The sequence below is a fragment of the Castanea sativa genome, chromosome 4 (assembly GCF_040712315.1).
Source record: "Castanea sativa cultivar Marrone di Chiusa Pesio chromosome 4, ASM4071231v1".
Lineage (NCBI taxonomy): Eukaryota > Viridiplantae > Streptophyta > Magnoliopsida > Fagales > Fagaceae > Castanea > Castanea sativa.
Window position 1 is genome coordinate 45,826,642 of NC_134016.1, and position 67,830 is coordinate 45,894,471.

At 35.7% G+C, this 67,830-nt stretch overlaps 6 protein-coding genes across 11 annotated transcripts in view; 4 read left to right on the top strand and 2 right to left on the bottom strand.

Annotated features, from left to right (window-relative positions):
* Positions 1-5,764, top strand: part of LOC142631813 (putative Ufm1-specific protease) — a 9,214-nt gene extending 3,450 nt beyond the window's left edge. For both annotated transcript variants that reach the window (XM_075806133.1, XM_075806134.1), the window contains 8 exons: positions 1,202-1,292; positions 2,494-2,619; positions 2,772-2,819; positions 2,905-2,981; positions 4,039-4,127; positions 4,398-4,509; positions 4,915-5,017; positions 5,260-5,764. In XM_075806133.1, the coding sequence (XP_075662248.1) occupies positions 1,202-1,292; positions 2,494-2,619; positions 2,772-2,819; positions 2,905-2,981; positions 4,039-4,127; positions 4,398-4,509; positions 4,915-5,017; positions 5,260-5,489 (876 nt within the window). In that variant the 3' untranslated portion in view covers positions 5,490-5,764. The remainder of the gene's footprint in view (positions 1-1,201; positions 1,293-2,493; positions 2,620-2,771; positions 2,820-2,904; positions 2,982-4,038; positions 4,128-4,397; positions 4,510-4,914; positions 5,018-5,259) is intronic.
* Positions 5,765-7,428: 1,664 nt separating this feature from the next.
* On the top strand, positions 7,429-14,770 carry LOC142630707 (pentatricopeptide repeat-containing protein At5g50280, chloroplastic). Of its 2 annotated transcripts, XR_012843419.1 has the most exons (3): positions 7,429-8,416; positions 10,423-12,110; positions 14,594-14,770. XR_012843419.1 is itself a non-coding variant. In XM_075804736.1 (2 exons), exons 1-2 carry the CDS (start codon positions 7,524-7,526, stop codon positions 11,735-11,737), a joined length of 2,208 nt encoding a protein of 735 aa, XP_075660851.1. In that variant the 5' UTR covers positions 7,429-7,523; the 3' UTR covers positions 11,738-12,250. The 2 variants fall into 2 exon arrangements, 1 of the variants encoding a protein (XP_075660851.1); XM_075804736.1 differs by lacking the exon at positions 14,594-14,770 and having other exon boundaries at positions 10,423-12,250.
* A 3,918-nt stretch (positions 14,771-18,688) lies between these two features.
* Positions 18,689-23,870, top strand: LOC142630445 (MA3 DOMAIN-CONTAINING TRANSLATION REGULATORY FACTOR 1-like). 4 transcript variants are annotated; one of them, XM_075804441.1, is made up of 4 exons: positions 18,689-18,959; positions 19,108-19,418; positions 21,360-21,454; positions 21,778-23,870. In XM_075804441.1, exons 2-4 carry the CDS (start codon positions 19,181-19,183, stop codon positions 23,590-23,592), a joined length of 2,148 nt encoding a protein of 715 aa, XP_075660556.1. In that variant the 5' UTR covers positions 18,689-18,959; positions 19,108-19,180; the 3' UTR covers positions 23,593-23,870. The 4 variants fall into 4 exon arrangements, with proteins under 4 accessions (XP_075660556.1, XP_075660555.1, XP_075660554.1 ...); XM_075804440.1 differs by having other exon boundaries at positions 19,154-19,418; XM_075804439.1 differs by having other exon boundaries at positions 19,165-19,418.
* Positions 23,871-28,034: 4,164 nt separating this feature from the next.
* LOC142632069 (uncharacterized) lies at positions 28,035-34,420 on the top strand. Its single transcript, XM_075806491.1, has 11 exons — positions 28,035-28,323; positions 29,138-29,357; positions 30,171-30,263; positions 30,347-30,448; positions 30,622-30,789; positions 30,870-30,958; positions 32,096-32,217; positions 32,394-32,575; positions 32,836-33,120; positions 33,573-33,720; positions 33,850-34,420. The coding sequence occupies exons 1-11, from the start codon at positions 28,160-28,162 to the stop codon at positions 34,221-34,223; spliced, it is 1,947 nt and encodes a 648-aa protein (XP_075662606.1). The 5' UTR covers positions 28,035-28,159; the 3' UTR covers positions 34,224-34,420.
* Positions 34,421-37,720: 3,300 nt separating this feature from the next.
* On the bottom strand, positions 37,721-47,855 carry LOC142630772 (DNA-(apurinic or apyrimidinic site) endonuclease). Its single transcript, XM_075804821.1, has 9 exons — positions 47,530-47,855; positions 44,522-44,614; positions 43,392-43,536; positions 40,498-40,699; positions 40,312-40,390; positions 39,649-39,710; positions 38,490-38,576; positions 38,165-38,268; positions 37,721-38,015 (listed from the first exon to the last, which is right to left on the bottom strand). Exons 1-9 carry the CDS (start codon positions 47,752-47,754, stop codon positions 37,930-37,932), a joined length of 1,083 nt encoding a protein of 360 aa, XP_075660936.1. The 5' UTR covers positions 47,755-47,855; the 3' UTR covers positions 37,721-37,929.
* A 7,181-nt stretch (positions 47,856-55,036) lies between these two features.
* Positions 55,037-59,281, bottom strand: LOC142630527 (CBBY-like protein). Its single transcript, XM_075804516.1, has 8 exons — positions 58,811-59,281; positions 58,402-58,472; positions 58,017-58,175; positions 57,297-57,363; positions 56,870-56,965; positions 56,456-56,502; positions 56,064-56,144; positions 55,037-55,280 (listed from the first exon to the last, which is right to left on the bottom strand). Exons 1-8 carry the CDS (start codon positions 59,135-59,137, stop codon positions 55,157-55,159), a joined length of 972 nt encoding a protein of 323 aa, XP_075660631.1. The 5' UTR covers positions 59,138-59,281; the 3' UTR covers positions 55,037-55,156.
* Between the last annotated feature and the right edge of the window lie 8,549 nt (positions 59,282-67,830).

Genomic DNA, 67,830 nt, shown 5'->3' on the forward strand with positions numbered 1-67,830 from the left:
TCTTTGCACTCCATAATTTACATTTCAGGTCATCGCACCTCTTGTCCAGCCATGGACAGAAAACTCTTTTCCCATCTCATTCCCCCTTGCCTGCAGATTCCAGAGAATATGCCCATGCAAATACACATTTATATGCACATATTGTGATAACCTAAAATGCACAGATGCACATACACATGCATTGATACATATTACTATAAGTTAATATTTAATGTATATAAAGTAAAATGTGCCAGATACAAGTGTTGAGCGGCAGAGGAGTCCAAAAAAAGAAACTAAAGAACATGCCCTACAATAAATAGAATGCTTTAGCATTGAAGTGACCCAAGGGTTGGCTTAAAATAGGAGATCTGAAAGTATCCAGTGCACATTCGCTGCATTTCTTAAGAGAAGAGGACAAAAGAGGACAATAAAGTTCATTGTTTTATAGAACTGCACCTAGACTAGTCTCTTTAGATAAGAAATAAAGGTTACAAGTATCCAAGTATAAAATAAACTAGTAAATGCTTCTAAATCTAATGAACTTAATAAATAGTTCCAAAACTGTATACAGGAAGTTATTCACAGTGAGAACAAGAAAATGAGCATTAGCCTTGTACTTTTGGATAGGTAATTACAAAACTTCCACACTTACACTGGATTGAACCCATGACTTAACCCTCCACTTGAAGGAAAAGAGATGCCATTTAGTCCAAGGACCAGTGGCACATTAGCCTTGTGCTGTCGTTGTCAATAATAACTGTGTACATGAAGTTTTTTTTTTTTTTTTTCTTATCAAAAAACAGTGAATTCCAATTGGCTCAACTAGTAAAGTCTCTTGTCATTGAATAAAGTACCTAGGTTCGAATCTCATCTACACCAAAAAAGAAACCCATTGGTCTTGGCCTGATGGTAATGAGCAATCATCGTGGAGCGAACACCATAAGTTTCAAATCCTATCATAGCTGTAATAATAACAACCTACAAGGTTTCCTTATCACAAGATGTTCTTTTTAGTGCCAATTCTTTATCTGTTAATTCAGAAGATTTCTCCTGCTATTGGATAAAATGAATACTTTTTCCTATTTTTTCTTGGGGAGCTTTTTATGTTTTAATATATCTGATTCTTGGTTTGTACCATGGTTTGGTTTTTCTTTTTTTCCTCTGCTACAATTACGTTCCCAGAATACATCTTAATGATGTTCATTTTATGTGTTTGCAGCTTCGTCCCTATCACTTCAATCCTCCTGGAGTTTTGCATCCAATCACTGTTATCTATGAACTTAATTATGGGGAGTCAGAAATGAAACAAGGTATGCAGCTGTTTAATTAACTTTTTCTGCTTTAGGTGACTATGTACCTATAATGGCTGGAGAAAAGGTTGAATGGTCACAGTAAAATGTTCCTTGATGGTTTTGAAGTTCGCTCTATCTTGTAGTGTAGATTTCTGTCTTTTCTCCTTTTACAGTCATGCCTACAATTCAAAGTAATGACAAGTTTGACCACATTGTTCAGCCATAGAGTTTATTTGTTTTTTTTTTTTTTTTGTGGGACCTTCAAGATTAAAATGTAAAAGGCAAAAAAAAAGAAAAAAGAAAAAGAAAAAGGAAGATATTTCTTGTCAAGCTATATTTCAATTGATGAAAAATCATCAATTTCTATAGTCCAGAGTAGCTCCTCAGAAGACATTTACATTTTTGTCAGTCCTGAAGATAGAACCATTGCAATTGTCTAGGATTCCTTGCCCCGGATGAAAAGTTCCAATACACCTTTTACCATAAATGGTGTTTATTGACTGGGAAGCACGGGTGCGGTGTTTGGGCCACCGCACCCGCGTCCAACGCGGCGCGACGCAGTGACGCGCAAGCGACGCCGCTGCCTGCGCATCCGTGCCGCGTCGGACATTAAAAAAACATTTTTTTCGGCGCGATACGCGCCGATTTAGGCCGACGCACGCGAAATCAGGCCAATTCGGCCCGAATCGGTCCGTATCAGGCGCAACACTGATACCAGCAAAATCGGCCGATATCGGCTAATACGGCCGAAATTCAAAAAAAAAAAAAAAACAACAGGTGAAAAAAGTTATTAAAAAAGTTCTTAAAGTTATTAAAATATGTTTACTATTAAAAAACAACAGTTATTATTTACTATTGCTCTTAAATTTAGTATATGTTTATATATTGTGAAAAAAGTATGTTTAGCAATATATTAAAAATATAAATAAAAATATTTTTAATAATTTTTTAATCGCCGCACCCCGCCGCACCCGCACCCTACTTTTTCAAAAATTGCCAAGTCCCACACCCGCACCCGAATCCCGAAACGCACCCCTGCTTCATAGTTTATTGATGAGGAAAAATGATGTCTTTTAATTTTTAAATAAATGGAGAATTCTGGATAGGAAGAACCAGTGTGCTAATCTATTTTGTAATTTTATGTACTATTATTAATCAATTAGTATTATATTTGAGACTCTTAATATTATCTTATGTTTATGGTATTTACTTTCTGCAGTTGAAATTAGAAAATCCCTACACCTAAGGCTGGGATTACCTTTTGATCGTCCTCTCTTAAGGATTGCTAATGTGCTTGATTTGTCTACAACAAATTTCGGTGGAAGGAGTGACTCAATACGAAAGGGTAACCATTCTCAACTAGAGAAACAACCATTTTTTTATTTTTTTTTGAAGTCAGAGGCAAACCTTTTCTTCTCACCCACTCCCTCGTTCTCTTTCATCTTTCTGTGCGTGTTGTTCTCAAACTCTGTTGGCGGATCTCTTTGGTAATATCAGGTTCTACTTTTCTTAAAGATGTGCACATTGGGATTCCAAGCAGTGGAGGTGAGTGGCTACCATTGTTTTCTGTTGATTCCTTTTCCCTGCTTCCTCTTAGTTATATTCACTGGAAGTCTCGTATATTATGCAGTTTCAGGGGGCAGTATGTCTCTAGTTCAAGGTTCTTATGAATACTATCACTATCTTCAAGATGGTTTTAATGATTCGGTAATGTAGATTCTCTTTTCCCTAGTAGTTTAATGTTTTATTAAACAAACATATTACCTGTGACATCCACTAACATTATTATTCAATATATTAAAAACATGCTTAGAAATTACTTTGATGATTTTTGCTAATATTTAGATTCTCTTCAATGTTTTGATACTATATTTTTCATAGAACATATTGTAATGTGTACTTAGTAATCATGATTTAATAATCTGACTTTGAGCTATGAAATAATTAATTTGTTTATGTTTTATAATTCAACATGTTGTCCTATTAAAGCTTTATATATTTTTGTTCAAATCTTTGCCAGCATCCTTTCTTCAAGCTTGCATGTATAATCTTATAATTATATTTAATGTTTAAACGAATTATTACTAGAAACTATACTAAAAGCACTATGGGTAATGTCTTGTTCTTGCACTCTGTTCTCTTAGCTTCAGTTATCTAGTAGATCCAAGGAGTGGCTATATCTATTTTATCAAGAGACCAGATTAAGAGATCAGATCTTCTTTAAATTCTTGCCTTTCCCCCATAACCTCCCCCAAAAATGAAGCAAACGTCTCAATTTCTTGAGGAAGGTTTTTCCTTTGACTGAAGTCAATTTTAATTGACATGGGTGCTCTCTGCTTGGGATTTGTAGCATGACAGTTTTGGTTGTCAGAAGGTGGTGCTATGAGAGATAGCTGGAACTTTAGTTGGCCGTTTGGAGACTTCATGTATTGGGTGAACCATTAATTATTGTTGCATATGACTCCTCTGGCAATTTTAGTTGTGAAAAGAAGCTTCTTAAGGCTCAGTGAGAACCATGCACATTCTTTTGCTACGTCATAGATATTTCTTCCTTTGAGATTTTTAGGTTTTCTGTCTTATTCATCTTAAGTAAAATATAAGTTAATTTTCTTGCTGAAAGGGAGGTGCTTATTTTACAAGATCATAGGGGTCACTTTGCTCTGCTCATGCTTGGTTTGAGCAGTGGCCAAGCTACTCTTCTAATTTCTTATCACATAATTAAACATTTTGTTTAATATTGGATGGCATATCTTATCATTGTCAGGGATGGGGTTGTGCTTACCGTTCTCTTCAGACTATCATCTCATGGTTTAGACTCCAACACTACACATCCATAGATGTTCCTTCACATAGGTACGCAAAAGTCAATGCTTAGAATGTGGAGCTTCAGATTTTTCTTTCTAAACCTGTTTAGGTAGTGTTCTCATCAGACTTTTGAGCTCTTAAGAACTCACTGCTTTTGAAATTTGATTTCGATCAATTTCATTACTTGAAGTTGCATTATTTTTTATCTGTAATTCTGTACTTTATTAATTAAGAGGAAGTCATAACTGAGTAAAGAGGGTCCTTGCGATCATATCAATTTCGTAAAATTAAATCTAACAAATAAGTTGAATTTATCAGGGAAATACAGCAGTCACTTGTAGAGATTGGCGATAAGGATCCTTCTTTTATCGGTTCACGTGAATGGATTGGTGCCATTGAATTGAGCTTTGTCTTGGACAAACTTCTGGGTGTAAGTTAACTTTTGCAATTTCTTCAGTGTCACTTGATTATTTTTTGCTTTTCCAGTCTGCACATGGACATGAGAATGAGATGAATTGTCAGATTGAATAATACTAGTACTATGAATAGTCCTCTGCCTGTATAACACACAAAGTAAATTTGACCTTCCATAGATGATCAAAGAGGTGTACTAGAAAGTATATCTAATAAATTGTATCTTATGCATATATCTAATAAATTGTATCTTATGCACAAATCGGTACGGGTATGACACAGCAACACAACAATTTTCAAGAAATTAGCCCTTACTAATCCTTACCTAGGAAGCTTGGGAACGGGTACGACATGGGCACCCTCAAATGAAGTGTGCTTCCTAGTTTTCAAGTTTGACGGGATTTGTTGCTGTCTTGAACAGGTCAGTTGCAAAGTCAAGGACTTCAGATCTGGAGCTGAGATTCCTGAGAAGTGTCGAGAGCTGGCCTTGCACTTTGAGAATCAGGGAACACCTATTATGATTGGTTAGTTGGTTGAAATAAACTGTTTTCTTTTACTTATCTGCCATGTATTTGTGGCTTCTCTCAAGTAAAGTTAAAGTGACGTACTTTTGCACCTTATAGCGTCAACAGAGTTGCTGAAAATTAATTTCCTATTTAGGATTATGTTTGGCCCTCCTATGGCTACAAGGTGACTAGATATCACGAGTTGGTCTGGTAAATAGTTAGAAGCATTTGGCTCTTTCTAAGTATATAAATGAATGCAGGTGGTGGTGTTCTTGCATATACCCTATTGGGAGTTGACTATAACGAAGCAAGCGGAGATTGTGCATTTCTCATACTTGATCCTCACTACACTGGCAATGATGATCTCAAGAAAATTGTAAATGGTGGATGGTGTGGGTGGAAAAAGGCTGTTGATAGCAAGGGAAAAAACTTCTTCTTACATGATAAGTTTTATAATCTTCTGTTGCCACAACGACCAAACATGGTGTGATTTGGACAATCGAGGTGGAGTTACCATCAACTCTTTACCCTCTTATGTCTTTGCAGAAGAGGCAGCCTTTCAGTAAGTTATGTACATGCAACCAATGTTGACTACCCAAAAATGAATTAAAAAAAATTGTTGGAACTTAGGGTGAACTGGGAGTGGTAAATAGTTGCCAATTGTGAGTTTTGTCTTCTTTTGAAAGTCATAGTTAATTTTGTGATTTGCATACGATGAAGTACAGTCAATTTCTTTCTCATTGCCAGTACTTTCTGGTTGAATCAGCTTCTTGTTTAATTGTGGAACTGGGCCACCCTTGTTTTATATATAACTTACTTTAGGAGTGATGGTTGCTATAGCTGTTTGCTACTGCTGTAACCCATGTTACTACTTAATACTGCTCTGTGCTAGTTGCATATGAATCTAAATTGCTTAAAAAGTTTTCACGTCCTAAGAAATCCTAGCAATTCTTTTCAACCTTTACAAAATGGTGGTTAGAGTGTAACAACAATATGAAAATTCTCTCTCTCAATGAAGTGTAAAAAGTTCAAATATTATGGATCTGAAGAAACCAAATCTTGTTACTTCGGCTGAGGATGATTCCTGAATTCATATTTGACTGGATTTTGTTTTTGTTTTTGTTTTTGTTTAAAAAAAAAATTATAATAGCACGATTAATCCTTTTGTAAGGTTCTTTAGCAACCTACAAAGGAAAAGCCAAAAAAAAGTACAAAGACATTACCAAAACGACCTTACGTTTCTTGAAGATGATCTAAATTGTTATCTCTATTTGTTATTAACAGTATAGTTTAGAGGTCAAGTAATAGGGATAGCAATAGGGCAAAGTCGGATAAGGGCTCTCTCGTTCCCTTTTCAGGGCGAGAGTGAAACAGGTTTGGTTTGGAGGTATCTTTTAGTATCCCTAATGAGATTGTTTCCACATTAATGAGATAGAAATGAAAGAAAAATAGAAGGGAGGTAGCAAGTGCACTAAAAAACAGAGAAAGCAAGTGCTTTAAGGATGGTAATAGAATATGTATAAAATTCTTAATATATATAACATTCAAGGCGAGCAAAATCTGTCTCTCTCTTGTGACCTCCTCAAAGTGGGGGAAAATTCACGTGGGGAAGGGAAAATCAAGTGTGCGGTGGAATTTTGGCCATCCTTAGAGTATAAGCAATTAAATCCTATAGTTTTTAGTTATAAATTAAACCCTATAGTGTTAAAAGCAACAAATTAAATTTGAACTTATATTAAACCTTGTACGCAATCCATCCACTTAAATGAGCGGACATTTAATTTGTTACCTTTTGAAATCTCTATGTTTATTTTATTACTCTTTGAAAGTCTAATCTGTTATTTTTTGAACTTCATAATTTAATTAATTACTTTTGAAACTACAAAATTTAATTTGTTTCACCATATAAATTATTAACTTTAAATTTTAAAATCTAAATTCCCCCTCCCCACCAAAAATAAACAAATAGAGTAGACACAACAAGAATGGCAACAACCTAGTTGGTATGGGGCGGGTTTCATATTCCTCGTCCCTACCCCACTTCTGCCTCCAGGTTTTTTTTTTCCGCCCTTTTCTAGCAAATATTTGCAGGTATCCATCCTGCCACACTCAATTTTATTATATATATATAATTCTTTAAAAATTTATTTTGAATATATTAAATTAAAACTAATAAAACATTTATAAAAAAAAAATTCTAACATTACAAAACCTTCTAAAAGCATAACAATGGGTGAAGCGGATACCCGCAGGGCAAATTTAGATTGACAAAATCCCCAAGACCAAACACACATTGAACAATTTGTAATTTTGTCCACTGCCACTAACGACTTGTCGTTTGTATAATTTCTTAGTGTCTCTTTCCTCAAAACTCACCGTTAACGCTGTCCCACAGTGACATATATAGCATAAAACCTCCCGAAGAAAAGGAACCATATCTCTTCTCCTCTTAAAGCTTGAAAGCTTAGTAGTTGTTGTTTACTGACTACTACTAAGCTGAGTAGCAAGCTATCCAAAAACCACCATGGCTCTCACACACCACCACCTCCACCCCCACCTCTCTTCTTCTCCATTTTCCTTCATTCACACTCACTATCCAATTCCAAATCCAACTCCTTACCTTTCACTTTCACTCTTCTCCAAGTCCAAGTCCAAGTCCAAGTCCAAATCCAAAACCCCAAACCTCTTCTCTCTTTTCTCAACTCCACCCACCTCCACAAACTCCTCTGACTCCTCAACCCACATTTTCCTCCCTTTTCTCCAACAACAACAACGTGATAAAGAAGAAGAAGAAGAAGAAGAAGAAGAAGAAGCAGAAGAAGATGAAGATGAAGAGGAAGAAGACTCACTGATAAGATTCTTCAAGTCTCGCACTTCGTCTTCAACCCAAGACCCACAACGCGAATCCAAAATCTCCCTCCAAAAGAATCGCCGCTCCACTTGGCACCTAGCTGCCGATATGGAATCCGAAACAGAACCCGAAACCGATGTCGAAAACGCAATCTTTGAGGAGAAAAAACAAGTGGGTCATGTGGAGAAGACAAACTCGAGGCCGTTGCCGGAGGGAATAGTGGGTGAGATTGTGAGAACTGCGAGGGAGTTGCCTGGAAATATGACGCTAGGAGAGGCATTGGGTGGTTATGAGAAAAGGGTTAGTGAGAAACAGTGTGTGGAGGTGTTGGGTTTGATGAGTGAGGAGGGTCTTGTAATGGGTTGCTTGTATTTCTTTGAATGGATGGGGTTGCAAGAACCTTTGCTTCTGACTCCTCGAGCATGTTCAGTTTTGTTTCCAGTGTTGGGAAGAGCTAGAATGGGTGAGAAATTGATGGTCTTGTTTAGAAACTTGCCGCCCAAGAAAGAATTCAGGGATGTTCATGTTTATAATGCTGCCATTTCGGGGCTTCTGTGTTGTGGAAGGTATGAGATTCTTGGTACTTTGCTGGTGGTTATTGATTTTGGTTTATGTGTTTGTTATAGGAATATGCTAAAAGTACTATAAATCTTCCTGCAAAATGGTTATTGAAGGATGTGCTAATGAATGTGATTGGTCCTGCATCAACACATAGAAAACTTATTACTTTCTTGTTTTGTTTTGTTTTTCAAAAGTTTACACATTGGTTTGTAAAGCCTATGTAATGAAATTGGTGCTAACTATAGCATTACTCTTTGTTATATATTTTGTTATGTTGTCTAGTAATTTAGACTTGTGAGTTGGTGGTTATTGATTTTGGCTGATGTTTTTGTTATGTTGTCTAGACCCCGTTTGTTTCAAATCACAACTTTCTAAAACATCACTTTCTCTGGTACAACTTCTTTGAAAAACATTAGTATTTTTTAATTAGTAACTTACACAGGCACTCACAACCTCACCCTCCATCCCATTATTACTGGAAGATGAACTTCCAGTTGCACTATAGCTCATCAGTACCCTGGTCTCTAGTTGAGCCAACCAGAACCCACCAAACAACCTTTTTTGAAAAGCTGAAAAATCAGCTTTAACATAGGCCAAGTCTAGAGTTAGTAGTATCCTCAATTATTGTGCTTTAAGTTATATGTCAAACAAGAGTAATGCCCATCTTTTCAGACATTATAGTTTGCCTCATTAGTATCACTTGTGCACATGTCAAGCAGGAAGAAATGGTTTTGTAGCAGAGTTGTGGTAATTGGGGACAGATAGAGTTGCTGTGAAGCAATATCATGGCTGTTATGCTGTGGAAGAATTCAATGTGAATTTATACCCTTTGCAAATTGTTGCTTCAGTGCCAATAGTCTTATAGCTCAATTGGTATCTCTTGGTATTTTCAATGGAGACATATGAGATTCAAATCCCCCACCCCCAATTATCGATGTATAAAAAAAAATTGTTTCTTTTGAAAAAAAAAAGAAGCAGTTGTCAATAGTGCATGAATGTAGGTGCTTTTTTTTTTTTTTTTTTGATAAAATTAATGTTACTAATTTAAGATGATGAAATTATAAAGCATAGGATGAATGTAGCAGCCCATTTTTGTCTTAGACCAATTCTTTTAAATGTAGCTTATTGATGGTTAAATAAGTGATCTGAGGTTCAATCCCCGCCTACACCAAAAACTGATTGGTGTTTTGGTCTGATGATAAAGAACTTTCATTAGGAGTGGACGTTATAGGTTGAAACTCTCTAAAAAAAACTTATTGATGATTTTTTCAAAATAGACTCCATATTATCAGCTTGACCAACTTCTGCACTTGATTACATTTTTAATCAATGTGTTGAGGGGATTTCATGCTTGAGAAAAGAAGTTTGGAAATGGGAAAATTGTAAATCTGATACAATTCTTACAATGATGGGCAAAAAACACATTGATTTTTTTCTTGTTTTATTTTTCCAAGTGATCTAAATCATTTTCCTCATTAAGCTTATGTTGTTGAATTTCTAAATAATGCAACTCTATGTTCTTTATGTCTTAAACCTCATTTAGCAGTCTTGATGCATTTCATCTCCTGGTTTTGGTGTCCTTGATGGCAAATAGCATTTCAGTGATTTTCCCTTTTAGTTAATTCGTAACTCTTTCTTTTTTTGTGGGGGCGGGGGGTTCTCTTATTATTTAAGAAGACTGTGAAGCACTACAATTGATGAGTCAATACCCAGAAGTCATCTGCTTATGATGAGCTACAAAGACGTCCACAATGTTTTTTTGGCATACATTAAGGCATTCGTTTTCATATCAGATAGGGTACCACTTCAGTGGTCCTATTGGGATTCTCAGTGCCCAAATTATAATTTAGATATCAGATTTAAAAAAAAAATTATTATGTAGTTTACTCTTACTCTCTCTCTCTCCCTCTCAATATATATTTAAAAGCTTCTACATCTACTATAGAGGAAAGTGTTTCATATTATGTCGATATACAAGAGCTCATTATTGATGTGTGCTGACTTATTTCAGGTACAACGATGCTTGGCAGGTGTATGAGGCAATGGAAACAAATAATGTGCTTCCAGATCATGTGACATGTTCTATTATGATTACAATCATGAGAAAAACTGGTCGCAGTGCAAAAGATGCATGGGAATTCTTTGAGAGAATGAATAGGAAAGGAGTCAAATGGAGTGTAGAGGTTTTGGGTGCTCTAATCAAATCATTCTGTGATGAGGGGCTGAAGAATGAAGCCCTTATCATCCAGACTGAAATGCTGAAAAAGGGAATCTCCTCAAATACCATAGTGTATAACACTTTAATGGATGCTTTTGGTAAATCCAACCAAATTGAAGAAGCCGAAGGTCTTTTTTCTGAGATGAAAATGAATGGGCTAAAACCCACGTCTGCTACCTATAACACTCTAATGGATGCATACAGCAGAAGAATGCAGGCTGACATTGTTGAGAAGCTGCTGCTAGAAATGCAAGATATGGGCTTGAAGCCAAATGTCAAATCATATACATGCCTCATTAGTGCATATGGGAGGCAGAAGAAGATGAGTGACATGGCAGCAGATGCATTTTTGAGGATGAAGAAAGTTGGCATAAAACCTACTTCACATTCTTATACAGCTCTTATCCATGCTTATTCGGTTAGTGGCTGGCATGAGAAAGCTCATTCTGCATTTGAGAACATGCAAAGGGAAGGAATAAAACCTTCAATAGAAACATATACTACTTTACTAGATGCATTTAGGCGTGCTGGTGACACACAGACATTGATGAAGATATGGAAATTGATGATCAGTGAGAAAGTTGAAGGGACTCGGGTGACATTCAACATTCTTCTTGATGGATTTGCTAAGCAAGGTCACTACATTGAAGCAAGGGATGTGGTCTCTGAATTTGGGAAGATAGGCTTACATCCAACTGTCATGACATTTAATATGCTGATGAATGCATATGCACGGGGAGGGCAACACTCCAAGTTGCCGCAACTGTTAAATGAGATGGCAGCTCTGAATCTAAAACCTGATTCTGTCACTTTTTCAACAATGATCTATGCCTTTGTTCGTGTCCGTGATTTCAAGAGGGCATTCTTCTACCACAAAAAGATGGTAAAAAGTGGACAAGTGCCAGATGCCAAGTCTTATCAGAAGCTTAGGACAATTTTGGATGTAAAAGCTGCAGTTAAGAACAGGAAGGACAAGAGTGCTATACTTGGTATAATTAATAGCCAAAAGGGTTTGTTGAAAGCTAAGAAGAAGGGAAAGAAAGATGAGTTCTGGAAGAACAAGAAAAAACATGTTAGAACTCATAGTTTTGCTCATGGTGGACAATGATGATGCTATCGGTGGAGTCTTGTGATCCCCGTAAAATCATTTTCATACACAGGCTCTCTGTATGGTTGAGCTATCTTCAGTGTCAGTTAATGGCTTCTCCTGAGTGTTTGCTTCAAATAGAATAGAATAGCAGGAAAAAAAAAATACAGGTGGCTGACTCCAATAAGTCTGTTGAGGATCCATTGCTGACCCCAAAAATTTTGAGGCTAATACTTGGTTGTTCTTAAATGAGATATTTCTTTCATACAAGAGATGATACTGTTGGGAAAAGCATAGTCCTGCTATCATTCTTATAATGGAAGCCTTCACAGAATAGTACCCATACAAAGACATTGTTTGCAGTGGATGCATGCCATGCCAGGTGATGAACTGGGTAATTTTCTTGGTCCATGCCTTATTTATATTGAAAGCTATTCTTTTTCTTTGTTGAGTGAATCCCTTGTGTAAAATCATGTTGTCATATTATACGAACAAGTAAAGTATATAAAATATTGAAGTGCAACTTTTCCCATTTGTTTTATTTTTCATTAGTGTAATCCAACCATGTAGAAGTAGTAAAAAAGGACATGTCAATTAAGGAAGTAACAAAGGCCAAAGGGTATAATTTCGGATAAAATATTATGACAGTAAAGACCAATTGATGTTTCACAAAATAATGTTTACCTATCAAAAAATATATATTATGACAGTAAAGAATACGTGTGGGATGTTGCAAATCCTTAGCCGATCTCAAAATTTTGGGACCAAGGCTTGGTTACTGTAGTAGTTGTAAGCCTTACGAGGAAGAATATGGGGCCAAGGGTGGTATACATTAAGAGAAAGTATTTGAGCTGTCTGGGTAAGAAGATTTAGGGGCAAACAAGATGATGTGGACTATGTTAAGCTGACTTGGTTGAGTTTAACTGGTTCTGTTTTAGCACATTGCTCATATACCAAGAAGCATATACCTGAGAAACTGTATTGTTTTTTATAAATGCTAAGCCCAGAATAACTTTCTTCTTTGTGGAGGGATACACTGCAGAACTAGGAATATACTGAAGGTTTGGTGATGCTTGTACAAGGCATTTTTTTGGAATTTAAAAATATTTGGAAGGGGGGGGGGGGTGTTTAGACTTAAGATTTTGACTGGACAAACTGGGTGCAGGGATGATCCATTGCTTAACATGACAAGTGACAACAAGCCTTACTCCATTCTCGTTTTGGTAAATCAGTGGCAGACTATAATTGACTTGCTTTTTATACTATATATCTATAGCCTAGCTACTTTAAACCTACTATCAGAAGGTTGTTGCAACTTTTCTGCAGTATGTCTGTGTTTTAACTTTCAATAATTGCACATGGAATTGAAATTATGGATCAGATATAGAGTACGAATCATAGGAAAAGCATTAGGTACTCTTGGTATACAGTACAACTAACATGGTATTCCATGCCCATTAATGTAAATCACCTAAAATAAAAATTACGAAATCGTATATGAAGAAATTTTTTGAAATTTGGAAAGCTCACCACTCACAAACAAACAATAGAAAAACTCTTTTTTTTTTGGGGGGGGGGGGTGCGTTTTGGTATATATCCAAAATTCCAAACCCTGTGGCATTCATGTTATTGTCCTTATGGCTGGTCTCTTCGAACATTACAAAGAAATTGATTAATACTCACACATGCACACTTTTGTCTTGTGGTGTCAACTGTCATATAATGTGAGGGAAAAATCATATTTTAAGCTGTGTCAGAATTTGTGGGTTGAGGTTTGTTTAGGCATCATGTATCATCCTTCTTTTCATACCTGATATTGGTTATGACATGCACCATGATTCCACTCACAAGTGATTTGTCTTCTTTCTTTTGTTTTATTTTTTATATGTCTTACTTTCTTATATGTACTTAATTGAAATTTGATTTAAGCATCACTTGTATTGGTTTTGTTTTTTCCTCTCAAGATTCTGCAAGGATTAAGATTCCTTGATCTTCAAACTTAATTGATCATGGCACCAAACTGACTCATAAATAGTTTTGAAGCTGTCTTTTTCTTTATTTCTTTCTTATATATATGTGCTTACTAATAATAATCATCATTATGGTTTGTCCCTCTCAATCTCAAGAATCTGCTGAGGTATTCAGTCGCTCCATTTTTATTTTATTTTATTATTATCATTGTTCAGTATTATTTTCTTTCAATCATACATCATTCTAGTTTCAAACGTGCTTGAGCACTTATAGTATTATTTTGGATAGAATTTTCCTAACAACAAGTTTAGAGATAAGTTCATTTTACCATTACGTCAAGGCTTAAATAAGCATTCACATTGTCTATTACTTACTAATTCAACAATCATGTAATTTTTTAAAAAGAATAAGTATTTTATTTGAGTAAAATACATATGGATGACGACATGAATTGTCGCGTAATTGGTCTAAATATTTTCTCAAATCTAGTTTGAAAGAAAATTAATTTATTATTTTTGTCAAAGAAAGTGGATAGTTTCATAAACTATTCATCAAGTTTATGACACAATCAATTTTTAAATATGCATATGAGCTATGAGATTTTGTCTAAATGTGTAGCTTAGATGTAATGGCAAATACTTTTTGAAGCTGTCTTTTTCTTTATTTTTTTTTATATATATGTGCTTACTAATAGTATTCATAGTTATGGTTTGTCCCTCTCAATTGCAAGATTCTGCTGGGGTACTCAGTTGTTGCTTCCTATTGTTTATTTTTATCATTGTTCTGTATTGTTTGCACCTAATCTCATCATTATTTTCTGTCAATCACACATCATTCTAGTTCCAAATATACTTATCAAAAAAGTTCCAAATATGCTTGGACGCTTATAAGTATTATTTTAAACAGATTTTTCCTAAAAACAAGTTTAGAGAAAAGTTCTTAACCGCCCTGGGGCGATACTCTCATTTTTATGAAGTATAAGAGGCATTCACTAGTGGGGAAAGGATTCGAACTCAAGACATAAGGCTTATTGGCCTAAGTCCCAGCTCCTGGCCCTCTCTCAACGGTGGTGAAAGCAGATAGTTTCATAAACTATCTGTCATGTTTATGTCACCATCAATTTTTAAAGATGCATATGAGGTATAAGATTTTGTCAAAGTGCTTAGTTATGATGTAGTTATGATGTAATAGCAAATACTTTTGTAGTTTTAAAATACTAACTATAGGAGGCCCTAAATTTGTTTGATTTTTGGTTTGAAACGTCTTTTTTAAAATAATAAAAATTATTATTATTTAAATTTCACAACTTTTTTGAGAACTATGAGTTTCTAATAGAAAATAATAATCCATTGCAAAATAGTTGGAGAAAAAAATAGATGAATATGATAAAACTTACAAGCTACAGTAGGAAAGGATAATTTGAAATTTGAACCATAAATATTACAGATACTTAGGGAGATATGAATCAATTAAGTTATAATACTATTGTTTCTCCAAAAAAAAAAAAGTTACAATATTATTGACTAAACATTATATGATAATACTATACTATAACATCAGTTTTATGATAATTACTATTTATCATTGGGCCTAGATCCCAATTCATTTTTTATGTAGGTGGGTATCTTAGATATTTTACTCAATGATAATAAACTTTATTAATTATGCTAATTAGAATCAACCCGTTACTTTCTCTTCTGGATCTTTTTATATTTTGTGATTCTGTGGGCTTTCTATAGCCCATTCTTGTAGTAAGTTTGTTTTATACGGTTTATATTGTGTGCTGACAATTTTTTATTATTTTCCTTTCTGGGGGTGTTTGTCTAATCTAATCCCTGTTTATGAAAAAAAGACACATAATTTGTAATTTTTTAAAAATGAAATAAATCATATATGTGTCTCTAGTGTAGACTGACTATCTACTTATAATATATATATATATATATATATATATATATATGGGATCCGTTTAAATTAATCATTCATTTTGGAAAAGTTTTTAGAGAGAATTGAAAAAGCTATCAAAACAATTAATTATTTTTTCATTTCTCCATATAAAAATTTCTAAAATGATTTACTAATATATGCTCTAAGGCATGTGTTAGTAAATTATATATATATATATATATATATATAGACACACACGTTAGGAGGCTGTCTACTTTTACTTGCCTCTTGATGTGTAATGTGTGCACTGAGTCTGAGCATCCTCAGTCCTCTCACACTCACTGCAAGCCTCTAAGACAAACCGACAAAGCCCTCCATCTTCTTAAAGAAAAAAACTTAATTGGAAATAACTTTTGGCTGTTCTTATAAATTGGTAAAAACTAAAAACCACTATAATTTGGACAAATCTCACTTTAATTTGGACTAGTCTTAAGAGGAAAATTTAAGAATCAACATTTACGTACTGTACATAAGTCTTGTCTATTTAATAAATACCACATTCACTAGAAGCTTTTCATCCACATTTCCATGTTGGGTTTTTTTTTTTTTCCGTTTAACTTCTTGTTTGTGAACTATATATTTTCGTTGTGACTCTAATCTAGTTATTAAAAAAAAAAATTTGGGTTAAACAGTTTTAAAAAAAAAACACTTATTGGCAAAGATGTGGCAAAGAATATCTCAATGCAATAAGCCAATAATATCTTATGGTGGTATGTGACTCTGTTATGACAATTTGGGCAATGCGTTCCTCAATAATGCATTTAATGATGGTAAACGCGTTCAGGATTGATGGGATTTTGTAGTAATAATGAAAATTATGAAATTTTGGCATTTTCCTTGATTGCTAAAATTAATACAACAATAACCTATAATTTATGATACTCCAAAATAAACAAAAATAGTAATTCCAGTTTTTTCAGAGTTGTCTTATCAAATTTTTACTTGCCCCGCAAGCTACTTCACATTTTTGTCTACTCTACTCTAAACTATGAACATAAATATAGTATTTGTTTTTGGTAAATGAACATAAATATAGTAAATGTCACTTAGGTGTTCACATTGAATATGTTTATCCAAAGAAAGAAAAGGACATCACATATTCACATTCAACCTTTCTCTTTTCAAGAAAGCTAGTGGATTAAATATCATTTTCTCACTTTGCAAAACTATTGGCATCATTTACTTTTAAAAACAAATCAATATATAATTATATATTGCCATTATGTAAAAGGTTAAGAAACAGTAGCAACAGGGACGAAGCCAGGATTTTAAGTTAAGGGGGGCGACTTTGACCTCTAGTTTGACAACTTCTTAGTTGTAGAGGTTTTTTTTTTTAGTTTTTAATGTGTGCATTTGCTAGGTAAAGACAATTATTCTATTTAAAACTTTTTAAAGGGCAGTTGTATATTTGAGTAAAATTGGTTAATTAGACTTAATTTTTTTTAGCTTTACTATTGGTGATTTTTGTTGTTGCACAAATGTTTTTGGGCTAGTATATGTTGTTTTAGATTTTAGATCTATAAATTTTTTTAATGGCCTTTAAAATGAGAAAAGTGCTAGAAGTATATTGATGATATAGCGAGTGATTATTGATAAGTAAAAAAGTGATGCAAGTAATAAACCCAAATGCGAACTAATAAGAATTTGTACTCCAACAGTTTATAAAAATATTGTAAATAAGTTTGTATCTTTAAAGTTACTCTAAAAAAATTCAATAATATTGTTAAAGGGGTAAAATGTAATTTTATAGAACAAAATTGCTAAAATTAATGCATATATATATAATTATTTTTTTTTAAAATTAGGGGGGGCCACTGCCCCCCTTGGTCAATGAATGCCTCCGTCACTGAGTAGCAAACATTTTTACGTTGTGTTGTTGTTAGGAGACCACGGTATTCGGTAATCTAATCCAATGAAAACAAAAACATATATTTTTAAATATAAAAGTGTTGAAAATAATTGGATTTTACAAGAAAATTGCCTCAATAGGAAGTGAACTCCCATATTAAAAAGAAAATTTATAATTTGCTATGAATAAAATCACAATTATTTGATTATGGGTGAAGATCCGTTTCCGTACTCAAGAGCATTAAACAGGATAAAAAATGACAACTTTTCACATGTTATGTTCGTGTCACTGAAATGATACATGACTTTTCACGTGTTACGTTTATTAACCTATCACATGTTATGTATGTATCATAGACACTAAATTCTTCAAATACTAAATAGAAAATCTATATTATGTTATGAATAAAATCACAAATATTTAATTATGAACAAAGTTTTGATCCAGTGTTTTAATGTATTGGACCAGACACAAAAACAACACATAACCTTAATGTCCCGTGTCTATGTCACAACACATAACCTTTTATGTGTCTTGTCTATGTCACAAAATACTAAACACAAGGCAAAATCTTTAGATGATAATAATTGCATTAAATTTCATATAAGAATTAACATTTCTATATATTAATTGAAGGATAAGAATACATAAGATCCATTAAATGCAATTCTCTAAACCCCAAACAAATAAATGACTTAAAACAAAGAGAAGAGTTAATTTAGGAAATATTTTTAAAAACAGTTAATGAGAAAAATAAAACAGTAACAAAATTTTTCAACAATTTTTTACATTCCCATAAAAGTGGTATTAAAAGCTAAAACATTCTTAAAATAGTTCATTAACAAATGCATTGAGAACACCCGTTAATCAGACACTAAAAACAAATGGCTTGATGTGCAAGCATCAAGAATCATCTACTAAATTTATAATCTTCTTCTAGTAACTATGTTTCTAATTTCATTTCAAATCATACCCTAAAAAAAAAATCAAAATCTTGGAGACACGGACAACAATACAAGGCTAGTTTGGTAAATCCACCTCCACAACCCCCCAATTGGGCCTGGGGTGGCCAGCACCACCGCCACCGTGACTCGGCTAGGTCTTCTTTTATGTATGCCACGTGCCACCCTAATCCAAGATGACGTGTCACTCTCAAAACATAGCCTCCCTATAAATACGCTTCTCTCCTCAATCCCTCTTTTTTCATTCTCATCCATTTCACACTCTCTCTCTCTCTCTCTCGTTCTTTGTTTCTCTCTCTCTCTCTCTCTCATTTTCTGTTTTCTTTCTTAACCGATTCAGTCTCAAAGAGACACAAACGAACAAAATATTCGGATCCTACCCGGCTCGGACCGGCAGGACCTAGTTCCTGATCTAGGGTTTCTTTCTGGAGCGTGGTTTCGAAGATCCGGTTCGCTTGGCTCGAGATCCGGGCCAAGCACTCTACTACCGGATTCGCCTCCAGATTCACTACAGGTTCACTCTCTAATAATCTCCTGTTTGGTTTCTAGGAAAATACGGAATCAACTTTTGAAATCTTAGATTTCCTTTTTTTCGTTTCTAACTTCTTTTAGAAAACACTGATACTATTTTAAATTTTTTTTTTTTATTGATTTGAATTTAGAATAAGTGCAAAAAAAAATTGTATATATATATTTTTTGTTGATCAGATTGTGTTTAGGATTTGGATAGTGTGAATGGCGTCGAGTGAGGGGTTTTTGACGGAAGAACAGAGGAAAACGTTGAAGGTAGCGAGTCAAAATGTGGAGAGTTTGAGTTTGTCTTCTTCGCCGAAATCGCCAACGTATTTGCTTTCGGAATACAGCATAAAAGCTCCTCCTGCCGGTGGAGGCGGCGGCAAGGCGGCCAGTGCTGGGATTGCCGTGAAGCACGTGCGCCGGTCACATTCGGGGAAGTGTGTGCGGGTGAAGAAGGGTGAGTGTTCCCCCCCATGAATTTGATGAAATAGGTTATATTTTTTGTATTGTGTTAATGCGATATTGACATGTTGTGTGCTAGGATGATTAAGAGCTTTAGTGTTTCAATCACTTCATGAATAGCTTTTTCTATGTGTTTTAGGTTCATTGGTTGGTGTTTCCTAACTTGATGGAGTCATTTAAGGGAATAGAAACGATTTTTTTTTGGTTCTTTATGTGCTTTATTGGGTTATAATGTTTTTGGTCTTTTGTGTATGATTACTGCACTTTAATTTGTGGCTTATTGAACAAGTTAATTATGGTATAGTCAGGAGCTTAAATACAATTTTTCACTTGAGCTGGAAATACCCAAGTCAATTTTGTGAAAAGCTGTCTAGTCTCTTTTTTTTTTTTTTTGGTTTCTGTAGTAATGGGGCTCCTGAGTTTTCTACAATTAAATTGTTTAATTAGGTTGATCCCAGGATGAATTATGCATGGGTGTTGTTCATCATGGATATGGAATGTCTTAAAAGGGAAGAGAAAAACAGGGGGGAAAGTAAAAAAGAAGAAGAAGGGTATATGGGGTGTTTAACATGGAAGTTGGTCTTATGTTCTTGGATTATTGGTAGTGGATGTCTCCTATGTATATGTTAAGCCACTTTCACTATTGGAAGTAAAAGAGGCTAAAATGAATATTTTTTCTGTGTGTGTGTGTGTGTTTTCTGTGGGCTGCTGCTTTTTTTTTTTGGGTCGGTGGGTGGGGTAGGGGGATGGGGGGTTGATCAAAAAGGAGGAACAGTTGAAGTTGGACCTATTTCATATTGAATTTTTAGATGTTAAATAATGTGTTTTTCATTTGATTGGAAATTAATGCTTTTATCTGCTCATTTGTTTTCTTCAACGAAGATGATTTTTTTATTAAGATTTGTAGTTCCTGCATAGTGAAAGCATGTGAAAATATGCAATGGTTCTAATATGCTTCATACATCAATTCTTTCTCTTTTTAATACTTTCAGTTTCAGATTCAGATTGACCTTTGAAATTAGTTTGATTATCTTCTTTTAAGAATCTATCATGCACAACCACAAGAGTCTAGATTTTTTCTTATTTTTGTTTCCCTTTTGATTGGTCTTTATCCACCCCCCTCCCCACTCTCTTCTCCTTTTGCACTAATGTAGTCTTTGTAACCGCTGAAGATTATTGATTTTCATGGATATTGGCGTGTAGTCTTGGTAAATTGTTACCTGATAGATTTAATAACACTGTCTAGAATGCAGTTGATAGGCATTGTTTGGAAAATTTCTATATATACTGTGGCCTCCATCAATAGTGACTACAGATTTATAATGTTCTTCTTCAGTTGCCACAGCAATCTAGTGGCTAGTTTAGGGTGGCTTCAACAATCTTATCTAAAACTAATTAATCCCATATAGAGGTCAAAGCTTAGATTGTTTCAATTGTTAGAGTTCTATGTTCTCGTGATCCATTCTGAATAAATAAGAATGCTGCCACCTGGAAGAAACAAATGAATATTAAAAATCTATAATGTGCCACTTTGTTTCTGATTTCTGACTAGAAATATGCTTTTGTGAAGCAGCAAAAATGAGGCATGCAATTGTTAGTTTTATTGAAAATTTTAAAATCTGCTATTAGATTTTCCATAACCCTATGATGAGTTTCGACTTCATTATCAAAAAGAAAAAACCGATGGTAGTCATTTTTTACATTATTCTTGGGGGTGATTGTCGATTTTCCATAACCCTATGATTGTTGATTGTCTTCTTTTTTCTCTTTTGGCCAGTTTTAGATGGATGTTAGTCAAGGTAGTTGAGTCATTTACCTTATGTTTCCTTGTCATACTTTAGTTATTTCAGTGCAAGTATCTGATGATATCGGTGGTTTTTCAAAACACCTTTTCTTGTATAATAATTGGCTGCTCTTCTCTTTAACTGATGTGCAGATGGTGCTGGTGGTAAGGGTACATGGGGAAAACTCCTTGACACTGATGGTGAATCTCATCTTGATCGGAATGATCCAAATTATGACAGTGGCGAGGTAACAGCAGTTCTTAATTTTTGTGTTTTAATTAGGTATATTTTATCAGGATTTAGGAGTATTAAATAGCACTTGTGCTAGCTGCAGCTTGACTTTGTACTGTAATGAGATATATCAATACTTGTAGTTAATGTTAATCTGGAGATCAGCGCCTCCATTTTTTTTTGGGGTGGCGGGGCTGGTGGACTGTCTGCCAACCACCTCTCTCCTTGACTGCACAAAAGTGTCTTATTAACTGGGTATAACTTTTTGTAACATTAATGTTGTTGTTGGTGTCCTCCTATTCTTGTTGAATGTGATTCTTTTATCTTTGCTTTCAACAGGAACCCTATCAACTTGTTGGAACATCTGTTTCAGACCCCTTAGATGATTACAAGAAAGCTGTTGCCTCTATCATAGAGGAATATTTTAGCAATGGAGATGTAGAATTGGCAGCTTCTGACCTCAGAGAACTAGGGTCAAGTGGATATCTTCCTTACTTTATTAAGCGGCTTGTTTCAATGGCCATGGACAGGCATGATAAAGAGAAGGAAATGGCTTCGGTTCTGCTTTCAGCTTTGTATGCTGATGTCATCAGTCCTGACCAGATACAGGATGGATTTTTTATGCTTCTTGAATCTGCTGATGACCTTGCTGTGGACATTCTTGATGCAGTTGATATCCTTGCCTTGTTCCTAGCGCGTGCTGTGGTTGATGACATTATTCCTCCAGCTTTCCTGAATCGGGCAAAGAAAGGACTCCCAGAATCTTCCAAGGGAGTTCAGGCTATCCAAATTGCTGACAAGAGCTATCTCTCAGCTCCACACCATGCAGAACTTGTGGAGAGGAAGTGGGGTGGTAGCACTCATATCACTGTTGAAGAAGTGAAGAAAAAGATTGCGGATCTGCTGAGGGAATATGTGGAGAGTGGAGACACTATCGAGGCATGTAGGTGCATAAGGGAGTTAGGGGTTTCGTTCTTCCATCATGAGGTTGTGAAGAGGGCTTTGGTACTTGCTATGGAGAAACGAACTGCAGAGCCACTTATATTTAAACTATTAAAAGAAGCAGCTGAGGAAGGCCTGATTAGTTCTAGTCAAATGGTAAAGGGTTTCTCTCGTTTGGCAGATAGCCTTGATGACCTTGCCCTTGACATTCCATCAGCAAAAACGTTGTTCCAATCTCTTGTCCCCAAGGCAGTATCTGAAGGATGGCTTGATGCTTCATTTGCAAAGCCCTCAGGTGAAGACGGGGAGGTACCAGATGATGCGAAGGTGAGGCGGTTTAAGGAAGAGTGTGTGACAATAATTCATGAATATTTCCTGTCAGATGACATTCCTGAACTCATCCAGAGCCTTGTGGATCTTGGAGTGCCGGAGTATAACCCAATTTTTTTGAAGAAGCTCATCACCCTTGCTATGGATAGGAAGAACAGAGAAAAAGAAATGGCTTCTGTTTTGCTGTCCTCTCTTCATAGCGAGATATTCTCAAGTGACGATATAGCCAATGGTTTTCTCTTGCTTTTGGAATCTGCAGAAGATGCAGCACTGGATATTCTGGATGCTTCTAATGAGCTCGCGCTTTTTCTGGCTAGGGCAGTGATTGATGACGTCTTGGTTCCACATAATTTAGAAGAGATGAGCTGCAAGTTGCCCCCAGATTCCAGTGGGAGTGAGACTTTGCGAATGGCCCGAGCACTCCTTTCTGCACGACATGCTGGTGAGAGGATCTTGAGGTGTTGGGGTGGTGGGACTGGCTGGGCTGTGGAGGATGCAAAGGACAAGATCTTAAAGCTCCTGGAGGAATATGAAAGTGGGGGTGTTGTGGGTGAAGCCTGCCAGTGTATTCGCGATCTTGGCATGCCTTTCTTTAACCATGAGGTGGTGAAGAAGGCATTGGTGATGGCTATGGAGAAGAAGAATGATAGGATTCTGGATCTGCTGCAGGAATGTTTTACTGAAGGGCTGATCACTATCAACCAGATGACAAAAGGCTTCACTCGGATCAAGGATGGGCTTGATGATTTAGCTCTTGACATCCCGAACGCTGAGGAGAAATTCAATTTTTATCTAGAGCATGCCCAGAAGAAGGGGTGGCTCCTACCATCCTTTGGTTCATCAGCACCGGACGCCTCGCTAACTCAAGCTGCAGCTTCTTGAGAATAACATGTATTTTCATTTGTTTTTCTCTTGTATGTGCTTACCCGTTACAAGATTTTATTGTTAAATGGTGCATTCGCTTCAACGGGGATGGATATGGGGTGTTTGAATTCCTTTCTGATGCTTCTCTTTTTGTGCTCATCTGACGGAGATTCTTATTAATCTCAGCTGATGTATAAAGTTGCTCTTTTATTCCATTGACAGCTTATTAGGCTTGTGTTGCAATGAGAGGGACATGGTTACATGCAATATGATGATGGTTAGAGTTAGATTTTTCATATTCATGGAAGCTTTCCGGTTTTTTTTTCGACTGTATTTTCATTTTTAACAATGGATTCAGTTGGATGAATTACGTATAGTTTATCGTGGCCAACTCAAACTGGATTTGTTGAACTGCTGCTATAGAAGAGACTCAAGAATAATAATATATTATAAATTTACAAAATTTGAAACATTAACAGGTGGGGATTGAGGAACAAGCAATGTCATTACTCATTGGGGGACATGGCAAGGTCAAGACTGACTAAAAGAGTCCATTATACCAAGAAACACGATACTCTTGTAGGGTTTAGATTCTTTTTTCTTTTTTTTTTGAGAAACCAGCCCAAAAGGAGCTGGGAATTTATTCATAAACTTAGACAACTTAGTGAACATCCCTTACAACATTAGCATCCCTTAATACAAGAGAGAAAATATCAGGTGGAGTGTCCTCCAACCAGACCTGCAGACCTGTCACTGTGCTTGCTTTTTTTGCGAGAGCATCAGCAACTGAATTACAAGCTCGGGGTACATTATTAAATTCTACCAATTGAAAACCCGATACTAGTGCACGAATATCCTCAATAATATTTCCATAGCTGGTCAGATCTCCGTTGTCCTTGGTGAGAGCATTAATGATCACAGCTGAGTCTCCTTCAATCACCACCCGAGAAAGACCAATTTCTGCAGCAAACTTCACCGCTCGGCGACATGCTAGAGCTTCCACAGCTGCTACTGATTGAGGCAGCGAAATTGGCACCGAGAGAGCACCTATGACTTCCCCATCACAATCACGCACAATCACTCCAATGCCTGTGGAATTGGTGGAACTGAAGGTGGCTGCATCAAAGTTAACCTTATAAAAATCATGTTCAGGGGGTCTCCATTGCTGCATAATTGTTGGAATAGGGGTTGTGGGGACCTCGGATTGAACTGCCAGGAAATCTTGGAGTAAGGAACCAGCCATACTACAAATATTGGAGAGTGGGGAAACTTGTCGGCCAAAGTGTCTAGCATTGCGCCTATTCCACAGCATCATACCATGATTGAGAAGAGCTCCATTCTGAATTCATCCCGAGAATGCATGAACCTAGACACAAGGTCACTGAATGACACGGGCTGGGCTGATACGTCTTGGTGGAACCACTCCATTGATTGCCACACACTTGCAATTTCTTTGCAGAACCAAAGAGCATGCAATGTGTCCTCTGATCGTTCTTGGCAGCCCTCACAGATATCCGTTGTGACAATATGGCGGTGGTGGAGATTCGCCATAGTGGGTAGAGCATTATTGCAAGCCTTCCAAACAAAATGCTTGATTTTGTTTGGAGTCCGGAGCTGGCATATTCCCTTCCAGAACTGCCTCTGAACTTCCATATTAGATGAACCTGCATTAAGAGCTGAATCACAAGATATAATTAGTTTGTATGCACTGCTAGTGGTAAACGTACCCGAGGGAGTACAAGCCCAAATGATTCGATCAGGGGGTAGTCTTTCACTCAATGGAATCCCCAGAATTTCCGAGGCTTCATGGGGCAGAAATATTTGTTTCACCAAATCAGTTTTCCACACCGCATTGTCTTGGTCTATGAGCTCACTCACCTTAGCATCAGGTGACAATTGAGGGGCAGGGGAAACAATAGACCTACTCAACTGTGAGGGTAGCCACTTATCCTCTTTTATGCGTACTGAATCACCGTTGCCAATGCGCCATACCATCCCTTTGCGGATTACATCTCTTGCACTAAGAATGCTCTTCCTAAAATTGTGGGATCTTAAGTTAAATCTTTATAGTAAAATTTTTTTCATAATAAATCTTTAAAGCAATTAAAATATAACGTAATTGATTTTTTTCTTAGGCTTCCATCCATTTTATTGGATGTAAAATTATCAAGTACCAGTGGAAATTAATTATAACTTTACATGTGATACTCACATGAAAATAAAATGTCAATTTACAAGGTCAAATTTTGTAATTGGGGAGTGATGTCATATATCACATGTTTTTTATCACATGAATACATGATGTTTACATGCCAATCTCCTATCCAATAAAAATGACGAAAATGTAACAAAATATCAAATACCTTGTTTTAAATACACAAAAAAAAGGTTAACAAATGACATAAGAGGATGGTGTTAGGAAATATTTTTATGAACTTTTTATAGAAGAAGAAAAAAACAATTGATTTTTTTTTCTTTTACAGTTTTTTATATTTTTCATGAAAGTACTATCGAAACTTTTTAGAAATAGCCCATTATCAAATACTTGAAGGGCATCGTTAACCAAACCTAAAAATAATATTAAAAGTCAATTTACAAAGCCAATTATGTAATATATACTATCTCTAAAAAGATTCATCTTTTTGGATTGGATTTTTATGTGATTCAGAAATACTCCTAAATCTTATGTTTAATAGGGATAAAACTTGAGGACAACATGGTAAAAATATATTTCCAACTCCACGTAAAATGCTTACAAAATAGAACATTCTCCTACTAATCTATGTCTTCAAAACAAATTTATCCAAAAATTAAAATTTAAAAAAAAAATCTCAATCTAATTTGATGTTTTGCTTTAGACCACATTCCAAATATATCCAAAAATGAAATGATCTCCTCCTAATTCTTTCATTTTTAGGTTGTGAGACAAATTAAAATGAAATATAAGTCCCTAAAATGCAAAAAAAAAAAAAAAGAAAAGAAAAGAAAGGGAGGGTCAAACAAACTTCTTATATTTAAATATTTAAAAATGAAATTAAAAAATATATTAATTAAAAAGTAAAAATCTTCTATAATATTTACTTGTAATTGTGAAGTTATAAGGTATTATTCCCTGGGGATTACGAAATAACGAAAAAGTAAAAGTGACCGAGGTGCAAAGGAAAAAATGTTGTTTAACATTTCTGGAAAAACCACCTATTTGTTTATTTACCAAGTTCCGCACGAAATCATAAATAAGCTCTACCAAGGATTGCCAAGCATTTGGTATTGAGTTGTTATTATTGTTATTATCTATACTATTATTTAAGGGGCTTCTCCTGTTTGGATTCCACATTTTTTAGTTCAAAAATGCCTCTACACCCCTACGTTTAAGTAGAGACAAAATTAAAGGACAATTCGGTAAAACTGCAATTCTAACTCTCACTAAAACATTTTCTAAAAAACAGGACCACTCTCCTGTTAAATTTTAAATTACTTTATCTACTTTTAAATTACTTTTTCAAAATAAAAATGATATATATTAGTTTTTATTTATTTATTATTATTTTTTCCTTATGTGATATGTGGCAGTTTTTTTTTTTTTTTTTTTAATTTTTAAGGAAACCATGGGTGGGTTTTTTTAAAGAAGGTGGGGTAGTTTTATTTTTTTACAGAACTTGGGATAGGCGTTTTTTAATAGAAAACCGTAGGGTAGTTTTTTTTAGAAGGTGGGATGGTTTTTTTTAGGAGAAAGTGGGGATTGTGGACAATTTTTATTTTTTCATTTTTTTGTTATTAGTTTTTGTTGATTTACAGTTTTAACCTTATTTTTTATTTTTTAGGAATAAGAATAAGTTAATTAAATTAGGAGTATTTTTGTAAGTTGAAAACATAATAACTAACTTTTTGAATCCTCTCAATATATAGATAAGATAAAATAAAATAAAAAACACTTTTTTTTTTACAAAATAGGACCACTAACAAAAAAAAAAGCCTCATCGCACGCGCGAAGTGCGTGCGATGAGGCTAGTTATTATTATTAATTTTTTTTTACTTTATTAAGACACATTGGTTTTTTTTATTTAATTTTTCTATTTTTTTAATTTTGAATTTCTGCTTTCCTTAATTTCTAATCTCACAAACACTACAAAGAAAAACCAGGAATTAGAACAATATGTGCTTATATTTTAGGTATGGGTATGATGTCGAAGTATAGCATGGCCCCCTTGACTGCAAGTGTAATGAGACTAATAAAAGATAAGTTTGTTTAATAATAACTTATATCGTTAAGAGTATTATAACTAACTTAGATGTTTTCAATTAAAACATTGAAGAATTCATATTCATATCAACTATTGGATTTATAATTTTTTTTTTTTTAAAATAAAAACTATAGTATATGCTCTATATACAGTATATTTTTAATGGAGCGGGGTCGTTCGTGTGCAGGATGAAACCAAACCCCGACCCAACTCGAACAGAACTGGGAACCAAACAAAGCCTATTATAGCTCCATCTCAACTGTCAAGCGAAGCAACTGTCTCTCTTTGTTGTTGCTTCTTCTTCTTCTTCTTCTTCGACACTATAAAACTTGGAAAAGCGTAAAATGTCCGAACCGCACGAACCTCAACTGCGAACCGCAGAGAGCTTAGTCGAAGAAAACTCCTCAAAACGACCTCCTAAGCTCGTCGTTTTAGCTGACCTCAACGACGAACCTCCTGAAGCCGACGACAACGACTCCCTCCACGTCTCACCTCCAGACCTCTCCAGGTTCCCCTCTCTCTTTTGTTTGGTTGCTCAGAAAATCCGAGAAAAAAAGATTAGGAAAAATGAATTTTTTTTTTTTCTTTCTCAAACCCTAACTGGAAGAACACTAGGTATTGCATTGCTTTAATGCTTTAAGGAAACCTTGGTTTAGCTTTTAAATATTATGCACAATGAAATTCTCTATTCTGTGTAGTTGAACTTTGATACAGTGTATGTAGAGATTTTGATGAGCTTATTATAGTTTAGATAATTGATTCGTTGTGGTTTGTATTCGATACTAGTTTGATATAATGGAAAGTAGGGGAAAAAATCTGCTTAATGCTGCAGTATTTGTAGAGATTTTGATGAATTTAGTGTAATTTAGATTTTTGATTCGTTGTGGTTTGTATTGGAGATTAGTTTGATATAATGTGCAGTAGGGAAAAAAAGCTGCATAATGCTACAGTATTTGTAGAGATTTTAGTATAATTTAGATAATTTCGTCGCGGTTTGTATTGGAGACAAGGTTGATATAATGCGAAGTGGAAATCTGTTAAGCAATTCGAAAAATTTGATAATCAATTTGAAAAAGTTGCTTAACGCTACAGTTTTTGTGGAGATTTTGATGAATATAGTATAATTTAGACAATTGATTCGTCATGGTTCGTGTTGGAGAGTAGTTTGATATAATGTGTAGCGGAACTTTGATATGTAATTCAAAAAAATTGCTCAATGCTACAGTTTTTGTAGAGATTTTGATGAATGGATTGTAGTTTAGATAATTGGTTTGTCGCTTTGTATTGAAAACTAGTTTGAACTTTGATGTAATAATTTATAGGTTGACTAATGATGAGAGCAGTCAGGATAAGAGTACAGTGATGTGTAAGGACAGCGAGACCATGGAAAGTGAAGTTAAACGGTCGAACAAATCGGGGAAATTCCGTTCTAGAAATAGTAAGGCGGACTGCTCTCCTGATTATGGAGCTGATGCTGATGGCGATCAGCAGGGTCAAGGAGTTCCTTCGTTGCGTGAGGAGAAAGTTAGCAGTCTTAAAACTGTGAGTTCAACTCTTTTGTCTCTGTATCTATTTTTTAGCATTTAAATTATGCTGTTTACTGCATTTTGTCCATGTATCTGTAACATTTGACACAGCCTTGACAAAAGTTGGGTTTGTGCTGCATTTGCGTTTATGCGTATAGATGCATAAAGTTTTCTAGGTTTGTGTTTCCATATATTTGTTTCCTTCTGTCTGATTATGTTAGCATCTGGCTTAGTTAAATGTTAGGAGATAATGTATTAGATTTTGTTCCCATTACTGTTTTTTTGTGCCTTGAACTGATATTTCAACCTCTCCCAAAAAAGCAATCACTGCTTCCAGACCCTGCAAAATTGGGAGTTCTGTACACTAGATATGACTTTTTTTAACTGATATTTCATGTGATTATGATTAGGAAAAGTCTCTAGTGATTCATCCATAATTTTTTTTGTTTATGTTTTTCTACCTATCAAATGTGATGGATTTTATAGGCACTGAGCATGCTTGTGCAATCCATTTCATGTTACCGTGGCTCACGCTACAGTTGCACAATAGTTGCAGCTGATCTATGGTGACTCTTTTGGATTTCCACTGCCCAAGATTTGTATTGGTTATTGTACAAAAATAAATCAATAAGATTCCAGCTTTTTAAACTCAATCTATATACCCTTCTGTAAATTATGTGATTGTTCTCTTTGTCAGATGTGATTGTGCATGTGGAAGTTGGAACAGCCTTGTTGGTTGTCTTGTACATACTAGTCATACTCATACTGTGGCAGATATTTTTTAAAATTTCTTTGATGTAGTTCTGATGTACTCATTTCATGCTTGCAGGGGTTAGTTCATGTTGCAAGGAAGATGCCGAAAAATGCTCATGCTCATTTTATACTTGGCCTAATGTACCAAAGGTTGGGTCAACCTCAGAAGGTAGACTTTGAAACTCTCTTAACCTTTCGTTTGAATTAATCTGAGTTCTGTAAATATTTCATCAAGTTCTAGAACATTCTTAGGCAGTTTTGGCGTATGAGAAGTCAGAAGAGATCTTACTCCGCCCTGAGGCAGAGATTGACAGGCCAGAGTTGCTTTCATTGGTTCAAATTCACCATGCACAGGTGCAGTAATCCTTATAACTTTATTTTAGTTTCCAGTGTAATATTTTCTTATTTTTCTTATTATTATTTTAACACAATAAGTAAGTGACTTATTACTATGATTTAAAAAAAAAAAGGAAGATAATTAAGTGAATGGTCCTAATGAATGGTAACATGTTTTGTCAACTGTGTAGTGTCTTATACTAGAAAGTTCGGGGGATAATAATTCAGATAAAGAACTTGAACCTAAAGAGCTTGAGGAGGTTCTTTCTAAATTGAAGGAGTCAATGCAATCAGATATCAGGCAGACAGCTGTGTGGAACTCCCTAGGCTTGATACTTCTTAAAACTGGTCGTCTGCAGGTATATGTATGAAGCTTCTTTTGTTCACAGTTGCGTATTCTCCTTTTGTAATCTGATTTGGACTTTGCTATTTTCTGTAGAGTGCTATTACGGTTCTATCATCATTGTTGGCTGTTTCCCCTGACAACTATGATTGCCTTGGAAACCTTGGGATTGCTTACCTTCAAAAGTAAGAGTGTAGTAATATTCCATCTATATTGTATCTAAATGAGGTCAAAAGCATGTATGTTAAGATCTTGTCTCCGGAGTTACCTAAGTTAGCATAAAAATGAAGGATGCGATTGTGGAATGCAAACGCAAGAAGTGAATCAGACACGTTTGAGCACAAGAATGTTATTCTGGGAGCTAAAATTATCAAACATTTCGAATTTGTAGGATAAAGAAACAGAAATATCAACAATAATGTGAATGAAATTTTTAAATGATTAGTCATTGTCCTCTTGCTAGTGCTAGTTTCTCTATTAATCATAGCAACTATTCTCATTTCTTAATGATCAAGGACCTTTATTGACAATTATTGGATGGATGTATAAACTTTGGGGGGTAAAAAAAAGGTTGGTTTTGAATATCACCTCTATTAAGAACTTTGAAGCATGTTGTTTCTTGCTTCTAAGATGTACATCTGATGAAGCAGGATTTTTACCCTTCTAGAATCTTCCAGTTATTCTTGGTATTTCTTTGACCGAACATTATATATGATAGAATTAGAAGATTTATGGCATGGGTCTGACAATTATGAAGTATTATAATTCAATGATCATGAATCTTGACTTATGATTAACCTATTTTAATGTCTGTTTCCTTCATTTCCCTCATTTTTGCTCATATGACTGATATACACCCCTGTATACATTGGTTTTTTTTCCCCAATAAATCATGTTATATATACACACACACACACACACATATATAAAATTATATGTTTCCTTCATCTGCTTTATGGTGTTATATGCATTCATATAGGAGCAATATGAATGCATTTAACAACATAGTATTGTCTCAAAAATCATTCTATGTTTGTGATTACTAAGATTGTTTTTTTTTTTTTTAAATCCATGTTCTGGGTGATTCTCTGGCAGCTTATTATATTTATTTATATATTTTCTTTGAATAATATGGCTGGGATATAACTTGACCCCCCCAAAAAAAAGATGGATGGGATAGATTTTTTTATTACACTGTTGATGAATATGGGAACAGCACTTGTGTTTTCTTCCCCCCCGCCACCCCCAATTTTTTTGAAAATTTTTGCTTTGACTGATAATTTTCTTACATGGGAAATGTTACTGATTACTGTGCCGTGCAGTGGAAATTTGGATCTATCTGAAAAATGTTTCCAGGATTTGATCCTAAAGGATCAAAATCATCCTGCTGCCTTGATCAACTATGCCACCCTTCTTTTGTGTAAACATGGCTCGGTTGTGGCAGGTATGCTTTTGAAGAGTTTAACCTCATTTTGGGATAAACTCTACTGATTTGTTGTTCTCTGTGCTCATTGTATGATTCTAGTGGATTCAATTCAATCTTTGTGGAATAATTATATTATGTTATTAGATTGCTTAAGAATCCTTGATAAATGCAGTTCCTTCTTTCTAAATTCTCAGGTGCTGGGGCAAATGCTGGTGAGGGTGCTTCCACGGAGCAGGTTACAGCTGTCAATGTTGCAAAGGAATGTTTGCTAGCAGCTTTAAAAGCAGATCCAAAAGCAGCACATATATGGGCGAATCTTGCTAATGCATATTTTATGACTGGGGATCATAGGAGTTCTGGCAAGTGCTTGGAGAAGGTGCTCATGGCTCATTGCTAAAGTCATTATTATGTTATTTTTGGGGTCGTCTATGGTCTCCTTGTACTCAATGGAAAGGTTTTCATCTTTGTTGTCTGACACTAATTATTGTAGCTATTTGTTGCATGTATTTATTTATAACGTTAAAATTACCATTTTTGTTTTTAAGCTTGTGTTTCAATTCAAATATTTTTGAACAAAAGTGTCTGCCTTTTTAACTTGTGGGTTTCAATTGGCTTAAGCTTGCTATTTTTCTTTAGGCAGCAAAATTGGAGCCCAATTGTATGTCTACCCGATATGCTGTTGCGGTTAACCGAATCAAGGATGCAGAAAGGTCTCAAGATCCTAGTGAACAGCTTTCTTGGGCTGGAAATGAAATGGCTTCAATAATAAGAGATGGGGATTCAGTTCTGATTGATCTTCCTATGGCATGGGCGGGGCTAGCCATGGTTCACAAAGCGCAACATGAGATTTCTGCTGCATTTGAATCTAAGCAAAATGAGTTGATGGATTTGGAAGATCGTGCAGTTAATAGCTTAAAGCAGGTATTTTTGGAACATTGTTTGCAGAAATACCTGCATTGTATGTACTTGATACCCTCTGATTTTGAATAATTAGCCAATGGTTGCCTGACAGGAGGAATTTATGCATCAAACTTTACATGTTCAGTATACATCGTAGTGATATGATGATTATAATATGAAAAGATATTGAATTGTATAACCTAGCTATTCTAGTGGTATATTTTCTGCATTGAACTTGTACTCTTTATTCTTATGGTTGTCAGATTTGGAGAACAACCAACTCATGTCTTTCATATTTATGCAAAGTAATAGACAGTTCATTGATCTCACCTAATAGAATTAAACTAGTTGATGTAAATGATTAGCTAGAACCAAGCTTGGGATTATTTTTCACGCCTATAAATTCTTCCGTTGTTTTTTAGATAAATAAATGAAATTATCTTCATTAATCTATGCGTTTCTATTGGAGTTAGGCGATTGCAGAGGATCCAGATGATGCTGTACAGTGGCATCAGCTTGGCCTTCATAGCCTCTGCACTCGACAATTCAAAACATCACAGAAATACCTGAAAGCTGCAGTAGCACGTTTTAAAGAGTGCAGTTGTGCATGGTCAAATCTTGGTATGTGCAAGTCATGACTTTTTTATGTCAATTTTTTGCATCTCTAGCATCTCCTCCAAAAAAAAAGGAAAGAAAAGAAGTGCTTTCTGTTAATATATTAATCTTGCTGTTACATATATGCATCACTAGGTATCTCACTGCAACTATCAGAGGAGCGATCACAAGCTGAAGAAGTGTACAAGCGGGCCTTGTCATTGGCGTTAACTGGACAAGCACATGCTATATTTTCCAACCTTGGAAATCTTTATCGCCAGCAAAAACAATATGAGCGGGCAAAAGCAATGTTTACAAAGTCACTTGAACTTCAACCTGGCTATGCTCCTGCATTCAACAATCTGGGTCTTGTATTTGTTGCTGAGGGTCGCTGGGAGGAAGCAAAGTATTGTTTTGAAAAAGCCCTCCAAGCAGACCCATTGCTAGATGCAGCCAAGTCCAACATAATTAAAGCTGTGTCCATGTCTAGATTGTGCGAAGGTTTGAACTCATGTCTTCTGCGGGACTAATATGTACTCTTTTGAAGGAAGGTAGCTCTTACCCCCCAAAAAAGTAGGTAGATAGCTTTTCTCAATCATGAAATTGTGATTGTAAAAATGTTCAGAGTGGAAAAACTGAATCTGATGAAGCAAGCCTTACCCTGTATCCCTATGCTCCCAACGCTCAAATTTGAAGTGAAATTTTTTTTCTTCAATTTTCCCTTCTATATAGTCTTTTGTTGAGATTGTGAAATCTTCTATTATAATTGTAAAAGAGCTATAATCATATGCAATCAAAGAAATCAAGCATATTAACGGTGTGCCTCTAATGACTTTTTTTTTACACTGATTCTATTATAGTATCTATAAAAAATTACACAACGAAAAACTTATGCTAATTTATTTTGAAAATAAATGAAATCAAATAATAAATTAATTTCAATCATAGGAAAACAAAATAGTCAACAATAATGAATAAGGGAACCGATTGAGGAGGCAGTTAAAATAACATAACCAAATTGATTAAAAACCAAAAAGAGAGAAGCAAGAGGGTCATCATGGTTATTTTAAAGGTTTTCCAATAAATTCATAGATAAAGTTACGTATATTTCTTCCAAAAAAAAAAAAAAAGTCACGTATAGGCCATTGTTTCTATTTTCATATTTTGCTAAGGGGTTAGAACTTAAAGAGTAGTACTTATCTTATGAGCCAAGCAGGCCACCTGCAAGTACCTTTTTCTTTTCTTTTATTTATTATTATTATTTTTTTATGCTGGATAAAGTTTAGAGACAATTTTTGCCATTATTTTGAGTTAATGACTATGTGATGGAAAAAAGGTAAAGAATCTTAGTAAAAGTGAATGTCAACCACACAGTCGATCGTATCATGAATTGTGGCTAATGGTATGGTCATAGCATAAGTATAAGAACTGATTTAGACTTGGCCATAATCAGCCATGTTTATGTCACCTCAGTCCATATTTAATAACGGTTTGGATCCACGTTTTGTGCTGCGTCTGTGCGTTTGCATTTAATATTTGCTGGGACCCATGCTACACAGTAGACACAAAAACGCTGAGGAAACGCAGGAATGAAAAGAGCTGAAACGCAAGCTCTAACGCACCATTTCATTAAATAAGAACGCGTGTTGAGGTACTGTTCATGGACACCAAAGCTAGCAAAATTCAGGAATTAAAAAGAGCTGAAACGCAAAAGAGACGCACCGTTTCATTAAACTCCAAGGCGTGTGCGTGTACTGTGAAAACCGGTGCACTCAATAATCTGTGATGAAAACGGTGCGTGTACTGTTCATTGCTCAAGCACAGCTACAATCTGCTAATCAAAACGGTGTGTTCTGTTCAACGAATCTTTTCATTCTCTTCAGCTGTCTTTTTTTCTCTCAACTACCGTGCCAGAATGTCTTCAAAGCTCTTCAATGCTTCGTCCCTCTGTTCTTCCTTCGCTCGAACCGCTTGGGACATCATTGCCGCCACTGTGGGTCTCTGCATTCACGGGTAAGTTGTGTCTAACTTCTCGTGCTCTCTGAAAAATTTTACAAAATTTGACTGGAGATTTAAGTAGTTCCCTTGCTATTCATAACAAGTGTCTGCAGCCACCTATAAAGACCTCAAAACAGTGATATGGTGGGCGGTAGTATCAAGGCCAGATGATTGGGTACTCAAACATGACCAACCAAGTAGTAAACCCGATGAAGAGATGGCTTTCCTGGATTGGTGGAAATATTATAGTGGAAAATGCCACCATGAGTCTCGCTTTGTATTGGATACAAAGGGCATTGCTCTAGAGCTGGTTCTTGAGAATTGGCACGTGCATCATTTCAGCAGAGGACAATAGGACAATAGCATTGCACAGAGAACAAATAATTACTACTCTCCATTAGGAATTCATTCGTAGTCACATTTTCTATTATTTTATTTTTGCAAGCAAATGTAATTTATGTTATTGCCATGCACTGGCTACTTCACCACATATGGCAAAGGGTAGATCAATGTGTGGATTTTGCAGGTAAACTACTGCAAGTAACCACTGTCTTTGCTTTGTTTAATTTTCTCATATAAATAGGGCACCCGGTTGTGTCATTAACATTGTTTGTTAAGAAAATGAACTTTTGTTTAATTCTAGCAAATAATTTCACCAATACTTACTTCTTGACAATGTAAAAGGGGCATCAAAAGGAAGATTGGTTTAGAATTGCCATGTTCTTTCATTAAAATGTGATTTAATTTAATCTCTTGAAATTTAATGGCTTTTTCAGGCTAGTATCTACTGATATTATGAAGAAATTCTTTGGAAACTAATGTCAAATTTATATTTCATCAAGGCCCATACTCATCCAGATAAGGGATGAATCAGTGTCAAGTGTCAACAAAATTTTAACAAGAAATAAACAAATTTTGTGGCTGATTTTTTTTACTTTCATAGAATTCAATAACAACATAAAATTCAAGAATGAGATTTCATTAAATTCTAACAGAAACGTGCATGAATTATTATTACAAGTGGTAACCATGTACAAACAAAATTATCTATCTCAAATCAATTGGGACGAATATAATTTTGGTTAGCAATGTTGTGATTTGTATACTCCAACATTAGACAGCTGAAATAATTATATCAATAAAATCCAAGCTATAATCGCCACAACAACATATATAAACTTTAATGAAAGTATTTAACATATTATCATGACAGGACACTAGCAATTCGCATGTAACTAGTTCTTTAATGAATTTCATTTATTATCCCACGCATAAACCAGAACATGGAAATTAAACAAAGCTTGGAAATACTTTTCCAAGCTTGTAATAATAATCAAAGTATTGAAATCCAATTCTCAAAATAGAAAGAAACAAAGAGAAAACATACACACAAATCACAGTAATGAGAATATTGTGAAAGTAATATGTACCTGTGATTTAGAACACGAAAGATCCACAATTCACAAACTCAAAAACCCATTTACCCAAAAATTAAACAAATAGGTCAGCAAGTGAAATTGGAAGAGGTGTGAAATGGTTTATGGGAAGAGAGGTGTTAGGCTGGGAGAGGAACCACATTGGAAGAGGGTGAAATGGGTTTATGGGAAGAGAAGTGTCATGGGTGGGAGCTTGACTGAAAATGGAGAAGAGGGCGAAATGGGTTTATGGAAGGAAGAGTACACGCCGGCGTCGGACTGGGGTTAGACCTCGTGGATTTCTCACCTGAGCTCTTCGCCAGCGTTGGACCGATGTAGGTCTTCCTTGTGGATTTCTCTGGTGGGCGTGGAACTCTCTGAAGGCACAGGCGTTAGCTAGGGTACGGTGAGGAGTGAATAAAAGAAGGAAAAAAAAAAAAAACGTTGTATTTATTTGCTACAGTACTTTCAGCTGAGCTACAATACCCGTATATCCCAATAATCATCTACGTTTTTTCACTTATTTGCTGCAGTATTTTCAGTTTTCAGTTTCAGCAAAATAAGTACTATCCAAACGGACCCTTACTATACCAAGCCAGGGTCAGTCTAGACTTAGCCCGATAAAAGTGCTCATTTCAATATATTATCATTGTTATCATGTGCAATCTACAATGGAAACTTACTATAAATATTAAAAAAGCATCAGGAAAAACTCCCATAACAGTACTCTGTTTTAAGTTTTAATAATCTTTAATACATTCACAAAGAAGGCTTCTATTAGAGAGTTGACAATAACATCTTTAAAAAGAGCACATATTAACTTTTACTTGGAAACTTTGTCTTGCTTGGAATTGGGGCACACTTGTGAGAGCTCAAGCCTAACTGGGCAATGATCACTTCCGTAAAAGCCTGCAGAGAGTTTAAGATCAATGTTAGACAATTTAGTATGCTAGAAAATAAGTAAACTTTCTGCAGGGGCTGACCTATCAAGAAATAAACAATTTCTATGTCATTTACTTTTTATTTTATGAGTATAATCAAAATGAAATAAGATGCACCTTCTAATTCAATCCCTTGCCCATGCATCTCACATGCAGTAATTCTATCTTTCAGTTGCTCAGAAACTATGAAATAGTCTATTCGCATTCTTTTTCCTCGATACCTGCAAGAAAACCACCCATTTTACATTCACGAGACAGTAAATCCCAGGCTAGGATAGTTAACCACTCAGCTAGAAAATATATTGATTATCCAATGTCACCAAGTGCAACAAAATAACAATCCAACATTGTTAATATAGCATCAATTTGCTAGGATAGTTGTGATATATATATATATATATACACACATATATAAGTGATTGTTGTGATTTCAATTTCTTACTTTCCAATGGGATTTCCAGACCATGAGAAACCACGCTCCATGTCCTTCTCCTTGTGTAGGAATCTGTATGCATCTATTAGCTTTCCCCTGAGGTATAAGCCATATTAATCAACATATAAATTGAGAAATTTATCAATGAAATTTTAAAAAAACCCTATAACCATAAGGATGTCAATGGAGTTCAAACTTTGAATTTTTGGTCATCAATCACTAAGAATATTGCAAAATGAATAAATAAGCTTCCTACACAACATCCATAAAGCCAGCCCAGAAAAGGGTTATAAATTCACTTCACCGAGTTGGTTCAACAAAAGGATATTTTAGTTTGTTGATTATAAATACAAACTCCTAATTCCCTCAGGAACAAAGAAGCAATTTCATACGACTAAATTGAACTTAACATTAATCTACCCGATATATTGAACTTAATATAAAACCAATTTATTCATACGTAAGTTCAGATTAAAGGCAAAGTAAATATTCATTTTTAACTAAAAAGAGAACAGATAATAGGACAAGTTTATTTGCAACAATCTGCTAATATTAGGAGAATTTTCTGCTCAAGAAACCCAACTTCATTCTTCCTACTCACAACTAGTAAAGATTGGAAGATCTGTTGCAACAAAATCACAAAACTATCATGCTGATACCTGAAACAAGTTTGGGAGATTATCTTCCTTTTTTTTTTTGCTAAAAAAATTATATAATGTGGAGCCTTTATATTTAACAATGTGGGAAAATAAACAAAAGGTTTTTCTAAAACTAAAAATGGAGCTTTTCCATGAGAAGCTGTATGAAATGGAGCCATGATGTTCCTCCAAGCACATGCATGCCATGAGAGAAGAGTAAAGAAAAAAAAAAGAATTATACTTGAATCCATGACCAATAAAGCCTCTGCTCCATGAGAAAAGGGGTAGAGCAGCAATAGATATAATGGGGAAACTGGAACCAGCTTTCCTCTTTCCACTAAATGTAAGGGGGAATTGAAGACAGGGCGACTAAAGAAATTGTTGGAACAAGTTGCTACTTCACTTTTTTTTTTCTTTTTTCCCTCCTGCTGACCTCAGTCTCATGGAAAAGCCATTTGCTTGCAGGTGATAATTTCACAATACTAATTTCTATGCAAAATGAAGCAAGCAAAGATTTTCTAATCACGCACTCTTTCAGTATAGTACCAAATCGCCTCCTTTCAGCTAATGTAAATCCAGGCTGCCCACAGTCCTGCATCATCAAAAATTAAATAAAAGCCAAATCATAATTATATTATATATGGAGTACACTACATAGTAAAGTGCACATAACTACATGTCATTTAAAAAAATTAGTTTAGATAACAATTCATAATTCATAAACAAGACATCTCAGAAAGCAGTCATCATTAACTGAAATGGTAAAGATGTTTACAGAACATTTTATTCCTAAACAAAATCTTGTACTACCCTGACATAATTTAAATACCCTGTTCTAGATTAATAGTTTTGTTATTATGCAAATTAGAACGAAGCAAGTGAAAACACATAAAGGAGGGGGGGGGGGGGGGGGGGGGGGAGGTGGTCACTTCTCATTCCTGCAACTTCAATTTTTCATGAGTAGCAGATTTTCTTTAATAGGCAAGATAATAAAGCTCAAGTAGCCAAGACCCTTGTGATTCAACTGGCAATTCTTGGAATTTTCAATGGAGACAAACGTTTAGGGTTCTAATCCCCATCCTCCATTGTAACTATTGAATTTTTTGAACAAAAAAGCTCAAGTATTTTGCCAAATGGATAGAGAACTAAAGTATTACAAAACTATGTCCAAACAAGCACCAATAGACTAACACCTCTTTAGTTGGAGGAACATAACCATTCTGCTTTGCTGCACTGAAAAATTCTGGATGACTCACATCAATCTCTTCATGGCTGCAAGTAACAAATGCAAGCAGTTGGAAGAGTATATAAGCTCAAACACCCCCCCCCCCTTTTTTTCCCCAAGAATAAGGTGATAAATGAAAGAGGAAAACAATTACCTAACATTCAGATCACCACACCATATGAGAGGCTTATCTGAAGATTGAAGGACAAACTCCAATATCCTTTTATCCCATTTCCTTCTCCTTGGAAATGAATTTTCCTCCTCTTTCCAACCATTGTTTGGTGCATATGTATTCAATAATCTAAATGTATCAAATTCAGCTAAAATGACTCGGCCATCTGGTTCATGCTTTGAAGCTAGCAACAAAGACAAGTATATGATTCAACCGCCATTACATTGCAAATGCAGAAAAGAACGGATTTTAAGGGATGAATTCCAAGCATAAATATGCATCCAAGACTTCACCAAATATGGAAATAAAAATGTAAAAAATAGGAAAATGAAAACATTCATTTTTATTTTTTATTTAGCAAGTACTTAAACACGCATTCAATCTGAGAAGGTAAAAGTCTACTGACACGGGACAAACCAAAACAATGCAATAATAATATTGAAGAAGGTTTGATTTGCAAATTAGATATTAAAAAGCCTATGATCATGTTAGCTGGGGAACTCTACTGTATCTGCTAGAGAGAAGTGGAATTGGTGAGAGATGGAGGGGCTGGATCCATACGTGTATTACTATGGTCTGGTTTTCAATTCTTGTAAACAATTCTCCAATAGGCTTTTTCCAATAGGAGCTTAAGGCAAGGAATCCTCTCTCGCCTTTGCTCTTTCTCTTGATGATGGAGGTTTTGAGAAAAATGTTGAGTTGGATGGAGGGCATGCAATACATACCTGGCTTCAATGCTGGTAATGGTTTTGATAATGGTTTTAAGATCTCACCTGTTGTTTGCTGACAATACAATTCTGTTTTGTGGTGCAGTAAGGTACCAACTCCTTAAAAGATGTTGCAGGTTTGAAATTTAATCTGAACAAGAGTGAAGTAGTCGAGGTTGGAGATATTGACAGATTGGAGGAGTTAGCTTCTTTACTAATGTAAAGTTGGGAGTTTACCCAAGAATTATTTGGGAATGCCTTTGGGGTTGACTTTTAAGGCTATGATAGTGTGGAATCCAGTTATTGAGAAAATGGAGGAAAGATTGAAAAGATAAACTAACACTGCTTAAGAGTACATTGTCAAGCCTTCCAACCTACTACCTTTCTGTGTTTACTATCTTGCCTTATGTGTTAAATAGATTAGAGAAGTTTGCAGAGGAATTTCTTATGGAGAGGAAAGGGGGGAGTGGTTCAAGTTTCACTTGGTGGATTGGAATACAATTTGTTCTTCAATTGCTTGTGGTGGTTTGGTGGTGCATAAATTAGGCACTTTTAATTAGACTCTCTTACTAAGAGATTCATTTATCAAGACCAATCATTGCTTAAAGTATGGGCAGGATAGGGGAGGTTGAACAATGAAGCCAGTGTGTTAAACAGTTGGGTGTAGCTTATGGAGGAGTATTAAAACAGGGTGGGACATATTTGTTAGTCATGTGTGTTTTTTTGAGGTCAGGAGTGGAGAAACGTGTACGATTTTGGCATGACAGGTGGTGTGGGGATCTCTATTTTGAGGAGCTATACCTGACCTTGTACTCTTTGGTAGTTGACCAGGAAGCTTTCATAGTTTCATACTTGAAAGGCAATATCAATGAGAGGGAGAAACTTTGGGATTTCTGGTTCATAAGCCAGCTTAATGACTAGGAGACGGAAATGGTTGCCTCCTTGCTTGGATTACTTGTATTAAAAAATACCAAGGAGGACAGGTCCTGATAAAATGGGGTGGAATTTGTGAGGTAAAGGGGTTTTTAATGTGCGATCTTACCATGGTGTGCTCCAAGCCCCAAGAAGCATTCCATAGAGAGAGGAATTTGGTATATCAAAGCACGAAAGTGGGTAGCCTTATGAAATTTATTTATTTTTTTTGATAGGTAATTATAACTCTTATATTAAAGAGGGAAAAAAAATGTGAAGTACAAGATGTTCATGATGATGAACAACAAGAGAAACTAGAACACACAACACAATAACAAGAGAGGAGTCAGGAAACTAAGCTAAGGAAAGACATAAACTCAAAGAGAGAAGAACACTCAGTAAAACTCTAACAACGAGACCACTCCAATAGACTGCGTTGGCAAAAAATCTTTAACTCCTCCAATGTCTTCTCTTTATCTTCAAAAGATCGACAATTTCATCCCAACCACACAATCCACATTAAACCTGGAACCAAATTCAAAATTTCCAAATTATGTTTCCCAAGCCATTGTTGCCAACTAGATAATAAACCCGCCAACGATCCCGGCATAACCCAACGAATACCAAAAGCCTGAAGCGTGAAAGCCCATAGGGAATGAGTAACAGGACAATGAAGAAGAAGGTGGTCTACCGACTCCCCATCACAACAACACATACAACACCAATTAGCCAAACGGCGACCCTTGTTTGTGGGTAGCCTTATTTGCGTGGACAGCAATGTGGGGGAAGATTTGAATTATGATAACCTTAAAAGGAGAGGAATCATGCTAGTAGACTGGTTTTGTTTATGTAAGTGTAGTGGGGAGTCAATGGATCATTTTGCTATTTTATTGTGTTTGTGGGGCTACATATTTTGTCTTTTTGGATTTGATTGGGTGATGTCATGTAGAAGATTTGATTTAATGGTTGGGTGTAGGAATTGGTTTGTTAAACGCTTGTCTGATGTGGCTTTTGTGGCATGAGCAGAATTCTCTCACCTTCAAAGATATGGAATGTTCAGAAGGGTAATTGAAGCTTTCATTTCGTAGATTACTCAGTGAATCGGCAACTGCCTTGGGCTTTAGTGACTAAGTTCGCTAATTCGATATCCTCTTAGGATAAAAATTTTAGACAATGTTGAGCATGAGGTAGTTATTTTAGAATAAAATCTTTTATCTATAAAAAAATGAAAATATGTGTTATTGCAAAATGAAATACCTATTCTGTCAAGATTGAAGAATATCTTTTTTGGTTGGAAACACTTCTTTACAATTAATGCAGTTCCAGCATACTTTGAATCTGCAAGAGACCACCAAACACGATAATTTGCAAAGGGTGGACTTGAAAGGGCACGCATCAATATCTGTATGGTTTTGATAAAAATACAAAATGATTGAACGTTAGAGATATCATAAGTGTTACATCTATATCAAATTGTTTTCTAAAAAACCTGTTAATGAAATCCACAACAAATAGGATATATGCTTCCATATTATTCAAAGCCAAGCAATGTTATCATTTCCAATTGTGACAAGAAAAGATATAACAACCCTATTCAATTACTAGGTTGGCTATCTTCAAGTTCTCTATGTTGATGGGCAAGTAATAACACTTGATAAGGTTGCCAATAAAAAGCTTCAATATTTGATTTAGAACTGAGTCTTAAGATTCAGATGAAGGATATAAAGAACACTTATACTGATTAAAAAAAAATATATATATATATATATATAAGTGATATAAGTGATGCAGTGCACTCATTCAACATTATAAGTTTCAAACTTTCGATGGTTAATACTTAATACAACACACCAAACAAATTGATCATACATCAAACATCAATATGATTAGTATACATTTGAAAATTTTCTAAAGAATTTCAAATTCACATAATAGTAAAGGGTCACTGTCACTGTTTGTTCTGCTATTGCAGCTGCAACTTTCTCAGTTGACAACAGCAACAACAACAACAGAAAATCTTTAATCCCAAAATCATTGGGGACAGCTTATCTTTCTCAGTTGAATGAAACTTATTTATTCAGTAAAAAAGGTAAAGGTAAAGGGTTTCAATGGAAACATGTATCCATGTGCGCACATGTGTGTGTGTGTGTGTGTGTGTGTGTGTGTGTGAGAGAGAGAGAGAGAGAGAGAGAGAGAGATAAGTTTTATTGACACCAGATAAAAAAAAAGGTAATAAATTTTATTGAAAGTGGGGAAACCCAACGTAGACAGTGTATATACAAAGATAGTCCCTAAAGAATTACATTACATTAGAATTACATTCTATAAGAGAGAATATTTAAAGCTTTAATTCATTGAGATGTCATAGTAACCTGAAAATGGTTTACCTGTTTTTCTTCGCGTGATGAGCTTGTATCATCTTTTAATTCTCCTGGATTTTTAGGCGCACCCTTCGCACCAGCTGCAGGCATCCTTACTTCCTAAAAGTGATGTCTGGTTAGTTGCCAACAAAAAGGGATGAAGCCCAAAAAAAAAAAAAAAAAAAAAAAAATTCTCAGAACAATTTTGAAGCACACATAAGTTGTGCCAAAACATCCCATGGGCTCAGCTTAAATATAACCACTTCCCCCGCGAAAGAATCCCCTTAAATCCAACAGGTAAACAGTGCAATATGTACAACTCCATCAAAACTATGCAATGAATTACACAAGTGTTTTGGAGCGGTGTAGTCTCACTTTTAACTTTCCAACTAACCTGATTAATGTCATCATGATTCATGAGCAACATCTCTCTAACGTCAGTATCTATCCTTTTTAAAGGAGGTTAGCTTGAGTCGTTTCTCCCTTCAAGAGGAATCAGACAAGGGGAATCCTATATCCCCTTTTCTATTCATTTAATGTACGGAGTATCTTGGATCTCTCATTTATGAGAAGCATGCCAATGGGTCTTGGAAAGATGTGAGAGTGTCTTGCTCAAGGCCTGAGTGAGTTTACACACTTGTTTTTGCTAATAATGTAATACTTTTTGTTGAAACTAGCCTCCAAATGCCCTTGTGATTGATGAAGTTTTTGCCAGGTTTTGTAATCTGTCAAGACAGAAAGTTAGCAGAGAAAAGTCACAGGTGCTTTTCTCTAGAAACACCCCTCCCTCAACTAGAGATGGAATTTGTGCAGTTCTTACAATTTCAAAAGCTCAAACATTTGACATATATTTGGGCTTCCCACAGAAATATGGTGACCATGGACAGCCTGATTTTGATTTTGTGATTCAGAGGCTGCAAGATAAATTGGCTAGTTGGAAACCAAGTCTCCTCTCAGTCGCAGGAAGAAGGGTTCTTATGCAATCAGTCAAAAAATCAATCCCAAATTTTGTTATTCAAGGTTCTCTATTGCCAATCAGAACCTGTAAAAGAATTGGCCAAGCCAACAGGAATTTTATATGGGGATCAACACTGGACAAAAAGAAATTGCACTTGGTTAACTATAACAAAGTCACAATGCCTAAAAGAGTGGTGGTCTGGGTTTGGTGGAAGTAAAGCCTAGAAATTTAAGCCTGCTAGCCAAGACCAACTGGAGGTTGTTGAATGAAGATAAGTCCCTTGGGCCCGAGCCTTAAAGGCCAGATATGTAATGTCGGGTTTGTGGAATCCAAGGAGGTCATGTTCTAGAGTTTGGGCAGCTTCCAAGGCTTCAAAACCCATTTTAGAGAAAAATCTCAGGAAGGTCATCAATGATGGTCAATCAACCCTATTTTGGAAAGACTAACGGTCCAGTCTAGGGACTCTGCATATTATATTAGTGGTCCTCTAGATAGGGGCAAAGAAGAATTGAGGATGAACTAAGTGCTAGAGGAAAGCAGAAGCTGGAATTGGAAGCAGTTATCCTTAGCACACCTGATTAAATTCATGCAAACCATTCCAGTCGTCCCTCTATTTGTGCCGTTGATGATTATTTTGCATGGGGTTTTAACCTTGACCAGAAGTGTCATTTGTAACAGAAAAATAGAGACTATCTCTTATGTGCAAGACATTCAAGTCGTCCCTATACTCAAGTGCTGTTGATGATTATTTTGCATGGGGTTTTAACCTGGACCAGAAGTGCCATTTGTAACAGAAAAAATGGAGACTATCTCTTATGTGCAAGAATGGATATTCCCAAAGACCTTCTGAAACAACCTTGGAATTCCTAATATGTTGTTACCTTCCTCCTCTAAGACGATTCATGATTAGTTCTATAAAAATGGTACATCATCTGTGTGCTCCCAAAGGCATAACATCCCCTGGTGTGTCTTATTCTTGTTTGGAATTTGGTGTCTAGGGCTTCATAGGAAGATAATGGTCTTTCAAGCAGAGGGTTCCAATATAAGGTTTCATAATGAATGCTTTAAGAAGTATGAAGGTAGTGAAATCTTGTTATCTTTCCTGAGCTCATTCCCTCCCTCCCAACCTCACAAGCAAAGATTTTAGTTAAATGAAGCAAGCCACCTAAGGGTTGGTTTCAACTCATTTCAGATAGGGCTTCTTTAGGGAATCCCAACCTAGCAGGTGGAGGAAGCCTTATTGGCAATTCAGCTCGTGGATGGATCCAGGGTTTCTCTAGAGCCATTGGCATCACGTCTAGTGTTATTGCCTAGCTATGGGTGTTGCATGATGGTTTGATTATGGCTAAAGAGATAGGGGTTGAGAAGCTTTGGGTAGTAATGAAGTTGTTAACCTTGTTGATAACAGAGGTTCTCCTAAAAGACTAATACAAATTTTTTTGATAGAATATAGACTATTCTCCAAGCTTTCCAAAAATCCAAACTGGAGCATAATTTCAGGGAAGCCAATGGAGCTGCTGATGACCTTGCCAGGAGGTATTGTAAACAAGTTGAAGACTTTTAATCCATTACTATCTGCCAATGGATATTCTTTTGTTCTAGCTATAAATAACTCTGATTGTTAACTCGCATTCAATGCAATTTCATTTGGTTACCCAAAAAAACAAAAACAAAAACAAAAAACAAAAAGAATGAGACACCTCAATCAAATACCAAAACATCAAACAGCAAATGTGCCATTCCACACATGCATCAATGCTCAACGACTCAAACTTTAAATACCCATGTTCCAATACACAAATTCATCAATTTTTCCATATACAAAACACCCACTTGCCATTACATTCATCTAATGGCTACATAGAATCAACTAAAAAAAAACACACAGACTCAAACTTTAAATACAATGTTCTAATACACACATTCATCAATTTTTCCATATATAGAAAAACACCCACTTGCCATTTCATTCATCTTATCAATGTTCATCAAATTCCCACATAGAATGAACTAAAAAAACACTATTTTCAAAAGGGGTACATCAAAATAGAGAGTATAGGAACTGTAAGAGAGTCACCTGTATTGCAATGACATCAGGGTCAAAACTGGTGACCAACTTGGTGAACTCAGGCCAGTTGTTCTTGACTCGGAGAAGAAAGCTATTGGCATTCCAAGTCATGAACTTTGATGGCTCTCCTTTGTTTTCATTTGATAAGGAAACGTCTTCTTCCTTTTCAGGCTGTGAAAGAGAGGGCTTTTTCGAAGACCCTTCCTTCTCTACTGGTTTGAAGAAGCGTTTCATGGCACAGTGTCACTCACTCTCCACTCTCAGCTCAGCGTTGTCAGCTTTACAATATAAATATTGAGGTTTCTGCAATGCCTCTCGCTGCAGTGCAGCCTCTACAATTTTTTTTCTTTTCTTTTAAGGGGTACATTTTTTGTTTTTTTTTTTGGAAATTTTAATGTGAAAAGTATTTTTTTTTCGTGCGTGGGGAAATTTTAATGTGTAAAGTAAAGTTACTTGTATGCCCATTTGTTATAAACATTGTGATAAATTTTTTTTTTAAATAACATTAAATATTAAAAAATTTAGTTAGTTGTCACGTTACAAAACAATGTTGAAAACTAGCATCTCGAGTTTCTAAAACTTGAGTTTCAAGATAAAACTCGAGTTTTTAAGTCTCGATTTGTAAGCGGTGGTAGCTGATGTGGAAGAAAAATCCACGTGAAACTCGAGTTTTTAAGACTCAAGTTTCACCATCTGATTTTCCTTCTTCTTCCTCAAGCTCTTCTGACCCAGCGTTGTTCTTCTCCGTTCTTCGACACTGCAGATCGTTCCTCTTCAGATCGGAGCTCCAGCGTTCAATCAACAAGCGTTCTTCGTTCAATTGACCTGATCGGAGCTCCAACGTTCTTCATTCTTCCTCTGTTCTCCGCTTCAGTTCTTCCTCTGTTCTCTATTCTTCATCAGATCGTCGACATTGCACATCGTTCCTCTTCAGATCGGAGCTCCAGCGTTCAATCAACCAGCGTTCTTCGTTCAATCGACCAGATCGGGCTCCAACGTCTGCGTTCTTCCTCTGTTCTCCTCTTCCGTTCTTCCTCTCTTCTCTATTTCCTTTGTTCTCTATTCTTCGTCGTTCCTCTTTGTCTTCAGGTACCAAATTAGAACTCGAGTCTATAAGACTCGAGATCTATCCGACAAAAACTGCCCAGATCAACCAGCGGAATTCGAGTGTTTGAAACTCGATATTTAGATTGAAATCGACCCTTTTGAACTCGAGATGCTAGTTTGTAGTTTTATTCCTAACGCATGTCAACTTATTATTTTCTTTCCCTCACTAACGTTTTTCTGCAAATATCCTCCATTGTGATTGATAATTGGAAAAGGTTTTGAAGCAGCAAAACTTTTCCCTTGATAATTTGACATACAATGCAACGATTACAAGGTGTTCTCCTCTATTACTATTATTTATTTTAAATTATTGGTGTCCCTATGGAGAAATCATATATAATATAAAAATGTTTAGAATTTGTATGATGTTTAGTGAGTTTTTTATTTTATTTTTTATTATCGTCTTAAACTTATGAAACCGTTTCAATCAAGTTCGAACTTATTTGACAATAAAATAAATTAAGCTTAATTATATAATCTAGTTTAGTAATATTCTCAACTTCAACTCAGGTTTGAAATGACTCTAAAAAAAAACTCACGTTTGAAATTAAATTAAACAAATAATTTGAACTTTTTATACTCAATTCTTTTCACTTGCTTATGGGCCAAATTTTACTTTTTACTTGGTGATTCAAACTGAGAGACAAATTATTTTTTAAGAGAAGTGTTATGGTCATAATATTTTTACAACAAATTATAGGTGGTAAATTGTTAATGATTCTAATTTGATGCCACTATTGAAATTACATTTTTACTCACCAATAACAACCTACCACGTAATATTTGTAGTAAAAATGTTATGAAAATATTATAAATATAGCATTTTTAAAAGTTGTAAAACACAGTCTTTTTATTTATTTAAGAAATTTGTAAAATGCCCTTAACAACAATACACTAAGACAACAAAAATACTATAGTCACAAAGCACCTAACTCTCCAAAAAAAATTAAATTAAATGCATAAACAGGTGCATGTAATGCAATGGGTCCCAGTTAGTTTAACTGATAAAATATTTAATGGTTAAATAAGAGATCTGGGGTTCAATCCCCACCTACACTAAAAATTGATTAGTTTTTTGGTCTAATGATAAAGAGCTATCATCAAGAGTAAATGTCATAGGTTAAAACTCTCTTAAAAAAGATGCATGTAATGAAGTGAGAATGATAGCTAACTAACGTAGCCTCAAATTTTATTGTATACTAGTCATATACTTGCCTAATGTGCGGACAAATTTGACAAATTTTTTTTTTTAAAGTAAAAATTGAAAACAGTGGATGAGATTTAAGTGTTTGTTACAAAGTATAGTTTTTTATTTGTTTTTTAAGAAGCACTACAAGTATAGTTGATACAATATATTAGATTTTTTAAATTAAGTTATGTATATTTATTATTTAATCATGTTTTAAGTTTGTAAGTTTTTTTTTAAAAGAAACATAATACATTTTACATTCAATAATTGTATTATATAAGACGAGATATATTTTTATAAATAATGAAATTTATGGTTGGAGTTTATTTCTAGTGCTCTTTACAAAGGATTCATCATTTAAAACTGTTCAAAGTGGACCAAATGGACATAATTAACTGAAGAGATCCGCATAGACCAAATAGGATCAATGAACTGAATAGATATATTGGACCGAAATGCTACACGCCTACACTGATATGGCTCAACAAAAGCATAGTAATAAATAAATATTACACTTCAGTTTTCAAATAGTACTACTCGCAAACACATGCAATGTATAGGAAAGCGTAATACAATTATTTTATATGAATGTAATGTAAAATTTGTAAGTTAAATAGTGTATGTGTTATTTAATAGTATTTATATATATATATATATGTTTTTTTAATGGAACATATAATGTACTTTGCATTCAACAACAATACATAGTGAAGATGTTATAAAAATATTAAAAACGTAATGGAATAAAAAGATTTAAATTATATAATTATAATATTGTTTTGTATAAATAGAGAAGATGTTATTAAAAAGAATTTTTTTTTTAATATACCATAATCGGTTGACTAATTTAAATTTAACCAAGACTATTTTTAAAAAATATATATGTACACTATCATTCCATAGAACACATATAATGTTACATTAAGTTTAAGTTATTATATAAGTTTAGAACTGTAGCATTTTTTTTTCCTTTCCAAATATAAGTATAATGCTTATATTATTAAAACTTGAATTTTTAGGTAATCTTTGGAATATATATCATTTTTATTGTTTTTTTAGGGCTCATATCTCTAATTCTAGTGCCTTTTTTTAAAAAATTCTTTATTCAAAAACTAAAGAGTTTGGTTCAAATAGAATAAAGTTTTATACTTTTCAACCCCAAAATTAAGAAAATAAATAAATTTTTTGAACCAAAAACTAAAAAGGTAACCTACAAAAAGAATTAATTTAAGGCCTACTTAATCCAAAAGGGACTGAATGAACCGAGGTGGATCAAATGTACCAAATTGGACAGAAGTGCACTAAGCGGACCAAATGGTTATAATGGATCGAAGTGGACCAAATAGACTTTAGTGGACCTAAATAGATCGAATTGGGCCAAAATTGTTGGAATGGACCTAATTCAACCAAAATAGCCTAATTAGACTGAATGGACATAAGTAAACCAAATATAAATGTCGGGGGCGGTTTTTGCGTGAAGCCACGTGTCTTCCGCTGGAAGTGTGACTTTGCTAGACCTGGATTTGTTTTAGAGAGTCCAATCTAGAACTTGACATTGGGCTACATAGAATAATGGCTTCCAATGCATTTGAAGCCTACAAAATAGATAAAGCCCAAAATCTTAGAATCATGATAATGGTTGAAATAAATAAATAGCATATTTAATTGGATAGATTTGATTAAATGATGAGTTGAATATCATTATTATATATATTAAGTGATTTCTAATATTAGAGAATAATTGATTAAGTGGCATATGTCTAGTAATGGAATGAGTTCCAAATCATCCATATCCAGTTGCAGTTCATGGTTAATGTTCAATATAATAAGGTATGTCCAACAATGGTCTATGTCCAAATAAGGTATATGTAGCAATGTTTTATGTTCAAATCATACATGTCAAATGGTGGTATATGTCCAAATAATATATGTCCAGCGGTGGTATATGTTTAAATAATATTTATCCAATGTTGGTAGATTAATTTATTAATATGTATGTTCATTAATTAAATATTGGTGAAATCATGTTTTATTAAATAGTGAGATGATATTAAAGTAACTTGCATCTAACGGTATAATAACAATGAATTAACATGTACTTAATAATGTAATCTTGAAGGTGGAGAAAACATTGACTTATCTTTTATGTCTGTAACTCCAGCCGTATAACATCACTTTGTTCTTTATATGATTTGTGGCTCCAGCCGTATAGCGTTAATGAGTTATCTTCACAGTTTGTAGCTCCAACCGTAGAACAGTTTTGGACTTATGACATTTTAGCAGCATGATAAAATGAGTCCAGCGATACAATATGATATTATGAGTGCTTCCATGGTAACTTCATGATTGAATGAGAAAAATGGGTGCAACTGAAGAGAGAGAGAGAGAGAGAATATATCCAACCGTGTGCATAGGTTGGTTAAGTTTATCCCCTTTCATCATGCACTTAAATGACTTTCCTCATGTAATGCTCTTTTAGTTTTTAGTCAAATATGAGTGATGTTGCCTTTCATGAGAATGACTTTTAGTATTATAAGTTTTTGCTTTTCATAAGAAGGGCTTTTAGCATTATAAATATATGTCTTTCATGAGAAAGAGTTTTTAGTAATAAGTTCTTGGAAGAGTGTTTGATATATTTTAAGATGTGTGGAGATGGTAAGAAATATATATATTCTATGAGATATGATGTTTGTAATATGTATTATATGTAGATACTTTGTTGGACATGGATCTTGTATATGTATACTTTGTGAGACATGGAGTTTAAAGATATTTGAGAAGTATGTATGGGTATTTTGTGAGGAATGTGTTTGTAAAATCTATGAAAATGTGAGATAGATAATATGAAAGTTAAATATAGTAAATACATGAGATTATAGGTGCTGCTAGAGTGGTTTTGTATTATGTCATGGGTTATGTTGCTTTCTAAGAAGAGAGATTTTATATGAGAAATAAATAATGAGATGGAGATGTGTTTTTGGTTAGCAACATGGTGAATTTTCAGAATATTAAAGTGTGGGAGAGATGGATAGTGTGTAATGGTGTGGTGTAATAAGTGTGATGTAATGGTATTATCTAAGAAGAGATATTTTTGTAAGGGAGATGGAGAAGTATGGAAATGTTTAAAGATATATGCAGCAAAGTGAATGACAATTCAGAATATTGAGGATGAGAGAGGGATGGATGGTTCCACCATGGTGTGTGGTTTGGTCCTCTTTATATAGAGCCAAGCATGTAACTAGATTAGAACTAGTTGAAAGAAAATTTAGCAAATAAGGGAAAGTCTTTGACAAAGGAAGTGGTTTCGTTAGTGGGTTTTTATTTTTTAGCTAAAAGAAGAAAGTTTGAGCCTTTAATGCTGATGGATCTGCTATCACAACTGTCAGCTCTGCTGGATGATGTCATATGAATGACATCTTCTGCTGGAGGAAAATATTTAGTATTAAATTCATGGTTTAGCTAAAAATGGTAATATAACCTTTATGAGACCTTCCAATTTTTGGTAATATAACCTTTATGAGACCTTCCTATTTCTAATACTGCAGCTGGAGACTAAGGTTCTTAACTAAAATGGAAAGATTTCTTTTATGAGATCCTTACTTCTTTTGGTATAGTAGGTAGTTGCTGGGATTGGGTATTAATGAATTGATGATGTTACTTTTGGACATGTGTCAGTTGCCTAAGCTGCTGCTGGAGCTATTGCAGTTGTTGCTGGAAGTACTGTAGCTTCTACTGGAGGTACTGCAGCTTCTGCTGGAGCTGTTGTAGCTTCTACGGGAGCTATTGCAGTTGGTATTTTTGGCTAAGTTTTCTTTTTTGGAAAATTATATGTTTAATCCATAGACTAGTTGGTTGATATTTGATGAAGTTTTAGAGATGTAAGTATCGTCTCTTTGTATTTTAACCAAATCTTGGAGAGTAAGGAGAGCATTTAATGCTAGATATGAGATATTAATATATATTTAGCCATATGCTTGGACTTGATTTAAATAAAAATAATAATATAATTTATATGAAATAATATAATTACATTTTTAAACTTATATTCTATGATGAACATTAATTTTTATGTAAAGAGTATGAGGAGTTTTATTATTTTAAGTGTTATGTGATATGAGAGGCTTACCAAATTTTACCTATTCCACACTGACCCGTCAGAGTTCAGAAAATTGGGGAAGACCTGTCAAGCAACATGCTATCCTTTATCAACTTTGAACCACTTGAGCTTTATTGAACATACTTTTTGGCCCTCCAAATCATGACTCCCAATATTCCCCCGATTAGACTCATGAGCTTGGATCATGAGCTGAAAAATGACATGATGTGCCATGAGCTTGAACCATGGGCTTTGACACCTTTTTGTGTAAATATGGGCTCTTTTGGACTTTAAAAGAGATTTTTTCAAAATCCATGATAATGTTGATGTGGTGCGGGTTGCTAATGAAATAAAGTCATGCGGCGTGAAAAATTTGTCCTCAACAATACCAAAGTGGACCTAAATGGATTGAATTAGACCATAATAAACCAAAATGGATCGACCGAAATTATTAGAATGGACAGAATTGGGCTAAAATAGACCAAAGTGGACTAAATTGGGCCAAAATAGATTGAAATGGACCAAATGGACTTAGTGGAATGCAATGGACCGAAGTAGTCCGAAATGCTATGCCAAAGTGACTCAAAAGTAGTGTTGTAAACTAGTAATAATAATAATAATAATAATAATAAATATTATGATTTAGCTTTTAAGTTGTTTATTATGCTGTTGATGTGAAACTAACCAATTATGTCACTTTGTAATTTTTGTAGTTAGCAAACGATATCGTTTAAAGGCTCTTTCTATATTAAAATTTTAGACGAAAACATTCATAAAATATATCATTTAAAATATCTTATTTTTTATTAATAATAATTTTTTAAAAAAATGCTTAAATGACTTTATGTAATAATAGATTTGGACAAAATAATTAAATTAACTCATTTAGTTATTTAGTAATAGATCATTCCTCTAAAAAAAAAAGGCAATAGATCTAACAATTGAAATTGATCGAAATGTTTTCTTGATGTGGCTCAACAGGAGCTTAACAACAATAAGTATAACATTTTAGCTTATAGATATTATATATAAATATAGATTACAAGCTATAGAGAGATGTTATATAAGAAAAAGTGAGGTTTAAAAAGTTGCGCATAAAAGCTAAAAAGCAAAAAGCTAGCCGCTAGTTCCAAATAGACACTATTTATAGATATAGATGTTTTGTCTTAAAACATGATTTAGAAGAAGCATACATCTGAACATTTTTTTTTTTAATTGCTAGCAAGAAATTACACATCTAGGATCTAGCTAACATATTGCTTCTCAAGGAGGCTTCCACAAAACACCAAGTCAAACCGTTCCTCTGGAGGATCTCCAATACAGTCAAAGACTGCATCTGCATTTAAAAAGTCTTCCTCGGCTGTATAGCTGCAACCAGAGATTAAGGCATAAAATGATGTTCTCAATGATTACACCAAGAACAAGAATTTACAAAGGTTAATAATTATACTGATTGTACATGTTAGCAGAAGGTATGAAGCTAATGCTGACAGTAAATTTTAAGAGGCTTTTGGAAGTAAAGTAGAAAAGAGAAGATTGCTGAGTTTTAATGGTGGGAAGCAAACAACACCTTTACAACAAAGAAGATGATATTTTTTCAAGTTTGGGCAGGGCACTGCTTTTCAAGGAAGGGTAGACACACACACTTCATTCTTCACAGACCATGACAATATTTGTATAATAAAGGATGTGAACGTTGTGATGAAAGAGGCTTTTAAATTAGCCTCATCAGTTATGATTATTGTACTTTCTTGCATCTAAGTTTTATCCATACAAACAAAATTAGTATTAGAGAATTTTAATAGAATGCTGAAATTATAAAGGGTTGTGGGAGACCTGGAATGTAGAAATTCCTTTGGTTTTGGTTAGGCAAACATAACTCCCCAATTAAGCAAAAAGCATTCAAATTTCCCTCTATAAGATGCATTCAAGTTAAGCAAAAAGCATTAAGGTGAACCGCTATTGGTAGCTAGTATCTTAATATCTTAGCAAAAAGCAAACATCTTAGTGCCTATTGGTAACATCTGAACATGGTGAACCACTATTCAAATTAAGCATTCAAACATAACTCACAAATTAAGCAAAATGCATTAAGGTAGCTTAGTCATTTTTCATGGAATACACTATTTTCGTTGGTACACTATAAGTTACCCGCTCTTTGTTACGATACACTTCATTCCGGCAGCTTTGGCTGCTGCAAGGCCAATGGCGCTGTCCTCCACCACAACACAACTGTAGAAATAACCAATATATGAGTTCTAACAAATTTAAGCATCTTAATCAGAAGAAAATGCATGCCAACAAAAGAATTTTTTAGCCTATGATAACCATGTTTTAATAACAATTGACAGCTGAACAAGGAGTTAAGTACAAAATTACTAGTAGCATGCTTGCAGTAATTAAATACTATTTAATCAATCCTAGCAAATCAATTCAGGTACTGGTGAATACAGGTATTGATCAAACTCCACCCAGCAAGTATGAAACTCACTAAATTGATTATCTTAACATCAGATATAACTTAGGCCCCTGGGATGCAATACCTTGAAGGATCAACTCCTAGAGTGCTGGCTGCCAATATGTAGATGGCCTGCAGGAAGAATAGATACAGTTTAGTGCCAAACAAAGACGCCCATCAACCACACACACTGAATGAACTCAAAATGATTAGATGATCCCAAGTTGATGCAATAGCACATGAGCATCTTGTATACATGGAAAGTAGAGGAAGTGTCTTATGTTTCTGGAACTGTAAATATTGATCAGGTTGTTGCATTTAAGGACATGAAGGATATACAAATTTAGGCCATATAGAATTTCCATTCTCACTTTGGCTTACTTTACATCAACAGATGGAGTTGCAACTTAAAATGCAGAGAAAGTAAAACCAAATAATAATAATTTTAGATGGTAACACAACCTTACTATATTAATACTAAGAGGGATGAAAAGTTTACCGGATCAGGCTTTTTTCGGGGAACCACATCTCCTGCAAATATCTTGATTTTTCCTGCTCGTTCAGGTCCCAACAAACAGGCTACTATTGCAGATACCTAAAACCAACGCATATAATTCAGATGTCAACATAAGAAATGGTTCAATAATCAGTATGATACAGTTCACCAATAAATTAAGTTGACAAAATAGCAAGATCATGAACTATCAATCCTAACATCAAGTCACAAGCCTAACATAATTTTAAAACATGTAAAACCCTGATAGAGATGAATGTCAATGAGATGGAGACCCCTTAATTTCACTTATAACAATTATTTTACAATGTCAATAAAAACCATGTGATATGCAATAATTGGATTTTACCATCTTGAGTCATGGAAAACTAATCACACAATCAATTACAATTATGAACCTGATTATGCATACCGCCTTCTCATTTGAAGTGCTGCACACAGCAACTTTGACTCCTTTGTCTAAAGCCTGATCAATCAGCCTATACAATTCGATAAGAAAAATTACATCAAATTCAAACACCTGGAAATCTAAACTTTTTATCTCAGGAAAACTTATTGACATACACCTACCTTCCCCCTTCCCCACCCCTCACCCCCACAAAAAAACAGAAGTAGAAGAGAACTTTACAGATCACAGAACCATTTTGTTTTGACTGTGATCATAGTCATATTCATAAGATAGAACTTCAACATATGGAATGCTGGAAGGTTCAGTGATAAGTTATAATTGATTTTATTAAAAAAATCAGAATTTCCAGGTTATATTGCAGCTCCAGAAAACTTTGAAGGAAATACAAATTTCAGAATGGAAGATGGAATCAACCGGTTATTAGAATATATCACATGCCTAAGATAAATCAGAAAGAAGAAATCAAAGAAGCAACACAGCACTAATTTTCATGGAAGTTATTGATGATGTATGGAAGCTAACTAGATCAAGTTTAAGGTTCAAAATCATGTAGTACTATTCTTAGAAGACTGATGACTGTTAGCTAGGACTTAACTCATTTCATGAAACCTACTTTCATGTTTAGGTTTCCAGTACAAGCAGGTGTATGTGTAAATTGTAATCAAAGACAACTACAACAAACTATATGTACAGAGACAAGCTTAAGATCAGATAGTAACAAACTTTCCAACACCCGGCCGAAGAGGGAGCAATTTTTTCTCAATGAGGGCCATGAATAACTCTGTCTTTCTCTTGTGAAGTGAAGCTATGAACTCCTTTCTTTCTTCTTCACTCTTTGGAGCTTTCTCTGGCCAACCTGTCTTGTTAAAGTAGGCTGTCATCCTACAAAGACCAGAATCAAATCATTACTAGTTCTCTTCAAGGTTCCACAACATAGTGTCTGTGTGTTGTGTGACATATATACTACTAACTTAAAAATGCATATAAAAAAGAAACAAAATCAAACCGAGGAGCTTCTTGTGTGTGTCTGACATAATGTTGTATAGATTTTGTGAGGCCAATGTAACCTGAAGAAGCTATAAATTTTTTTTTAAGGAGACTGACATACCTTTCTTTTCCACCTCCAATCTTAAGCAACTCACCGTACAAATCTACATCCCATGTGACACCCAGTTCTCGCTGAACCATGAATTTGATTCATGTGTTAGGATATTAATCCATAGATTACATAGCATCAAAGTCAGAGCAAAATAAAGCTAGCTTCTCGCCGTAAACGTTTCATTGCCTAATATTTTCATAGCGGCTAACAGCCATTATTGGCAATCTAATTACCTCTTATTCTCTTCTTTTCAAGCATTATTTTCAGCAACCAAGGAAACCATTCACCAAAATTTATCAAAGCAAGAAAACCCATTTGAAAGGTTCAACAAAATTCTCACATTCCCATCTAATACCACACCAATGACAAATGAACCATCAAACACAGAACACAAAAAAAAGCAAGAGAGAATGCATACTTCTTTGAAAGTGTCATTGAAAGAGATACGGTGCCCGTCTTTCTCAGTATCCACAAGCACACCATCACAGTCAAAAAGAAGAGCTGATGGGAGAGCAGAAGAAGAAGAAGAAGCTGAGCAAGTGAATCCCCTAGAACTCTTTCTCAAGCTTGTTGGTCTGGTTCTTGATGTAATTTTGTAGATACTTGTTCTTGTAGCGATTAGTGAAGATGATAAGAAGGTCCTTTCGTGGGGTTTTTGGCAAGTAAAAGAGGTCTTTGTGTTAGATAACAAGATTGCTGAAGAAGAAACTGCAGCTATGGAAAGAGAGAAGGTGTTTGACGCCATTAGAGATTGGCTCTCTCTCTCCGGACTCTGTTTCTTTTTGGGGTCTCTGTGTCCGTCTTTGCAGTTTGGTGTCTTTTAACGGTATTGTGTCTCCAACTTATCCAACGTTAAAACTTAAAAGCCACAAATGCATTCTGGATATTGTGGCACCAATAGATCAGCTGGAATTGGAAAATTAATGGTTCCATTCCAGTACAAAAATTCTAGGAACACAATTATCTGCATGACAAATCGAGATGAAGATAAAATAATTGGTCCATATGAAAATGACATTTAATCAATTATAGTCTTCTATATAAGATACTTGCGATAAAAGTTGTGATATTTTATGTGTTATTATAATTACTCATTCTAACTATATTTATATTTATACATTATTAAAAGTTGAAGCACAGCGTTTAATGTTACTTTGTTTACGTTAAGTTATTAGCATTCACGTCGAGCTACATCAGTATCTACGTCATTATCCTTTTTCTTTCTAATTTTTTTATAATTGTTTTTCATATTTACTTTTTTTTAAAATAATTGTACTTTCTCCAACCTTTCTCATGCCTTTACCTTTTCATCTCCCCACTACCCTCAACCTTAATATCACTTTTCATTTTTCTTTATTTTGTATCTTCATCTTTCACTCCTTTACATTTTCATCTCTCCACTACCCTCAACCTTAATGTCACTATTCATCTTTCCATTCATTTTCCTTTATTTTGTCTCTTCATATTCACATCATCTTCTATAAATTTGTTATTTTCACTTTCATTCTTTGCATAGTTTTCCATTATAGAAAGATTGTTTCTCCCTCCCCCTCTCTCTCTCTCTCTCTTCACACACACACACAATAATTTTTGGGAGTTTTTTTTTTCCTGCATCTCTGCTTAAGTTGATAAATTTTTGTGTTTATTATAACTCTACATTGGGTTGGTACGATTTAGGTTTGTGTTTTAAGTTTTTTTTTTTTTTGTTCTCATTGATTGTTACATATTATACTATTGCGTTATAATAAAATTAAAAAAGATAATATATATTATTCTATTACATAACATGATTTGGGTAATTTTGTGCTTATTGTTATATATATATATATATATATATATATATATATATATATATATATATATATTATTTTTACTTTTTTAATCTTTTCATCATATTTTATTCAATATTTAAACTCAATCACATCCTCCATATAATTAAATTATTTATATTTTCTTTTTTTAATTAAACATATAGTATTTTATTTAAATTAATTAAATTGTACTCACTTTGTTTAACATTTACATTTTCTCCAACCTTAAGCGTAGCGTTTAATGTTACTATGCTTACGTTGAGCCACATCAACATTCACTTCATTATCATTTCTCTTTCTAATTTTCCTATAATTGTTTTTTAACATTTACTTTTTTTTTTTAAATAAATGCACTTTCTTCAACCTTTCTCATGCCTTTACATTTTCATCTCCCCACTACCTTCAACCATAATATCACTTTTCATCTTTCATTATTTTGTCTCTTCATCTTTCCCTCCCTTACCTTTTCATCTCCCCACTACCCTCAACCTTAATGTCACTATTCATCTTTCTATTCATTTTCCTTTATTTTGTCTCTTCATATTCACACAATCTTTTATAAATTTGTTATTCTTACTTCCATTCTTTACATAGTTTTCATAATAGAAAGGTTGTTTCTCCCTCTCTCTCTCTCTCTCTCTCTCACACACACACACATACACACACAAAATTTTGGAGTATTTTCTTTTATTTTCCCGCATCTCTACTTAAGTTAATAAATTTTTGTTTTTGTTATAACTCTACGTTGAGTTGGTACGATTTAGTTTTGTGTTTTAAGTTTTTTTTGTTCTATTTGATGGTTAAATATTATACTAATACGTCATAAAAAAATTAAAAAAGATAATATATAAGAATATAATATATATTATTCTATTACATAATATGATTTGAATAATTTGGTGTTTATTGTTATATATATATATATATATATTATATTTTTACTTTTTTAATCTTTTAATCTTATTTTATTCAATATTTAAACTCAATCACATCCTCCATATAATTAAATTATTTATATTTTCTTTTTTTAATTAAACATATAAAATTTTATTTAAATTTAAATAAATTAAATTGCACTTACTATTTTTAACATTTACACTTTCTCCAACCTTAAGCGTAGTGTTTAATATTACTGTGCTCACGTTAAGCCATATCAGCATCTATGTCATTATCCTTTTTCTTTCCAATTTTCCTATAATTTTTTTTAACATTTACTTTTTTTTTAATAATTGCACTTTCTCCAACCTTTCTCATGTCTTTACCTTTTCATCTCCCCATTACCCTCAACCACAATATCGCTTTTCATCTTTCTTTATTTTGTCTCTTCACCTTTCCCTCCCTTACCTTTTCATCTCCCCACTACCTTCAACCTTGATGTCACTATTCATCTTTCCATTCATTTTTTTTTCTTGTCTCTTCATATTCACATCATCTTCTATAAATTTGTTATTCTCTCTTCCATTTTTTGCATAGTTTTCCATCACAGAAAAGTTGTTTCTCTCTCTCTCTCTCTCTCTCTCCGTTGGGTTGGTACAATTTAGTTTTGTGTTTTAAGTTTTTTTGTTCTTTTTGATTGTGAAATATTATACTATTGCGTTATAAGAAAATTAAAAAAGATAATATATAAGAATATAATATATATATTGTGGGGAGTAAAAAGATCCTGATGGGAACGTGGGCCTTTTGGGCCGTGTTAAGGAAGGCCGACCTGACCCTGGGTTTAGAAGTTGTTAGTACTATGGGTCGGCCCATACGCCGAGGATCCGAGGATCCAGCCGAGGATGAACCTACGCTCGGATGAGCACCGAAGAACTCGGGATTTCATAGTAAAGGTTAGGGGATGACACAGTTAAGGCCAATGGTTAAAAGGGGTGAACCCTAGAACGCCCCAGAAGCCCCGGTGTTGAAGAAATGTCAAAGGTAAAGGCTGTTACCTCCACATTAAAGACCCTGCACCTACCACCCTGGCCGCATTAATGGGGAAGTGACACTTAAATAGTGGAAGGGAAACTTCTAGTCACTGTTCAAAGGCACTAAGAAAAGAAATATCTAGGCTAAGGGAGGAGTTGGGGCAACACGTGTATAAAGTATTAAAAAGAGGAGTATTTAAGGAGGGACCTAGAACAGAAATGGGACGGAACTTTTTGTAACCTAAAAAGAAAAAAGACAAAGAGAGAGATATAATATAAGAACAGCTCTCAGCTTACGTCCGAGGAGGCCTATTTACATTACTCCTTGTTATTTCCAGGTACTGGCAATCTTTAGTGTGTCAATTAATCCCCATACACTTCTAACCTAGGTTTAAAGCCCACACTCTACAAATTCGTATTGTTTAAGGCTCATTGGGCCTGAGCCCATAACTGTTCTTGGGTCCAGGTGCAATTGTGCACTTACAATTGGCGCCGTCTGTGGGAATCTAGTCTAGAAGGGGTAGGGATATTATGGCAGGCTTAGGCTCTCACCATGCAGAGTCACAAGGATCACAACCGGAAGATCATTTCGAACGTCTTGAACAACGTAGGGATTGTGAGGGAAGCGTCCATACAGAATACCCAGGGGTTAGCCATACTCATGGTGGGGGTAGCACTACCCACGATGAGGGTTCTAAATCCATGCAGAAGGAAATCAATCGTTTGAAGAGGAAGTTACGCCGTGCTAAACGTAAGGTTTCCCCGTCCTCGTCTAGTTCTTCCTCAGAGAAGGATAAGGGAGTTGGGTACAGTTCAAGGTCATGTTCCCCCACCAGCGCAACATCCTCCGGTGAGGAGGACGACCAGCCAACCCGTAGACATAAGAAGCTTCGTTCTAGGGGCTTAGGCAACGATACCATGAGTAGGACGTTGCACCAACTCTCTAAATCTCCGTTTTCACGGAGGATTGAGAGGGGGAGGCTTCCCAGGAGGTTCACCCAGCCCACCTTTACCATCTATAATGGCCGGACTGATCCGGTGGAGCATGTGAGTCACTTCAACCAAAGGATGGCAGTGCACTCTCACAACGAAACTTTGATGTGTAAAGTCTTCCCCTCCAGCTTGGGACCTGTGGCTATGAGATGGTTTAACGGTCTCAAATCGGGATCTGTAGGGTCATTTGGGGAGCTAACTAGGGCATTTGCTTCGCGGTTCATTACGTGTAGCAGAATCCCTCGGCCATTGGACTCGTTGCTATCCATGGTCATGAAGGAAGGGGAGACACTGAAAGCATACTCCGACAGATACTGGGAGATGTTTAATGAAATAGACGGCGACTTTGATGAGGTGGCGCTTAATACCTTTAAGGTGGGCCTCCCTGCGATCACGACCTGAGAAAGTCTTTGACGAAAAAGCCCGTCCGCAGTGTACGCCGTCTTATGGATCGTATTGATGAATATAAAAGGGTAGAGGAAGACCAGCAGCAGGGGAAAGGAAAGGAGAAGGTTATCCCGCAGGAGAGAAGGGATTTCAGGTCGGACAGATATCACAACAAGCCGAGGAGGGATTACTTCGGACAATCCGGCTCGGCAGCACCCCAGGCTGTAAATGCGTGTTCGAGAACCGGTGCATCGGTTATTAGAAAAAGTTCGTAAAGAGCCCTTCTTCGAGATGGCCCGGCAAGATGGCGGGGGACCTGCGAGAAGAAATCAAAACCTTTTCCGTCGGTACCATCGGGATGTGGGCCACACTACCGAGAAGCTGTCGGACCACGTGGAACCATCTAGAGCGGCTCATCGGTGAGGGAAAGTTAAAGCGGCACTTGTGTCGGCCCACGGGCAGGTCGATCAAGTTGGTTCAAACAATCGGAGGAACAGTTCATCTCTGCCGGCATTGGGAACAATTAATGTTATCTTCGCTGCACTGGTAGGACCGGCTCGGGTCCCACTAGGGTTATGGCGGTTTCCCATCCGCGAGGCCGAGGATGTGGGTAGCAGGCCGAAGAGATTAAAGAGCACTTTACTGTCTTGGGTTTCTCCGAGGAGGATAAGGTAGGGACTATCCGGCCCCCATGACGATGCTCTTGTGGTTACCCTCGGAATAGGGAACTATGATGTGAGAAGGGTGATGATAGATCGGGGCGGCGGTGCGGATATCATGTACACGATCTATTTAAAGGGCTAAGATTGGAGTTGGAAGATTTAACCCCTTATGACTCCCCACTTATAAGCTTCGAAGGAAGGGCCGTTATGCCGAAGGGACAGATCCGTTTACCCGTTCAATCCGGCACCGAAACGGTTGAGGTAGATTTCATTGTGGTTGACGCGTACTCTCCATATACAGCCATCCTCGCCAGGCCATGGTTGCACGCCTTGGGAGCTGTCTCCTCTACCTTACACGTTAAGGTGAAATTCCCCTCGGGGGAGCATGTTGAGGAAATCCTCGGCAGCCAGGTAGTGGCTAGGCAATGCATATCGGCTGCGGTGCTTCGTCAGTCAGAAATTGAGTCATCAACCTTGCCCATCCAGGAGTCATAGCAATTAACAGCTCCGGAAGCGCCTGGAGCGATGACAGGAGACGAGGCTATTTGTGAGGAGTTAGAGAAGTTTGTAATAACAGATGATCCAGAGAAGTTTTTCCAAGTTGGCATACTTTTGCCACACCAAGAGAAGATGGAGTTGTTGAAATTTCTGAAGGATAATTTAGATGTTTTTGCGTGGGACCCCTATGAGGCTCCAGGCGTAGATCCGAACTTTATTTGTCATCGTTTAAACGTCAAACCTGCCATTGTTCCGAGGAGACAGCCACCTCGGCGATCTTCCCGAGAACATTCTGAAACTGTGAAGGAAGAGGTTCTTAAACTCAAAAGGGCGGGGGCTATCAAAGAAGTTTTCTACCCTGAATGGTTGGCTCATACTGTTGTTGTTAAAAAGAAGAACGGCAAGTGGAGAGTATGTGTAGACTTTACTGATCTGAACAATGCCTGTCCTAAAGATTCGTTCCCAATGCCACGGATTGACCAACTGGTAGATGCTACTGTTGGACATCCTCGGATGAGTTTCTTGGACGCCTTCTAGGGTTACCACCAAATTCCCTTGGCGTTAGAGGATCAGGAGAAGACTGCTTTCATTACTCCAACTGGGAACTATCATTATAAGGTCATGCCATTTGGGTTAAAAAATGCTGGGGCTACTTACCAAAGAATGATGACCCGAATGTTTGAACAGCAACTGGGGAAAACCATAGAAGTATACGTGGATGACATGGTGGTGAAGAGTAAGACAGTACCTTCGCACATGACAGATCTGGCCGACACCTTCCAGATGCTAAGGAAGTATAAGTTGCGCCTTAACGCCTCCAAGTGTTCTTTTGGCGTGGGATCTAGAAAGTTCTTGGGATATATGATTACTCATAGGGGCATAGAGGTAAACCCGGTGCAGGTTAAGGCTATTCAGAATTTGCAGCCGCCTAGGAACCCAAAAGAGGTTCAGAAATTGACTGGAATGGTGGCTGCGTTGAATAGATTTATTTCTCGGTCAGCTGACCGGTGCCGTCCTTTCTTTCAGTTGTTGCACAAGTGGAAAGGGTTTCAATGGACTGAGGACTGCGATTTAGCTTTCCAACAGCTTAAGCAATATCTTTCTCGGCCACCTATTTTATCTCGCCCTGAGGTGGACGAGGTTTTATTCGCTTATCTGGCCGTGGCTGTTCACGCGGTGAGCTTAGTCCTTATAAGGAATGAAAGCGGAGTACAAAGACCAATCTACTACGTTAGTAAGTCCTTGAATGAGGCCGAGGTGTGCTATCTGCCCTTGGAAAAAGCACTTCTGGCTGTAGTCCACGCCACGCGCAAACTTCCCCATTATTTCCAATCTCATACTGTGGTTGTTTTGACCCAGTTGCCTCTTAAGGCTGTGTTGCGTAGTGCTGATTATTCTAGCAGGGTGGCAAAATGGGGAACCATTTTGGGAGCCTTTGATGTTAAATACAAGCCTCGCACTTCGGAGAAGGGACAGGTCCTCGCTGATTTGGTGGCAGAGTTTACTGAACCATTGCTAGAAGAAGCTTCAAAAGAAGCACACATGGGTGAAAAATCAGTTGGTGTGATTACAGCCGTATCGCCCTCGGCTTAGAGAGTTTATGTGGATGGGGCTGCTAATCAAAAAGGGTCTGGTGTTGGACTTGTTCTAATGTCCCCTGAAGGAATTGTCTTCGAAAAATCTTTGAGATTGGCTTTCTCGGCTACTAACAATGAGGCCGAGTATGAAGCAGTCTTAGTAGGCATGAAAATGGTACATAAGATGGGTGGCAAGGAAATCCATGTGTTCTCAGACTCTCAATTAGTGGTCGGCCAGGTCATGGGAACCATGGAGGCTAGAGACCCCAGAATGCAGGAATATTTGGCCCAGGTCAAACGCCTGCAGGCTGAATTCGACTCCTTTTCCTTAGCTCACATTTCTAGGAGTGGAAACACTCATGCAGATTCCTTAGCTACGTTGGCAACATCCTCGGCTCAAGGGTTACCAAGGGTTATCCTCGTTCAGGATTTGGTAGAACCTTCTCTTGTAACTGCTAACGCACCTCGCATCCATCTAATAAGGCCTGGTCCTAGTTGGATGGATTCGATCATATCTTTTCTTAAAAATGATATTCTTCCCGAAGCCAAGGTTGAAGCAGAAAAGATACGTCGAAAGGCGCCGCGTTTCTGGTTGTCCGAGGACCAGAAGCTATACAAATGATCCTTCTCAGGACCGTATTTGTTATGTGTACACCCTGAATCAACAGAGGCATTACTGGAGGAATTGCATGAGGGAATTTGTGGGAGCCACACTGGGGGAAGGTCTTTAGCCCATAGAGCCCTGACTCAGGGTTATTGGTGGCCCAATATGCAGAGGGAGGCTCAGGACTATGCCAGAAAATGTGATCAATGTCAGAGGTTCGCCCCTAATATTCACCAACCTGGAGGGGTTCTTAACCCTCTCTCTAGCCCTTGGCCTTTCGCACAATGGGGTTTGGACATTGTAGGGCCATTTCCGAGAGCTGCTGGAAACAAAAGATGGCTGCTCATAGGGACAGACTACTTCACTAAATGGGTTGAAGCTGAGCCCTTAGCCAATATCCGAGATGTTGATTCCAAGAAATTTATATGGAAAAATATTGTTACTAGATTTGGTATACCGCATACACTTGTCTCAGACAATGGCGTTCAATTTGACAGCAACGCCTTTAGGCAGTACTGTGGTGACATGGGCATCACAAATAGATACTCTACCCCAGCTTATCCTCGAGGAAATGGGCAAGCCGAGGCCGTTAACAAGGTCATAGTTAACGGGCTCAAGAAGAGGTTGGATGATGCGAAAGGTAGATGGGTAGAAGAGCTCCCTCATGTCCTGTGGACATATCGGACCACACCACGCAGGTCCACTGGAGAGACGCCATTCTCTATGACTTATGGAGCCGAGGCGGTGATACCGCTAGAATCTAGTTTTCCTACTTTAAAGACAAGTTCTTTTAGCCCAGAGAATAACCAGGGACTTCTAGAGAAAGATCTTGATTTACTTGAGGAACGACGTGAGGCAGCTATGGTCCAATTGACTTATTATCAGCAGAAGCTAAAACGAGGATATGATGCCCACGTGAAGCTAAGGCCACTTGCACCTGGTGATCTTGTATTAAGGAAAGTTGTAGGCACTTCTAAGAACCCAGCATGGGGTAAG

What these genes read in the sequence shown, in the direction of transcription:
- LOC142630527 (XM_075804516.1), bottom strand. Translation starts at nt 59,137, where the DNA reads ATGGCGTCAAACACCTTCTCTCTTTCCATAGCTGCAGTTTCTTCTTCA. An exon ending in TCAATGACACTTTCAAAGAA is followed by an intron (nt 58,473 to 58,810) that starts GTATGCATTCTC and finishes TTCATGGTTCAG; the next exon opens with CGAGAACTGGGTGTCACATG. An exon ending in TGTATCGTAACAAAGAGCGG is followed by an intron (nt 55,281 to 56,063) that starts GTAACTTATAGT and finishes CTCTGGTTGCAG; the next exon opens with CTATACAGCCGAGGAAGACT.
- LOC142630445 (XM_075804441.1), top strand. Translation starts at nt 19,181, where the DNA reads ATGGCGTCGAGTGAGGGGTTTTTGACGGAAGAACAGAGGAAAACGTTG. An exon ending in GTGTGTGCGGGTGAAGAAGG is followed by an intron (nt 19,419 to 21,359) that starts GTGAGTGTTCCC and finishes ACTGATGTGCAG; the next exon opens with ATGGTGCTGGTGGTAAGGGT. An exon ending in CAAATTATGACAGTGGCGAG is followed by an intron (nt 21,455 to 21,777) that starts GTAACAGCAGTT and finishes TGCTTTCAACAG; the next exon opens with GAACCCTATCAACTTGTTGG.
- LOC142632069 (XM_075806491.1), top strand. Translation starts at nt 28,160, where the DNA reads ATGTCCGAACCGCACGAACCTCAACTGCGAACCGCAGAGAGCTTAGTC. An exon ending in GGGATTGCTTACCTTCAAAA is followed by an intron (nt 30,959 to 32,095) that starts GTAAGAGTGTAG and finishes TGTGCCGTGCAG; the next exon opens with TGGAAATTTGGATCTATCTG. An exon ending in CTGGCAAGTGCTTGGAGAAG is followed by an intron (nt 32,576 to 32,835) that starts GTGCTCATGGCT and finishes ATTTTTCTTTAG; the next exon opens with GCAGCAAAATTGGAGCCCAA.
- LOC142630772 (XM_075804821.1), bottom strand. Translation starts at nt 47,754, where the DNA reads ATGAAACGCTTCTTCAAACCAGTAGAGAAGGAAGGGTCTTCGAAAAAG. An exon ending in TTTGGTACTATACTGAAAGA is followed by an intron (nt 38,577 to 39,648) that starts GTGCGTGATTAG and finishes CTTATACCTCAG; the next exon opens with GGGAAAGCTAATAGATGCAT. An exon ending in TCTGGAAATCCCATTGGAAA is followed by an intron (nt 38,269 to 38,489) that starts GTAAGAAATTGA and finishes GTTTTCTTGCAG; the next exon opens with GTATCGAGGAAAAAGAATGC.
- LOC142630707 (XM_075804736.1), top strand. Translation starts at nt 7,524, where the DNA reads ATGGCTCTCACACACCACCACCTCCACCCCCACCTCTCTTCTTCTCCA. An exon ending in GGGCTTCTGTGTTGTGGAAG is followed by an intron (nt 8,417 to 10,422) that starts GTATGAGATTCT and finishes GACTTATTTCAG; the next exon opens with GTACAACGATGCTTGGCAGG.